The sequence below is a fragment of the Schistocerca americana genome, chromosome 2, assembly GCF_021461395.2.
Source record: "Schistocerca americana isolate TAMUIC-IGC-003095 chromosome 2, iqSchAmer2.1, whole genome shotgun sequence".
Classification (NCBI taxonomy): Eukaryota; Metazoa; Arthropoda; class Insecta; order Orthoptera; family Acrididae; genus Schistocerca; species Schistocerca americana.
In genome coordinates, this window is record NC_060120.1 from 140,148,364 (window position 1) to 140,220,452 (window position 72,089).

Sequence of the window (72,089 nt, forward strand, 5' to 3'; positions counted from 1 at the left end):
TGTCGAGTAGTATATCAAAGATTGTCGAGACGCAGGGTATCATATAAACTCGGGTATCGATTTTCTGAGGGCGTGTACTGGAACTTTAAATCAGTAGAACTTAACACATATACAGGATTTAGGTTCTCCTCTGTATTTCATGCATAATGAACATATTGCAATGAAAGTAGCTTATGATAATTGGAAATCAAAACATTTATATCTTTTATAAACGAAGCAACGCTCTTAAAGAACTGACACTGAGGGATCTTATCTTTTTCGTTATTTGTTAACCTATAGAAATGGACTGTTTGGCAGCATCAGATGTTTATAGAGAACGTTCGTAATATTCTTATACAGAAACGTTCGCAATTTCTACACATAAATTCTGAATAAAAACAAGTCAATATAATAATGGGGTTGGAGAAATTACAATATATGAAAACTCAAACATAAATGTATTTGTTGAAAAACATTAAATTGATAATTGACTATATTAAATTAAAATTAAAATCATATTGAAAGTCTTTAAATTACAATAATTAACATTATATGCAGTCATTTCTTTCCATTTCCCTGATTTGTCGTATTCATGCCAGGTAGAAATGGTATTTCGTAGGTAGAACTTGTTATAAGCCGTTAAAATCTGATGCTTTTGTAAAAATATTTGTGTGGCGTTCGTGGGGAGATTGTACTAAATTAACGTTGGTCAAGTGCAAGTTATTATAATAAATTTTGTGAATGTGACGGATAGCAAAGTAGAAAATGTAATAAATGGAAGATGTTTGCAACTGAAATTTTTATTTTCAGCCTTATATTGAGAATACGATCCGTTAGATTTTTTAGTACCTCGGACGTTTCTGGAACAGTGGAGAAGAGATTTCAGCGTGAACTACAAGGCTCCAGCTAAATAGATTAGTACACAAATTTCGAAAAACTGTACTTGCCCAACTTTTCAGTTGAAGTATAAAACGAAGTTACAAGTCAAATAATTAATGCAGCTGCTCGAATGAAAATGACAGGTTCTCACAAAGAGGAAAACGCGTGGTCTTCGTCACTCAGGCGTGTGTAACGGACAAGATGAGAAGAGATTGACGTGAGTTCAGCGGAAATTACCAAACCCAAACTGCTCACAGCTTTCGCTGCGTCAAGGTGATAAGGGGAGCACATTAAACTCTCTGCAAACTTCACGGAGGGCAAAGTGCCATGCAAGTCAATTTTGCTACAAGCGCAAGTCCTCAGAAACACTCAGTCCCAGTTGAGATTGAAAGTAAATGAATGTAACTAATTAAATGAAGTATTTACGTATTTAAAAAGCCTTCTGAAATTAGTAAATGTAGATCTTTAACTATTGATTTTCAAAGTTTTGAAAAAGGAGAAGTGGATCTACATTAATTTTAAAGGAAAACTACATTTATATTAATTTTAAAATCAGTTTTGCTAGAAGCTCTAAACTTTGTGACACTGCTGATGTTGTGCACAATCTTTTTGCCATCATGATATGTTTCAATTCAAGGACATTGGATTCAGCGAAGAATAAATTTTCAGCATAAAGTGCTAATTACTATGCATAAAATCACAAAATTGAATCACACTCACGATGTGCGGAATGCTATATTTTTTTTAACATGTGTGTACATCGACGTTTTCCTGTTAGGGTTTTCGACAAGATTAGGTGGAATTATACGTAAAAATATTGAAAAGGTGTAATTGACTTAAACTGGTATACTTACTTCGAAAAAGAAACTTTTGGGAGTATTACGGATAGATTCTTTTTTATTAAATAAAGAAAGACACTTTTGTATTAAGAGAAGTCTGATAAATTCTAAAGATTTTTGTGCAATAAACGGTTAAGGAAATGAAAGAAATACTGAGAATGGTATAAAAGTAGCAGACATCGACAGCAACACATTGTCTATTTTGCGGAGAATTTAATTTGTACATAAAGTGTGGATCAAAGTGACGAAAAGAAGCGAAAGGGAAAACATTTGCTTGTTAAATATCAGAGATGCAGTTTCAAATTTTCTACATGGGAAACAATACAACACAAAATGATCGAAGCAAGAGCGATATCAGAAGCAGATTTACGCAGACAAAAGAAACTTTCTTCAAGAAGAGGAATGTATTTGATATTAAATATTCAGATGCAAATAAGAGAAAAATTCCAGAAAGTGTAGATCTGGAGTAAGCCGCTTAAACTAAGTGACACTTGAACCATGAGAAAACTGGAGGCAGTGCTACAGAAGTATTAAAAGATTTGCACTTATTTGGATCAGTTAAATATTTCATTGCAGACTGCTCAGATTTTAGTGGTCCCGCAACAGCAGTAGGAACCTGAATCCAGTCTGTTATTCTGTGAAGATTAGAGACATATTTTTCGTGAACATCTGCAATCAGTACACCGATTTTTCTGATCTATATTTCGTGAGAATTTTATCACTTCGAATGATTTTTCATAGCTGAACAGCTTTACTTTTCAAGGGATGAAAGCAGATTAGAATATAACGTCTCGTTGACGATCAGATCATTACCGACGAAAATCAAGTTCTGATTGAAGAAGAAAATCGGCCAAGTCCTTTTCGAAGGAACCATATATGAAATTTGGCTGCAGCAATTTAGCGATCACGCTAAACCTAAACCCGTGAAGCGGGACGAGAATTTGTTGCAATCTTTCTCAAAATGTGGAGCCAGTGACACAACTCTCAGTTCTCAGACGCGTATATGGTGACTCTCCATTATCTGACAGGGCGTCCACTGTTAGCAGCTTTATATCTTGTGTGCCTTACGTTATGTTTATGTAAGTTTAAGGCGTTGTACTTCGATTACTCTGCATCTTTCACATCAGAACTTCACACAGATGCGAGTATTTCTACATGGTACCACACAAGATGATTTACCCGAAATATACACCTTGATGACTTGGTAAAATTTCGACATTTATCCAATAAATTTTGCATGACATGTTCTCATTGTCATATATTGTTTGACCATAAAATGAATCGGAAGTTTTTCGCATTTATGGTTCAGAAAATTTGAGGTTCTCGAACTAAATGAATTCAGTGTGTCTACGCTACCTTCTCCAGTTGTTACTGTTAAGGTGGAGGATATACTTGGAAACTTGAGAGACGCGTACCACCGGAATATAAAGTTCAAGCCAAGAGGGTTATTCATTTGAACCATGACCCGGAAGGAAAGAGGATATAAGGTAATGGAGTTTAGACGGAATGTATAATTAAAATACTGTTTCTTGGGGTCTAGACGGAATATGAGAAGATATAAATCTGGCAGAAGACGGATAATTTTGGGCAACTATCTTTTCGTTAGAAACAGAAGGGGATCAGAATTCTGGATAACCATTCATCATGCAATGCAAAATATGGAGGATGTTGGATGTAAGGGGGGAAGAGGTTTAGTCAAGATAGCAGAAGAGGAGTACAACGAAGCAGTTGATTGATTCTTCAGATAAAAAAAATAGTTTCAAAATGATTATGCTGCAATCGACTTCTCGACTAAAATTTTCATGGAATAATTTGATCATCTGGCAGTGACACAGAGCCAGTAACCAGGCTGAGTGTTTAAGTACCTGGAGTCATGTTCGACATATTTGGAATTGGAGTTTAGATTTCTACTTCTCGCAGTTTCGCAAATTAGGTACATCCCGAGAGAGAGAGAGGGGGGGGGGGGGGAAGGAGAGAGAGAGAGAATGGGAGAGAGAGAGAGAGAGAGAGAGAGAGAGGGAGGGAGGGAGGAAAAAAAACGACGCACAACGAAGGAACTGGTCACAATTTGATATTCGTACAGGTGTCGATGGAAAATACAAAATTGTAAACTTTGGAAGCCGATGAGTGAATGTGTTACGCTAGAGCACAGTTTAACAACGCAAGTGGCAAAGATAATAAACAAGTAACATGTTCATACCAGAGCATAATTTTTTGGCAAATTTCATTCCGTGTACTCAGTTGAACAGTAACTATACCTCACACACAAGCGCATGAACAATATAAGCAGAGGGGACGAGTAGTTGGGCTCAGAGAGGCCGGCTGGAGCAATTGGGAACAGCTCGAGATATGAATAAGAGCGATGCCATTATTCGACGATGTTGGCGGGAATGGGCGAACCATGGCCGAACAGCGTCAGGGAGGAAGCAGTCGACCTAGAGAGAAGTCAGAACGTGAGGACCGAGCAGTCCCAAGTGTAGCAGTCACAGTCCCGGCTTCATCATTATCATCGATGCATCCTGCTACTGGTACTCTATTGATCACAAGGACCACTAATGGACTGCTTACAGAAAGGGGGCTGAGCTCAAGGCGCCCCTTGCACCAATTACCATTAGCCCCTGTACACCAACAAGCTCGTATGCAGTGGAGTCAGGAACATTCCGCATGGAATCTCACTGACTGGGGTAGAACTGCCATCAGTGATGAGTTCTGCTTCGAACTGAGACCCGATGACAAGCGCTCTGGACAGAGGGGGGGATAACATCGTGACTGTCGCCCACCACATGCCTTGACAACCACGAGTGACGGTCACGGGGGACCATTTCATTTCATAACAGGAACCTTTGCTTGTCATCCGCTGAACCCTTACAGCTGAGTGATATGTCGACTGCATTCGACGCCCCTTTTCGTTGCTCTTCATTGCAAGCCATCCTGGGCTTACATTTCAGTAAGATAATGCCCGCCCGCACACAGAGAAAGTTTACACTGCTTGTCTTAGTGCTTGCCAAATCCCACCTTGGCCAGCAACGCCACAGGATCTCTCCCCAACTGGGAACGTTTGGAGCGTTATGGGGAGGGCCTTCCAAACAGCTCGGAATTCTGATCATTTAACGCTCCAATTGGACAGAATTCGGCACAGATGTCTCTCAGGAGGACATCCATCAATTCAGTCAAACATTGCCAAGCCGAATAACTGTTCGAGCAAGGCCCAGAGGTCGAACAACGCGTTATTGCCTTCCTCAGTATATGAAGATCTTGTTCTTAAATAAATCACCTAATATTTCTGAAATTGTAACCATGTACATACACATTTACCGATATCTGTCTCATTCGGATAATACCTTCGTGATACGTCTTGTTTTGACTTAGAATTTCTATGTTAATATTAACTATCAATTTCCTGTCTCGCACTTGGTACTTGAGCGTGAGCTCCGTCTCTGATATTAATCTCTAGCCTTCTTTCCATCGTCGGAAAGACTGCGTCCGAAAGAAGTGGAGGGGTGGTTAGAACGCTGAACTCGCATTCGCGAGGACAGCAGTTCAAAGTGCATGTCACTATTCTAACATAGGTTTTCTGTGATTTCTCTAAATAGTTTCGGGCAAATGCAGGGATGGTTTCTTTCAAATGGCGCCGCCGATTTCCTTCCCCACATTTGTGTTCCGTCTGTAATGACCCATGTGTGGCAGGAACATAAATCCCTAAGCTTCCTTCCTTCCTTCCTTCCTTTGGAAAGACTATTTAGAGCCCACGCTCTTAAATTAAACACTGGCAAAGCTACTGTACTGGATGGCTATAGTTAAACTTTCGCTATTTGAGCCAACGTGGATGAAAAACTGTTTACCGTATGGTTACCCAACTTTATAGGAATTATATTCATACATTGTTATTAGTGTTTGTGTCATGAATTGCCGTTAGGTGCTGTAACTGGTGCTGTGACGTAGGGTTGAAAAACAGGCATCAGTGTGCATTCAAATTGCAGACAGTCAACATATGTATAGAAAAGATGAGAAAGGCTTGACTCTTAAAGCTGTTTCATCAAAACAACTGCAACAGTGCTACTGCTCATTGCAAGTATCGACGCATTAAATGAATAGAGAGAAGTTTTCATTCCGCATGAGGTTGAAAACATGATTTGGAAGTTCGAATTAACTGGCGATTTTGGGAGAAGCCAGCGGTCAGCTGCACCACAAATTGTTCAAGAAGCTTCTGTTGCCATGGATGAGAATGCTGGACGCAATATGCAATCTTCAAGCAGTGCCCGAGGTGTGTCATGACAGCCGAACACTCCATTCGTAAAGTCCTGCAAACAATAGTGAAATGGTAGCCTTTCAAACTTGCAGGCTGCCGTAGACGCTGCTGGTCGTCACGTTGGTCAACGCAATTAACAAGTGTAATCCTCTAATACCAAAATTAAAATGTATTTCTTTCAGTTCTTTATTCGTTATTTCTCTTCTACAGGTCTTTACAAATGTTGCCACAAAGTTTTATTGTCGTACGATCACTCGTTCTTCATGGGGGGCCCTCTCAAATAGCGAAACTTTAATCACGTATAACCACCATGTATAGTGTTCGCATCAAAGGCTAACGTACTCCTAAGTTTTAGTCTTGTATTCGAACATAAAGCATTTTTCGACGGAATTCACAAAAAAAGGTTCTGTTGAAGTTGCTCATTACTTTTATTCGTCCTGACACTACCGATTGCTTTTACTTTGGCTTACGTAAAAATAAATTGTGGCTTCATCTTCTATGCAGCAGTAAAAATCCAATGCCGAGCCTTACGATTCATAAATTTTTACCGTTAGTTTATTTCTTTCCCGTTCCAAGGCTCATTTGTTCGATTAATCGTAGTGATATAGAACGAGCCATTTTACATTCACATTACACATATATTCATATGTAAATATGGATAAAGGAACATTCCTTTTTTAAAAAATACAGTTTTGGTTAATAATTCTTATCCATCACCTTACACATATTACAGAAACAGAAATTACTCTAAGGGAATCGGAGTTAGCAAGGAGAAACTTTTTCAGTTTGTTTTCGAATTTAACTTTGCTGTACATTTTATGTCATTGCGTAGGTGATCAGAAAGTTTGGTCCCAAAAATTTGCACCAAGTTTTGTGCTAAAGACAGCCTTAATGTTCGACAATGAATGTAGTATCTTCTTTTGGTACTTTAATTTCGTATATAATTATTGGTTTCAAACTGCAGTGGATTATTTATAGCAAATTTCTTGCGGGAAAAAATGCACTACTGGCCATTAAAATTGCTACACCAAGAAGAAATGCAGATGTTAAACGGGTATTCATTGGACAAATATATTATACTAGAACTGACATGTGATTACATTTTCAAGCAATTTGGGTGCATAGATACTGAGAAATCAGTACCCAGAACAAACACCTCTGGCCGTAATAACGGCCTTGATACGCCTGGGCATTGAGTCAAAGAGAGCTTGGATGGCGTCTACAGGTACAGTTGCCCATGCAGCTTCAACACGATACCACAGTTCATCAAGAGTAGTGGATGGCGTACTGTGAAGAGCCAGTTGCTCGGCCACCATTGAACAGACGTTTCCAATTGGTGAGAGATCTGGAGAATGTGCTGCCCAGGGCAGTGGTCGAACATTTTCTATATCCACAAACGCCCGTACAGGACCTGCAGCAAGCGGTCGTGCATTACCCTTCAGGGATCGAATGATGGGGAGAACCACTGGTCGTAACACATCTGAGATGTAACGTCCACTGTTCAAACTTTCGTCAACGCAAACAAGAGGTGACCGAGACGTGTAATCAATGGCACCCCGTACCATCACGCCGGGTGATACGCCAGTATGTTGATGACGCTTCCAATGTGCGTTCACCGCGATGTCGCCAAACACGGATGCGACCATCATGATGCTGTAAACAGAACCTGGATTCATCTGAAAAATGACGTTTTGCCATTCCTGCACCCAGGTTCGTCATTGAGTACACGATCGCAGGCACTCCTGATTGTGATTCAGCGTCAAGGGTAACCGCAGCCATGGTCTACGAGCTGATAGTCCATGCTGCTGCAAACGTCGTCGAACTGTTCGTGCAGATGGTTGTTGTGTTGCAAACGTCCCCATCTGTTGACACAGGGATCGAGACGTGGCTGCACGATCTGTTACAGCTATGCGGATAAGATGCCTGTCATCTCGACTGCTAGAGATACGAGGCCGTTGAGATCCAGCAAGTCGTTCCGTATTACCCTCCTGAACCCACCGTTTCCATATTCTGCTAACAGTCATTGGATCTCGACCAACGCGAGCAGCAATGTCGCGATACGATAAACCGCAATCGCGATAGGGTACAATCCGACCTTTATCAAAGTTGAAAACGTGATGGTACGCATTTCCCCTCCTTACACGAGGCATCATGACAACGTTTCCCTAGGCAACGCCGGTTAACTGCTGTTTGTATGTGAGAAATCGGTAAGAAACTTTCCTAATGTTAGCACGTTGTAGGTGTTGCCACCGGCGCCAACCGCGTGTGAATGCTCTAAAAAGCTAATCATTTGCATATCACAGCATCTTCTTCTTGTCGGTTAAATTTCGCGTCTGTAGCACGTCATCTACTTGGCTTAGCAATTTTAATGGCCAGTAGTGTAGACTGTAAGGCAGTAGTCAAAATGTCTAACAGAAGTTTGCAACATGATCGTGAGTGAGCAACACATATTATTCTTACAGAATATGGTTGAACAGTAAACACTTTCACTATTAAACTTGAGTCTCTCAACAAAATTTTTCGCTATGACATCAATGAATGAAAATACAAAAACATGTCAACTTGCTGATTTGTTTCTGTCCAAGATTTGCAATGGTCTGAAATTCAAATCTGACCACACAAAGTTGCTTTAGGAATTACGGAATGGAGAGACAAAGAAAATAAAGACATTAGATGCCGGTGGGCACTGACTCATATCAGTGGGGTAAGTTGAAAATTTTTGCTAGGTAGGCATTCTAACCCGGGTCTCTTGCATACTAGATAGATGCACTGACCACCACGCCATCCAGACATAGTGGTCACCACAACCATGTGGACTACTCTAGCACGCCTCCCATCTGACCCATCTTATACCACACACTAATCACGTAATGCCCCTACTGATCAGCCTCATTAATTGTGGCATCGCACGGATTCTTGTAAAAAAAATGGCTCTGAGCACTATGCGACTTAACTTCTGAGGTCATCAGTCGCCTAGAACTTACAACTACACTCCTGGAAATTGAAATAAGAACACCGTGAATTCATTGTCCCAGGAAGGGGAAACTTCATTGACACATTTTCGGGGGGTCAGATACATCACATGATCACACTGACAGAACCACAGGCACATAGACACAGGCAACAGAGCATGCACAATGTCGGCACTAGTACAGTGTATATCCACCTTTCGCAGCAATGCAGGCTGCTATTCTCCCATGGAGACGATCGTAGAGATGCTGGATGTAGTCCTGTGGAACGGCTTGCCATGCCATTTCCACCTGGCGCTTCAGTTGGACCAGCGTTCGTGCTGGACGTGCAGACCGCGTGAGACGACGCTTCATCCAGTCCCAAACATGCTCAATGGGGGACAGATCCGGAGATCTTGCTGGCCAGGGTAGTTGACTTACACCTTCTAGAGCACGTTGGGTGACACGGGATACATGCGGACGTGCATTGTCCTGTTGGAACAGCAAGTTCCCTTGCCGGTCTAGGAATGGTAGAACGATGGGTTCGATGACGGTTTGGATGTACCGTGCACTATTCAGTGTCCCCTCGACGATCACCAGTGGTGTACGGCCAGTGTAGGAGATCGCTCCCCACACCATGATGCTGGGTGTTGGCCCTGTGTGCCTCGGTCGTATGCAGTCCTGATTGTGGCGCTCACCTGCACGGCGCCAAACACGCATACGACCATCATTGGCACCAAGGCAGAAGCGACTCTCATCGCTGAAGACGACACGTCTCCATTCGTCCCTCCATTCACGCCTGTCGCGACACCACTGGAGGCGGGCTGCACGATGTTGGGGCGTGAGCGGAAGACGGCCTAACGGTGTGCGGGACCGTAGCCCAGCTTCATGGAGACGGTTGCGAATGGTCCTCGCCGATACCCCAGGAGCAACAGTGTCCCTAATTTGCTGGGAAGTGGCGGTGCGGTCCCCTACGGCACTGCGTAGGATCCTACGGTCTTGGCGTGCATCCGTGCGTCGTTGCGGTCCGGTCCCAGGTCGACGGGCACGTGCACCTTCCGGCGACCACTGGCGACAACATCGATGTACTGTGGAGACCTCACGCCCCACGTGTTGAGCAATTCGGCGGTACGTCCACCCGGCCTCCCGCATGCCCACTATACGCCCTCGCTCAAAGTACGTCAACTGCACATACGGTTCACGTCAACGCTGTCGCGGCATGCTACCAGTGTTAAAGACTGCGATGGAGCTCCTATGCCACGGCAAACTGGCTGACACTGACGGCGGCGGTGCACAAATGCTGCGCAGCTAGCGCCATTCGACGGCCAACACCGCGGTTCCTGGTGTGTCCGCTGTGCCGTGCGTGTGATCATTGCTTGTACAGCCCTCTCGCAGTGTCCGGAGCAAGTATGGTGGGTCTGACACACCAGTGTCAATGTGTTCTTTTTTCCATTTCCAGGAGTGTAATTAAACCTAACTAACCTAAGGACATCACACACATCCATGCCCTTGACAGGATTCGAACCTGCTACCGTAGCAGTCGCTCGGTTCCAGACTGTAGCGCCTAGAACCGCACGGCCACTCCTGCCGGCTATGCTTGTAAAAGTTCATTCCCCGTGCGTATCTACACTGAAGGGATTAAGGGGAGCCTCAGGTGGTCAAATTAAAAAATTACGATTTTTTTTTTGCTACCGAAAATTAATTGGAACATTCCTCTTTAATGTAAACTTTGAATTATTGTTCTACTCGCCCTAGAAGTGGAGTTATTACCATTTTCCCCCACGCCTGCAGAGGAAATGGGCGGCCGCTGAATGCATCTAACATCCTCTCGTTACTTCCTGGCGAACTGCTTGGGATTTTCTCGGCCTGTTACGCATACAGCGCCTTATGTTACGCGTACAGCGAGTGTGCAAGGGTTGGCTACATTGTTTTCTGTGACAAATGAAGCGCTAAGAGCGCGGAACATCGTCTCTTTGCTGTTTACCGTTTCGAATTAGTTCTGTGTTGCGCCTGTTGTTGGTAGTATTATACTTCTTGTGTAAAGCGTTGTTCTGGTTACGATGTCACGTTTTAGTAACCGTGTATATAAGAAGAGGAAGAACGTAGGGAAAAGAAAATTAACACTAATACCAAGTTGCGATACTACAATTACTGAAACAGTGCGTTCTTCTGCTAAGCAACACATGGCCGGTCATGGCCCTGTGACATCCTCTAGCAAGAAGCTGACTGGTGGAAGTGACACATTTCATGAATATGTTAGTGACAGTGATGATATTAACGAAGTACTGAATATTGGATTATTATCTTCTGTGCTGAAAGAAAGTGTTCTGTGCAAAATGTGTTCAAGTGTAGGAGTGGGACTACAGATAACAAAGCACTTTGGTTTAGCTTGTGATATGAAGATAATCTGTGCATGTTGCAAGTATCAAGTGACTCTCTACAATTCACATGCCAGTCTCTTTGGTGAAAATGGACGATCTAGAGTGTTTGATGTGAATGTTCGACTTGTGTATGGTCTTCGATCCATTGGAAAAGGGTCTGCTGCTGGTAAGCTGTTTTGTGGTATTATGAACTTGCCATCGCCTCCAAGCAAATTCGGGTATTACTGTGAACTGGTAGGATCCTATATTATCAAAACATTGTAAGTGCAAAAATAAAATCAAAGGAGAGCACAGTGGAACCTGTGAGGCAAATTTTAGTGGATCAAGTGGAGCAATGGAAGTGGATGGAGTGAAACAAATTTTTGAACGTTCAGTTCCCAGATACAACGTTATGTATGAATACTACCTTGGGGATGATGACTCCAAAGGTTTCAAGACTATAGAGGAGCTGAAACCATATGGAAATGAATTTGTAGTTGAAAAGTTGGAATGCATTGGGCATGTGCAAAAGCGTATGGGTGCACGTCTTTGAAGGCTCAAACAAACTTTGGGTTCAAGTAAGCTCAGTGATGGAAAGACAATAGGAGGGAGAGGCAGGATTACTGATGAGGTGATTTAATGTCTACAGAGATACTATGGGTATGCTATAAGGCAAAATACTAGTAATGTTAGTGACATGCGAAAAGCAGTGTGGGCATTGTTCCTTCATACTGCCTCTTCCAATGAATACCCTCAACACAGCCTGTGCCCAAAAGATTCCTGGTGCAAATATAATGCAAAAAAGGAATATGACCACAAACATGGTTTGCCAGCAGCTGTGATAAATGCAATAAAACCAATTTTTCATACTTAGCACAGCCAGAATTCTTACACAAATGTCTACACGGAAAGACGCAGAATCCTAATGGGAGCGTAAACAATTTGATTTGGAAAGTGATTCCTAAAAGGGTGTTTGTAAGCATAAAAACACTGAACTTTGGCATTTATGATGCAATAGCAACCTAAAACCAAGGGAACAGTGTGAAGTGTGAAGTTCTGAAGGCATTAGGATTTACAGCTAGGGTGAACACTGTACGAGCACTAAGAAATATTGACAGAGAAAGGATAAGAGGTGCAGAAAGAAGAGAAAGGCATATGAAGTATGCTGGAACAACAGGCCAGAAAAGAAGACAGGGGAGGAAGCTTTTGGGGGATGAAGAAGAAGACCCTGATGATGTATTGAGAATCTTAGATAGCCATTTCCCGTAAATTAGAATTTTTCGAATATAAGGTACATTTTCTCAAAATCCACTCAAGCTAGAGAGATTAAATTTTTATACAGCACTCCTAGTGGTCAAACTTACATTGTAACACAGCCATTTGGTAATATGTTCAGTAGTTTCATTTCAGTTTAATTATAAAGCAATTATTTGTAAAAAAATTGGGTCATTAATAAAAAAAATAATTGGAAGGAAACTAGAAAAGATACTCCAAAATCCCGCTGTCATAACTGCAATACTAAACCACTCTATATGTAAAAAAAATTCAAATTTTTCTATTTGGTAGTTCCTCAAACTTAGTGATTTTAACATGGGCAGCACAGGCACCTCCAGCTCCCCTTAAGAGCTGTCTTCTCCTTAATTGTATCACATATATAGTTCTGTTTCCACTATGAATCAAGACAAAAGCAAATAAAGACACAATAAAGAAATAGACACTATATGTCAGTGGGCATTCATTTATATCAGTGGGATAAGTTGGAAAATTGTGCCAGGCAAGCTTTCGAACCTGCTCACTAGACAGATTCGCTGACCACTGTGCTACCCAGACACAGTGATTATCACCGCCACGCAGACTACCTCAACAATCCTCATGCCTCCCATATGCAGCAGATCGGGTTCGAATCCCAGTCCGACAAAAATTTTCAACTTATCTCATTGATGTAAATCGATTCCAACTGGCAGTTAATATCATTAATTCCTTTGTGTCTTGATTCATAATGGCAAGAGGATGAAAATGGTATTTCTTATTTCAGGCGTATCCGAAAGAACAGACACCACATGTATATAATTTACGTTAATACGGCCAACGATCCCTTCAATGCAGATGAATACCAAGCTTGAACTCTTACAGGAATCGGTCAGATGCTGCAAGTAGTGAGGCTAATGAGCAGGGGCATTACATCGGTACTGAGTGTTACAAGTTGAGAACTTATCTGTCAGGAGGCGTGCTAGGATGCCGACCAACGTGTCTGGATGGCTTAATGATCAGCGCTATCTGCCTAGCAAGCAGGAGTCCCAGGTTCGAAACCATGCCTGGCACAAATTTTCAACTTACCCCATTGATATACATCAATGGCCACTGGTGGCTAATGTTTGTAACTCCTTTGTGTCTTGGTTCGTAGTGGCTACAGGATGAAAATGGTCCCTGTTCTTTCAAACATGTCCGAAAGAACACACATCAGATATATACAACAACCTCTATTTTTTCTAGTTTAAATTGTCATAAATATTTTGAAGTTTCCACCACAGTTATTGCCCCCCATGATGTGCTACTCTTATCAGTGCTCAGCAGCTTTAGATGTGCAGAATTACATATGTTGTGTCTAGTCGAAAATCAGAGGGATATTATTTCCAGAAAACCACTAAAATTTTTTAGAACAGTATTTACCATTTCTTCAGGTGCAGTACGATGGTTCAGATGGATTAAAATACTTGTGTCATTCGCAACAAGGTCTATATGAGAAGCAATAGTAGACCTAATATTGAGCCTTGTGGAACCCCCACGAGTGATTTCACCACAACCAGAAGGATCTCCATTGCTCATTTACTTTCTCCATTCTGTTAGATCGACACTTGTATGACATTATCCGTTGGTTGGCTATACCGCAATTCCGTAAAACCCCAGCTTATCCAGGAGAATATTGTGATTCACACAATCAAATGCCTTAGAGATGTCATAGAAAATACTACCTGGTGCTATTATCTTAATTAGTGCTTCTAAAATTTGGCGACTGAATGTGTAAATGGCATTCTCAGTTGAGCAACATGTGGAACGCAACTATGTGAGCTTAATTGCTACAAAAGGCCTTAACATTCGATGATGTTCAACAGTGTAGTCGATCGTTCATCATACTGGCTGAAACTCGTGTTTTTGCTAAAATACTCTAAAATGCAGACTTCCATTAAAAATAAAATTTTGATCACTATTGAAGATTCGTCATAGTGTACATACATTGCAATACGATATTCTTTACTAATTCGGCGTTTGGAAATATATTTTTTCTGTTGGCAAAGTTCTTCCCACAGAGGCTGCGGTGCACTCAAAACTGACGTCTATCTCTAATATCGAGAAAAATCACTACTTGCAGAATATACAGCATAGCATTCACTCGGACAGAGATTATACGGATGATTTTCCGGGCACTAAAACGCAGGGAAATTAAAATGCAAATTTCCGATAACACAGTCAATAACTACGGTGGGCTGCTGCAGCAGAACATTTCGTGGAACGCAGCTTTGGGGAATTTAATGCTGGCAGGAAGTATTCAATTGAATATGTCGGGCAGCCTGCAGACATCATCGGTGGTTTTGTGACAGTAGTGGAATGTGAAACGTGACTCACACTATTGACGAAGGAGTGTCTTCGGACATACGTTAACTGTTTTATAATGTTCCAGTAACTGGCACAGTAAGATAAAACAATGAATAAATTAGAATACTAGTTATAGCTTGGGGTGAATCAGATTCGCAGACTTTTTTTACTCATTTTCCGTTTACAAATGATCCAAATTCAATTTTGTTTTTGTGACAAAAGTCAATGGAAGCTCCTAAAGTGACGATTTACATAGGAAGATGAATGTATGTGATGATGTACTATCTGAAAATCCGAAACTAGTCATTTATGAAATAAACAACACATACAGATATCCATAATATCGCATGGATGAGGGACTTCAGCTGAAGATATATATGATGAAAAGTATGACACAGCTGTATATTGAGAATGACTTTATTATCTCATACGACTAGTTTCGGCGGCACATTACCCTATCCTTATACCCTGCTTACCAAAGAACAATAACACAAAGTCAATATTTGAAAACTAACCAAGTACAACACAACGAACACATAAAATCATGATACTCCAGTGTATTACCTGAAGTAACTTTAAGGTAATATTCTACGAAGTACCAAAAGAGCACATATGTCAATTCCTCTTTTTCGTTTGCTCTGCTTCAGAAATGTTTAAGCCTGTAGAACAGAAACACAGAATAAACCTGAATCACAGTCACAAAACACATGGATGTCGTCATGTGTAAAGGCAATGGACATCTAAGGAAGGGCACGTTCGCTCCATTCAAATCAAATCGTTAAAACAACACAATGTACCACGGTATAAATTTAACAAAGGCTCCCAAATGTCAGACATGACCTAACCGAAAATGTTCATTAATGTGTAAAGACGTATGCCAAAGGTGTATATGAGATGTAAGAACCTAACAATAAAAGTGAAACCAACTTGGTGAGGGCTAACCACAGATCCATTACAGTTATACATGAACCACATAATTTTGTGACAACCTATCTCCCAGAACTGAAAGGGCCCTCCTCTCTAAATCCATTGACAATTATGTACTCTTAGAAAACGAAATACACTAGACCTCAAATATTGAGTCCACAATTAGATCTTTGTCTGATAAATACAAACACCTAATCACAAGAAACAAAAATAAAATACCCACTTCAAACAGTATCTTCCTCCATAATAAAGAGTTCAAGAAATAAGACTTAAGAACCGGAAAACACATTTAAATATCGGAATCTTAACTGCTACAATCTCGTTGTCTCAGGGTTGGGCACGTGGGCCTAAGACAAGCTGATAAACTTTGACATCTATTCCTACACAGTACATGGAGATATAAGTAATACACTGCCATATAAGGTGTAACACCAAAAAAATTTGGTACAATCCCTTTTATAACATCCATTACGTATTTCGAAACTGCCATATAAGGTGTAACACCAAAAAAATTTGGTACAATCCCTTTTAAAACATCTATTACGTATTTCGAAAACTGTAAACCACAAAACCTGAAACGTCATATCATTTCATACATGGATGTAACTTATCCAAATTACCCCATGATTGTAACACAAGAACCAGCGAAGTGCCGCATGACAGGCCAATAAAATACCCACAACGTGCATCAACATGCGTCAGAGAAATAAGAACCGAATACTGTTCAATAACCAGTTCGGGCTATCACTAAAATTACATCAATCCCGATTATATGACAGAAACGGTCCATTTTCCCCAACAGCCCATACTTGCACGTCTCAGTAAAATGCCTAACTATATATGAAGGTACCATAACTTCAAAAGAAGACACATCTAGTAAAACTAGGTAGCAGGGCATATTAACACTAGCAGGAATAACAGTGGGTAACCCATCACTGATCACTGTTACTAAGGACACATGGACCTATGTGTCAGTACGACAGGACCTATTAGTGCATTCAGCCCCTAGAGGACAGTATGAATAAATCAGGCAAACCAATAACTCCATCCACAAAATGAGTATGTGGAGTGCAAGAATCATTAGGACGGAACAAATCCCTACTACAAAAACAGCCAGGCTTAGAGCAATAGAAATGGCACACAGTCGAAGACGCATGGAAATCTTATAAAGCAAAGTACAAACCCATGACTGCCGGCCGGAGTGGCCATGCGGTTCTAGGCGCTACAGTCTGGAGCCGAGCAACCGCTGCGGTCGCAGGTTCGAATCCTGCCTCGGGCATGGATGTGTGTGATGTCCTTGGGTTAGTTAAGTTTAATTAGTTCTAAGTTCTAGGCGACTGATGGCCTCAGAAGTTAAGTCGCATAGTGCTCAGAGCCAGCCAAACCCATGACTGATGAGTTGTTATCCACAGATGATGAAAAATAAACATAACATCTATAAACATGTAAATACCACACCAGAAGCATACTAAAATCGTACCTTGGTATTACGATAAAATCGACCACAATGAGAGCCATAATTTCATTTCCAGTACTAATAACAAGTATGTGACAACCACTGGCAGAATGTAGGCAAGAACAGTATAGCAGGTGTGATGCCATGTTATGCTAACTTACGTAATTATCAAATCACATGTTGACTCTATCTAATAATGCTTAAAAACCAGACGAAACATTCAAATCGACCACACGATCTTAAAATCTTATGTGACCCACTCAGTATACCTTCCCTAGAATCTACCCCAATAGTAACAACCATGTGCTGTGAAGCAACTCTGAAAAGTACATTGGACCTCTCCGCACCGTCGTACAATAAAATTCAAAGTCCCTATCCACCAAACTGTAGCACTAGCGAAACAAATGCCAAAGTGCGCAAAAACTGTGTGCGTAAGTCAGCATCTATTCACACCAGAAGCAAAACAAACATACCACCCACTACTGTCAAAAGAGTATTAGATTTCCTTAGCGCATTTGTGTGGAGTCCTAGTTAGTAGTACATGTAGGCTATCTGAGAAGAAAAGAACATCGTAAACAGATGCGACAAATACACGGGAAACTTAAAATATGCGTCAAAAATACCCACCTTTCCTCAAGAGTCCTGATATCATGTATAGAATCCACGAGAAAATCGCATTGAGGAGTCTAATCTACCTGATATCGTGTATAGAATCCACTAGAAAATCGCAATGAAGAGTCTAATCTACTTAATCATGTTACCCTTAGTCGCCTATCTACTAATAAGAAGATACATGCTAGCATGAAGACCTATTTCTGCGCCTTCTTGTCACCAGTGCAATCATATGTACCTTACGTGCCCACAAAGAGAATTTCCGAGAATGCTACAATGGACACGTAAAAAAAGTGTGTACTACATATCAGCACCTTGCTGTCGTCAATAAGTAATGCGTCTGATACTAAGCGAGAACAAATCTTTGCAAAGATCTTGATTACGACTAGATGAAGTAAAATAAGAATAACATACGAAACGCAATCACTTTCATCTATTAAAATGAAACAATGTCAGTGTCAGTGTTATAGATCGAAAATAACACATGATCAACGGAAGTGTTCAATATCGACCAAATCTGAAATAACGTACGATCTTTGTGCCCATGGATGGTCTGGAACGTACACTAAGCAAGACAAAGACGAAGATAAAGTAATTGTAGCCTGAATGAGCGCACCCACAATTAACGAGGCAGATTCCGTTCAGTTATTGTTCGGTGGCCAAGAAATTACCTAGCACTAAATGGAATCAGATAGTGGTCGTCATAACACAATCTGAAAAGACATAGCAGTAGTGACACTAAACCCAGAGGACGAGTTATGAAAACCCTATTTAACAAACAACGATTTGTGACAGTAACACACAGAGGACGACCAAATCTAAATCCTATTCAGCACCCAATAATAGTGGGGTGTCTGTCAAGAAGGAAGACCGTACCGACAAGAAGGTCTCAGTTATGACCATTATACACGTTCCCATCGAAGTAAAAGATTACGAAAAATGTCAAAGAAACTCCGTCTTTTCGTTTGGTAAAGATAATGGTATATCTTCGGAATGTATATAAATTTTAGTATCTTCTAGCAGCTTCATTTTCCCCTCCCCCCCCCCCCTTTTGTCAACGAAACACAAAACTTCCAGGCATTCTTTAGTGTCACCAATATAATGTCTAGCACACATTAAATGAACTTTACAAGTCGGATGTTGAATGGCATGTAGATTAATCCGAGCATGTTCCCTGAACCTCTCACGAACAGATCAGATCGTACTGTCTGGCCCACATATGTAGACTCACAGCTGCCACATTTTAACGTACATACACCTGGTCTTAGTAAATTGTCATGTTGCTCGATTGAGTGATGTAGCAACAAGGGGAGTGTGCTAGAGGTCGTAAACCCTACATTGATGTTGACCTTATCAGAAATAGGTCTTGAATGCTTGATGCTAGCATGTATCTTCTTATTAGTAGATAGTCAACTAAGGATAACATGATTAAGTAGATTAGATTCCTCACTGCGAATTTCCTGTGGAATCTATACACGATATCAGGTTGGTAGCCATTATTGACCGCACGTCCCTAAGCATGGTTTTTTTTTTGGTAAAATTTCGTTTTGATCCAGTGCTGATTTAGACAACCTAGTAAACTGACTATAGAAAAACGAATTTTTATATGTATTAAAATGCATTGAGCCACACGGAATGATGGCATCCGATATTATCTGTTTCCTAAAAAAGGCGAAACCGTGAGAACAATTATTATTGAGAACTGATATGCCTAATAAATCTGTTTTGTTCCCTGCTTGCTGTCCATAGGTGACATCTATTTTCGGATGTGTGTTACTGAGTATCGCTACTATCATACCTATGTCGTCATTGTTTTCGTTATGCAGCGTGATTGTACCATCAACATAGCGGCAGTAGTATTTCATAATCTGATTCAGTTCTCGATGTTGTTTAGAAATGTTTCCTACGATGAAATTCAGAAAGATATCCGCTAATGTGGCAGATAAACAGGTGCCTATGGACAGATCATCTGCCCATTAAAGTGGAAGTAATTATACGAGAGAACTACCTCTAAACATTGTAAAAAGACTTCCACAGCTTCCACGCCTACGCTTGAGAAATTTCACTCTAATGATATCAATAGTCTCTTTAATTGGAATGTTAGAGAATAAATTCTTGACGTCTAGTAACATCCATTTGTAACCATCCGGGGTGGTAATGTTTTCTATTTTTGAAACCAAATCGTATATACTCTTTATCGGAAACTGTCTATTGTAAACATAGTTCTAACGTATATCTCGTTGAGTTCGCGGAATTATTTATATGATGGGCACCCAATGTTATTAACTGGTTTCATCCGTCAATCCAGTTTATGTACCTTTGGTTGACCCCTCAAACGTGGTCTTCTGGGTTCGTAACCTCAAATGATGATGGCGTCCTCTTGAGTAACCTGGGGGGGGGGGGCGGGGGGGGGGGGGGGGGGAGTACTCAGAAGGACGTCGCTATCAGGAGTGACAAAACTGGCATTCTACGGATCAGAGCGTGGCATTTCAGATCTATTAATCGGACAGGCAGATTAGAAAATTTAAAAAGGGAAATGAATAGGTTAAAGTTAGACATAGTCGCAATTAGTGAAGTTTGGTGGCAGGAGGAACAAGACTTCTGGTCAGGTGACTATAGGGTTATAAACACAAAATCAAATATAGGTAAGGCAAGAGTAGGTTAATAATGAATAAAAAAACAGGAAAGCGGATAAGCTACTACGAACAGCATAGTGAACGCATTATTTTAGCAAAGATAGACACGAAGCCTGCGCCTACCACAGTAGTACAAGTCTATGTGCCAACTAGCTGGGCAGATGATAAAGATATCGAAGAAATGAATGATGAAATTAAAGAAATTTTTCGGATAGTTAAGGGAGACGAAAATTTAATAGCCATGGGGGGCTGGAATTCGATAGTAGGAAAAGGAAGAGAAGGAAAAGTAGTAGTTGAATATGGACTGGGGGTAAGGAATGAAAGACTAAGCCGCCTGCCAGACTTTTGCACAGAACATAACTTAATCATAGCTAACGCTTGGTTTAATAATCAGAAAAGAAGTCTGTATACGTGGAAGAGGCCTTGATACACTCAAAGGTTTAAAATAGATCATATAATGACAAGACAGAGCTTTAGGAACCAGGATTTAAATTGTAAGTCATTCTCAGTGGCAGATGTGGACTCTGACCACAATCTATTAGTTATGGCATGTAGGTTAAAACTGAAGAAACTGCAAAAATGTAGGAATTTAAGGAGATGGGTCCTGGATAAACTGAAAAACGCAGAGGTTGTATAGAGTTTCAGAGAGAGCACTAGGGAATAATTGACAAGAACACGGGAAATAAATACAGTAGAAGAAGAGTGGGTAACTTTGAGAGATGGGGTAGTGAAGGCAGCAGAGGATCGAGTAGGTAAAAGGACGAGGGCTAGTAAAAATCCTCGGGCTGCAGAAGACATATTGAAGTTAATTGATAAAAGGAGAAAATGTAGAAATTCAGTAAATGAAGCAGGTGAAAATGAATACAAATATCTCAAAAATTATATTTATAGGATTTGGAAAATGGCTAAGCAGGGATGGCTAGTTGACAAAAGTAAGGTTTTAGAAGTACATACTACAAGGGGCAAGATAGATACTGCCTACAGGAAAATTAAAGAGACCTTTGGTGAAAAGAGAACCACTTGTATGAATATCAAAAGCTCAGATGGAAAACCTGGCCTAAGAAAAAAGCGAAAGCAGAAAGGTGAAAGCAATATATAGAAGATCTATACAATGGCGATGAACTTGGGGGCAATGTTATGGAAGTGGAAGAGGACATAGATGAAGATGAAATGGGAGATATGATATTGCGTGAATAATTTGACAGAGCACTGAAAGACCTAAGTCGAAACAAGCCCCGGGAGTAGACAACATTCTGTTAGAACTACTGATAGCCTTGAGAGAGCCACCCATGACAAAAATCTTCCAACTGGTGAGCAAGATGTATGAGATAGGCAAAGTTCCCACAGACATCAAGAAGAATGTAATAATCCAATCCCAAAGAAAACAGGTGTTGACAGGTATGAAAATTACCGAACTCTTAGTTTAATAAGTCACGTCTGCAAAATACTAACACGAATTCGTTACAGACAACAGAAAAAGTGGTAGAAGCCGACCTTCGGGAAGATCACTTTCGGTTCCATAGAAACGTTGGAACACGCGAGGCAAACTGACCCTACGGCTTATCAAAGAAGATAGATTAAGGAAAGGCAAACCTACTTTTCGAGCATAAAAACTTAGAGGAAACTTTTGACTTTGTTGACTGGAGTACTCTGTTTCAAATTCTTGGGGTGGCAGTGGTAAAATACAGGGAGCGAAAGGCTATTTATGTTTTGTACAGAAATCAGATGGCAGTTAAAAGAGTTGAGGGGCACAGAAGGGAAGCAGTGATTGAGAAGGGAGTGAGACAGGGTTGTAGCCTACCCCTATATTATTCAATCTTTATATTGAGCAAGACGTAAAGGAAACAAAAGAAAAATTTGGAGTACGAATTAAAACCCATGGAGAAGAGATAGAAATTTTGAGGTTTGCCGACGACATGGTAATTCTGTCTGAGGCAGCAAAGCCCCTGGAAGAGCAGTTGAACGGAATGGACAGTGTCTCGAAAGGAGGACATAAGATCAAAATCAACCAAAACGAGGATAATGGAATGTAGTCGAATTAAATCAGGTGAGGCTGAAGGAATTAGATTAGGAAATGAGACACTTAAAGTAGTAGATGAGTTTCGGTATTTGGGAAGCAAAATAACTGATGATGGACGAGGTACAGAAGATATAAAATGTAGATTGGCAATGGAAAGGAAAGCTTTTGTGAAGAAGAGAAATTTGATAACATCGAGTATAGATTTAAGTGTCAGGAAGTATTTGTATGGACTATAGTCATGTATGGAAGTGAAACATGGACGATAAGTAGCTTAGACAAGAACAGAATAGACGCTTTCGAAATGTGGTGCTACAGAAGAATGCTGAAGATTAGATGGGTAGATTACGTAACTAATGAGGAGGCACTGAATAGAATTGGGGAGAAAAGGACTTTGTGGCACAACTTGACTAGAAGAAGCTATCAGTTGATAGGACACATTATGAGGCACCAAGGGATCAATAATTTAGTGTTGGAGGGAAGCGTCGAGGGTAAAAATCGTAGAGGGATACCAACAGATGAATACACTAAGCAGATTCAGAAGGATGTATGTTGCAATCGTTACTCGGAGATGAAGAGGCGTGCCCAGGACAGAGTAGTATGGAGAGCTGCAACAAACCAGTCTCCGGACTGAAGACTACAACAACAACAGAGGGGAGCTATTTTTCAAACAGTTTCTAATTTGTTTTGTACGATACTTTATTGAATAATGTTTGATTTTGGTAATTCCAAACACGAGGGAACCACAAAATATGCATCAAAAATACCTACGTTTCCTCAAGAATTTTTCTCGAAACCATTTTTACGTCATCTGTGGGCAATCATGCACCAGTCGTGGTGTTATGCTTTGCTTTACGAGGTTTCCATACGTTCTCGACTGCGTGCCATTTCTATTGGTTTTACCATGCCCGTTTTTAAAGCAGGGATGTGGGCTTGTTCCGTCGCTTACGAATCAGGCATTCTACATACTCATTTTGTGGATGGGGTTATTGGTTTGCCTAATTTGTTCACATTGGCCTCTAGGGGTTGATTGCACTAACAGGTCCTGTCATACTGAGACATAAGCCCACGTGTCCTTAGTAACAGTGATGAGCAATGGGTTACCCACTGTTATTCCTGCTAGTGTTAATACGGCCTGCTACCTGGTTTTTCTAGATGTGTCTTCCTTTGAAGTTATGGTACCTTCATATACCGTACGATATTTTACTGGCATGTGCAAGTACCGGCGGATGGGGAAGATGGGCCGTTTCTGTCATATAATCTGGATTGATGTAATTTTACTGATGGCCCAAATTGGTTATTGATCAGTATTCGGTTCTTATTTATCTGACGCCTGTTGATCCACGTTTATGGGTATTTTATTGACCTGTCATGTGGCACTTTGCTGGTTCTTGTCTTACCACCACGATGTAATTTGGATACGTTAAATCGATATATGACAGGATGTAACGTTTCAGGTTTTGTGGTTTACAGTTTTCGAAATACCTAATGGATGTTTCAAAAAGGATTGTACCACGCTTTTTTGGTGTTACACCTTATATGACACTGTATTGATTTATATCTTGTATTGTGTACGAATAGACGTCAAAGGGACCAGCTTGTCTTAGGCCCCCATGGCCGACCCTGAGACAACGAGATTGTAGCTGTTAAGCTGCCGATATTTAAATGTGTTTTCCGGTTCCTAAGTCTTTTTCTTGACGGCTTTTATTATGAAGGAAGATACTGTTTGCAGTGGGTATTTTAGTTTTGTTTCTTGTGGTTAGGTGTTTGTGTTTATCACACAAAGATGTAATTGTGCACACAATATTTAAGTTTTGGTGTATTTGGTTTTTTAAGAGTACACAGTTATCAAGGGATTTTGAGAGGAGGGCCTTTTCAGTTCTTGGAGACAGGTTGTCACAAAATTATGTGGTTCATATACAGTTGCAGTGGGTCTGTGTTTAGCCCTTACCAAGTTGGTTTCACTTTTACTGTTAGGTTCTTATATCACATGTACACCTTTGGCATATGTCTTTACACATTACTGAACATTTTCAGTTGGGTCATGTCTGATATTTATGACCCTTTGTTAAATTTGTACCTTGTGTTGTTTTAACAATTTGATTTGAAAGGAGCGAACGTGGCCTTCCTTAGATGTCCATTGCTTTTACACATGACGACATCCATGTGTTCTGTGACTGCGATTCAGGTTTATTCCGTGTTTCTGTTCTATAAGCTTAAACATTTCTGAAGTAGAGCAAAAGAAAGAGAAGAATTGACATATGTGCTCTTTTGGTACTTCGTAGAATATTACCTTAAAGTTACTTCAACTAATACACTGGAATACCATAATTTTATGTGTTAGATGTGTTGTAGTTGGTTAGTTTTCAAATATTGGCATTGTGTTATTATTCTTTGTAAAGCAGGGCATAAGGATGGCGGTAATGTGCCGCCGAAACTAGTCGTGTGAGACAATAAGTTATTCTCAAGATGCAGCTGTGGTGGTACTGTTTCTCATATAGCCAAAATATGTTTATGATGACATATAACTAAGTAAAAATTTGAAATTTGTTATTAGTAACTTTGTCACTCATTATTTCTGTTTTACTAACCTCTTGTTAGAGACAGGGAGAATTTTTATTAATTCCATGATTGTGAAGGCACAGTATCAGGATATCGGTCACAATATCGGTCACATGTCTCAGATCTAACCAACGCTTTATAAATAGCGGCCGAAGACAGTTTTTTAACTTTTGAAATCATTTTCATTGTATTTCCGATATGTGTTTCCTTCTTTTTGTAAATTTGTAATTTTGTAATTTTTCACATAAAACGGTATTCAATGAGAATCACTTAATGTTGTTAAATGCAGATACTTGCTGATCCGTGTAAGAGATTATTACTTTATCAAGATGAAAGAAATTCCTGACTTAACAACTTATAGTCTACATTTGAGGCTTTCGTGGCCACTTGTTGACATATTTCCTGTTGGGTTTCGCTTCTTGTATCTTTGGCCAAAGTTTGTATAACGATTTTTCTGACTTTCGGCGGAAAGGCTGACATTCTCAAAACTCGGCCTCTTATGCTGGGGCCGTCCGGAGTGTCCATGCGGTTCTAGGCGCTACAGTCTGGAACCGAGCGACCGCTACGGTCGCCGGTTCGAATCCTGCCTCGGGCATGGATGTGTGTGATATCCTTAGGTTAGTTAGGTTTAATTAGTTCTAAGTTCTAGGTGACTGATGACCTCAGAAGTTAAGTCGCGTAGTTTTCAGAGTCATTTGAACCATTTGAGCCATTTTTCTTATGCTGGTGGAGGACTGGAGACGAGCCCGTAGCCCGACATCATAGGAGGGGTGTTCAATAAGTAATGCAACACTTTTTTTCTGAAAGAAGATTGGTTTCATTCAGTATTACAGTACTCAATGTTACTCTCCACTGGTTTGGTTACAAACCCTATTTTTTCAATATAATCTTAGTTCAATTTGATGGCCTTGCGCCACCATACTGGAACGGTCTGCATGACCGCACGGTACCAATCTATCGGCCGACTTCAGAGTAACGTCTTGCTGCGTCAATACCCTCCCCATCTTCCACGCACTGCTTCCCACGGTGTGCAACCATCATTGGGCCAAACAGATGGTACTCGGAAGGTGTGAGATCCTGGCTGTAGGGAGAATGAGAAAGAACAGTCCAATGGAGATTTGTGAAATCTCTCGGGTGTGCACACGTGCGTGAGGTCTTGCGTTGGCTTGGAACAAGAGAAGTTCGTTTGTTTTTTTGTGGCGACCAACACCCTGAAGTCGTTTATTGGATTTGCTGAGGATGGCGCAATACACATCAGAGTTGACTGTTGCACCATGAGGGAGGACATCAAACAGAATAGCCCCTTCACAGTCCCAGAAGACCGCCGCTAAGACTTTGATGTTGCGGCTTTGACCTTTTCTTCGGGGAGAGGTGGTGTGGTGCCACTCTATAGATTGCCGTTTTGTTTCCGGGTCGAAGCCATGAACCCATGTTCCATCACCTGTGACTACGATCTACATCTACATGATTACTCTACAATTCACACTATCTCCCTACCATTCCACTCCCGAACAGCGCGCGGGAAAAACGAACACCTAAACCTTTCTGTTCGAGCTCTGATTTCTCTTATTTTATTTTGATGATCATTCCTACTTATGTAGGTTGGGCTCAACTAAATATTTTCGCAATGGGAAGAGAAAGTTGGTGACTGAAACTTCGTAAATAGATCTCGCCGCGACGAAAAACGTCTTCGCTTTAATGCCTTCCATTCCAATTCGCGTATCATATCTGCCACACTCTCTCCCCTATTACGTGATAATACAAAACGAGCTGCCCTTTTTTGCACCCTTTCGATGTCCTCCGTCAATCCCACCTGGTAAGGATCCAACACCGCGCAGCAATATTCTAACAGAGGACGAATGAGTGTAGTGTAAGCTGCCTCTTTAGTGGACTTGTCGCATCTTCTAAGTGTCCTGTCAATGAAACGCAACCTTTGGCTCGCCTTCCCCGCAATATTATCTATGTGGTCTTTCCAACTGAAGTTGTTCGTAATTTTAACACCCAGGTACTTAATTGAATTGACAGCCTTGAGAATTGTACTATTTATCGAGTAATCGAATTCCAACGGATTTCTTTTGGAACTCATGTGGATCACCTCACACTTTTCGTTATTTAGCGTCAACTGCCACCTGCCACACCATACAGCAATCTTTTCTAAATCGCTTTGCAACTGATACTGGTTTTCGGATGACCTTACTAGACGGTAAATTACAGCATCATCTGCGAACAACCTAAGAGAACTGCTCAGATTGTCACCCAGGTCATTTATACAGATCAGGAACAGCAGAGGTCCCAGGACGCTTCCCTGGGGAACACCTGATATCACTTCAGTTTTACTCGATGATTTGCCGTCTATTACTACGAACTGCGACCTTCCTGACAGGAAATCACGAATCCAGTCGCACAACTGAGACGATACCCCGTAGGCCCGCAGCTTGATTAGAAGTCGCTTGTGAGGAACGCTGTCAAGAGCTTTCCGGAAATCTAGAAATACGGAATCAACTTGAGATCCCCTGTCGATAGCGGCCATTACTTCGTGCGAATAAAGAGCTAGCTGCGTTGCACAAGAACGGTGTTTTCTGAAACCATGCTGATTACGTATCAATAGATCGTTCCCTTCGAGGTGATTCACAATGTTTGAATACAGTATATGCTCCAAAACCCTATTGCAAACCGACATCAATGATATAGGTCTTTAGTTCGATGGATTACTCCTACTACCCTTCTTAAACTCTGGTGCGACCTGCGCAATTTTCCAATCTGTAGATACAGATCTATCGGTGAGCGAGTGGTTGTATATGATTGCTAAGTAGGGAGCTATTGTATCAGCGTAATCTGAAAGGAACCTAATCGGTATACAATCTGGACCTGAAGACTTGCCCGTATCAAGCGATTTGAGTTGCTTCGCAACCCCTAAGGTATCTACTTCTAAGAAACTCATGCTAGCAGCCGTTTATGTTTCAAATTCTGGAATATTCCATTCGTCTTCCCTGGTGAAGGATTTCGGAAAACTGCGTTCAATAACTCCGCTTTAGCGGCACAGTCGTCGGTAACAGTACCATCGCAAATGCGCAGCGAAGGTATTGACTGCGTCTTGCCGCTTGTGTACTTTACATACGACCAGAATTTCTTCGGATTTTCTACCAAATTTCGAGACAATGTTTCGCAGTTGAACCTATTAAAGGCATCTCGCATTGAAGTCCGTGCCAAATTTCGCGAGTCTGTAAATTTTAGCCAATCTTCGGGATTTCGCGTTCTTCTAAACTTCGCATGCTTTTTCCGTTGGCTCTGCAGCGTTCGGACCTGTGTCGTGTACCATGGAGGACCAGTTCCATCTCTTACCAATTTATGAGGTATGACTCTCTCAATTGCTGTTGCTACTATATCTTTGAATCTGAGCCACATCTCGTCTACATTTGCATAGTCAGTTCGGAAGGAGTGGAGATTGTCTCTTAGGAAGGCTTCTAGTGACACTTGATCGGCTTTTTAAATAAAATTATTTTGCGTTTGTTTCTGGTGGATTTGGAAGAAACGGTACTGAGCCTACCTACAACGACCTTGTGATCACAAATCCCTGTATCAGTCATGATGCTCTCTATTAGCTCTGGATTGTTTGTGGCTAAGAGGTCAAGTGTGTTTCCGCAACCATTTAAAATTCGCGTGGGTTCGTTGACTAACTGCTCGAAATAATTTTCGGCGAAAGCATTTAGGACAATCTCGGAAGCAGATTACAGAGTACCTGACGGCTCAACACAAAAGTTTTGTCTCAAGTACAGATAGTGTTGAGGAACAGTGGACAAAGTTCAAAACCATCGTACAATACGCGTTAGATGAGTATGTGCCAAGCAATATCGTAAGAGATGGAAAAGAGCCACCGTGGTACAAAACCGAGATAGAAAACTGCTGCGGAAGCTAAGGGAACTTCACAGCAAACATAAACATAGCCAAAGCCTTGCAGACAAACAAAAATTACGCGAAGCGAAATGTAGTGTGAGGAGGGCTATGCGAGAGGCGTTCAATGAATTCGAAAGTAAAGTTCTATGTACTGACTTGGCAGAAAATCCTAAGAAATTTTGGTCTTATGTCAAAGCGGTAGGTGGATGAAAACAAGATGTCCAGACACTCTATGACCAAAATGGTACTGAAACAGAGGATGACAGACTAAAGGCCGAAATACTAAATGTATTTTTCCAAAGCTGTTTCACAGAGGAAGACTGCACTGTAGTTCCTTCTCTAGATTGTCGCACAGATGACAAAATGGTAGATATCAAAATAAACGACAGAGGGATAGAGAAACAATTAACATCGCTCGAAAGAGGAAAGGCCGCTGGACCTGATGGGATACCAGTTCGATTTTACACAGAGTACGCGAAGGAACTTGCCCCCCTTCTTGCAGCGGTGTACCGTAGGTCTCTAGAAGAGCGTAGCGTTCCAAAGGATTGGAAAAGGGCACAGGTCATCCCCGTTTTCAAGAAGGGACGTCGAACAGATGGGCAGACCTATAGACCTATAACGCCGATCAGTTGTACAATTTTGGAACACGTATTATGTTCGAGTATAATGACTTTTCTGGAGACTAGAAATCTACTCTGTAGGAATCAGCATGGGTTTCGAAAAAGACGGTCGTGTGAAACCCAGCTCGCGCTATTCGTTCACGAGACTCAGAGGGGCATAGACACGGGTTCACAGGTAGATGCCGTGTTTCTTGACTTCCGCAAGGCGTTCGATACAGTTACCCACAGTCGTTTAATGAACAAAGTAAGAGCATGTGGACTATCAGACCAATTGTGCGATTGGATTGAGGAGTTCCCAGATAACAGAACGCAGCATGTCATTCTCAATGGAGAGAAGTCTTCCGAAGTAAGAGTGATTTCAGGTGTGCCGCAGGGGAGTGTCATACGACTGTTGCTATTCACAATATACATAAATGACCTTGTGGATGACATCGGAAGTTCACTGAGGCTTTTTGCAGATGATGCTGTGGTGTATCGAGAGGTTGTAACAATGGAAAATTGTACTGAAATGCAGGAGGATCTGCAGCGAATTGACGCATGGTGCAGGGAATGGCAATTGAATCTCAATGTAGACAAGTGTAATGTGCTGCGAATACATAGAAAGATAGATCCCTTATCATTTAGCTACAAAATAGCAGGTCAGCAACTGGAAGCAGTTAATTCCATAAATTATCTGGGAGTACGCAGTAGGAGTGATTTAAAATGGAATGATCACATAAAGTTGATCGTCGGTAAAGCAGATGCCAGACTGAGATTCATTGGAAGAATCCTAAGGAAATGCAAAGGAAGTGGGTTACAGTACACTTGTTCGGCCACTGCTTGAATACTGCTCAGCAGTGTGGGATCCGTACCAGATAGGGTTGATAGAAGAGATAGAGAAGATCCAACGGAGAGCAGCGCTTCGTTACAGGATCATTTAGTAATCGCGAAAGCGTTACGGAGATGATAGATAAACTCCAGTGGAAGACTCTGCAGGAGAGACGCTCAGTAGCTCGATACGGGCTTTTGTTAAAGTTTCGAGAACATACCTTCACCGAAGAGTCAAGCAGTATATTGCTCCCTCCTACGTATATCTCGCGAAGAGACCATGAGGTTAAAATCAGAGAGATTAGAGCCCACACAGAAGCATACCGACAATCCTTCTTTCCACGAACAATACGAGACTGGAATAGAAGGGAGAACTGATAGAGGCACTCAGGGTACCCTCCGCCACACACCGTCAGGTGGCTTGCGGAGTATGGATGTAGATGTAGATGTAGATGTAGATCTCGGAAGACGTTTTCTGCCTACCACCGGTTTTGAACAAGTATTTTTGCCAACATACCGAGGGAAGGTTGAAGTCCCCACCAACTATAACCGTATGAGGGGGTATTTATTTGTTACGAGACTCAAATTTTCTCTGAACTGTTCAGCAACTATCTCATCGGAGTCTGGGGGTCGGTAGAAGGAGCCAATTATTAACTTAGTTCGGCTGTTAAGTATAACCTCCTCCCATACCAATTCGCACGGAGTATCTACTTCGACTTCACTACAAGATAAACCACTACTGACAGACACAAACACTCCACCACCAATTCTGCCTAATCTATCTTTTCTGAACACCGTCTGAGACTTCGTAAAAATTTCTGCAGAACTTATTTCAGGCTTTAGCCAGCTTTCTGTACCTATAACGATTTCAGCTTCTGTGCTTTCTATTAGTGCTTGAAGCTCAGGGACTTTCCCAGCACAACTACAATTCCGACTGTTCATTGATCCAAGCACGTCCTGTATTTGCCATGCACTCTTTGAGATTGCAGCCCACCCCGTACTTTCCCGAGGCCTTCTAACCTAAAAAACCGCCCAGTCCAGTCCACACAGCCTCCGCTACCCGTGTAGTCGCCAGCTGAGTGTAGTGAACTCCTGACCTATTCAGCGGAACCCGAAACCCCACCACCCTATGGCACAAGTCAAGGAATCTGCAGCCAACACGGTCGCAAAACCGTCTGAGCCTCTGATTCAGACCCTCCACCCGGCTCTGCACCATAGGTCCGCAGTCGGTTCTCTCAACGATGCTGCAGATGGTGAGCTCTGCCTTCATCTCGTAAGCAAGACCGGCAGCCTTCACCAAATCAGATAGCCGCTGGAATCCAGAGATAATTTCCTCAGATCCAAAGCGACACACGTCATTAGTGCCGACATGTGTCACCACCTGCAGCTGGCTGCACACTGTGCTCTTCATGGCATCCGGAAGGACCCTTTCCACATCAGAAATGACTCCACCCAGAATGCACACGGAGTGCACACTGGATTTCTTCCCCTCCTTAGCCGACATATCCCTAAGGGGCCCCATTACGCGCCTAACATTGGAGCTCCAAACTGCCAATAAGCCCACCCTCTGCGATTGCCCGGACTTTGAAGGCTGAGAATCATCCTCTGAAACAGGGCAGGCAGCTGCATCTGGCTCAGCCGAGCGGTTCTAGGCCCTTCAGTCTGGAACCGCGCGACCGCTACGGTCGCAGGTTCGAATCCTGCCTCGGGCATGGATGTGTGTGATGTCTGTAGGTTAGTTAGGTTTAAGTAGTTCTAAGTTCTAGGGGACTGATGACCTCAGATGTTAAGTCCCACAGTGCTCAGAGCCATTTGAAACATTTGAACTACGTTCGACACAAACTTGTCACGTTCAGCCTCGCGCATGAAATTCCGCACGTTTGGTCCTTCTCTGCTCTTTACGCTCTTCTGTTAGGCTGTGAGGAACCGAGCAGACACACGCCTTTGAGTATCCCAATTGGTGGATGAGTGTGTCAGCACTACCAAAAGAAGTACCCAGTTGTGCGGCGATGTGTTTAATTGTGATCCATCGATCATCTCGAATGAGAGTTTCTGCAAGTTCCGACACTGCAGCAGTCACATCTGTGTGCAGCTGGTCGGCACGCGGGAGTCTGGACAGGTTTGCGCGACCTTGTCGTGATGATGACAGACGCTTCACCCAACGACTCACCGTGCTTTTGTTCACTGCCATGTCTCCGTAGACATTCTGCAAGAGCCTATCAATATCTGCGAGGCTCTAGTTTTCCGTCAAAGGAAATTAAATTACAGCCCTCCACTTGGGATGCACCAACGTTATAGACTCCTATGGAAGTTGAGGAGGCTGTAGCTGAAGCGGGAATATTTCACAAAGTCCCGCAACAAATTCCGCATTTATTTAATCGAAATTTGTCGAGGGAAAAAAAGGTGTTGCATTACATATTGAAAGACCCTCGTATGTATCCTCAGCGATAAGTACGTGGGGGTTTTACATAAGTCATTAAGGCTGTGGCACCTCCATTGTGCTTTGCAACGGTCGTTCGTTGCAGCACAGGAATCCAAAATCCTTTTTACCTGAGGCCAAGGGGGCCCGTACGATTGTTTGTGTGGGGATGGCCGGCCAGTGTGGCCGAGCGGTTCTAGGCGCTACAGTCTGGAGCCGCGCGACCGCTACGGTCGCAGGTTCAAATCCTGACTTGGGCATGGATGTGTGTGATGTCCTTCGGTTAGTTAGGTTTAATTAGTTCTAAGTTCTAGGCATACTCAAACCCTACCATCAGGTCCCATCAACAGGAATAGCGACTGATCTGACCAGGCCAGCCGGCCGTTGTGGGCGCCTTTGCCTTAGGCTTTCTTCTTTCTTGTTAATGCTATAGTAACGCCATCATTACACTCATACATTTTACGAAAGACTGAGAAACACTCGCACGTACACACACCCTTTTCTATTATTTCTATGGTTTCCCTAATCAAATGGGCGTGGTGGCTGCTCTCCACAGCGAGAACCTATGCATCAGCGAATTTCATGATGTGGTCGGACTCACGCAACGCATGCATCGCCACGGCCGATTTCTCCATTTGTTACAAAATTTCGTATAGTTTATGTTCGATTATCCTGTTACTGGTATATCGTTCGGTGATTCCAACATACACTTTTCCACCTGTACACGGTATGCGGTGCGCTCCTGACATACCAAATCGATTTCTTTTTTCCTTTGACGGTCTCAGACATTCACAGATATTCTTTACAGTCTTTACGCCGTATTTGATCAATATACGCAAGCCGTTCAGTGATAGGGTAGTTATTATTACAACTGACACCAAACCAACGCCGACAAGAATACTTCAGATGCAAATACCGACGTCACAAACAGAAGATGAAGAGAAAGAGAAAGAATATGAGGGTTACTGAACGGGTAATTCAATATATAAAGGGGGATGAAAATTTAATAATCAAGGGTAATTAGAATGCGGGGAAAAGACTAGACGAAATAGTTACGGGAGAATATGGTCTTTGTAGTAGGAATGAGGAAGGAGAAAGACTAAGTCCTGCAGTAAATATCAGCTAGTAATAGCGAATACCCTGTTCAAGAATCACAAGACGTATACTTGTAAAAGGCCTGGAGGCGCAAAAATATTCCAGATGGATTACATCATGGCCAGACAGAGACTTCGAAATCAGATGGGTCTTAAGGCTTACCCAGGAGCAAATATAGATCTATATCACAATTTAAAAAAACTGTTTAAAAAACTATTTAGAAATAATAAGGGTGGAAGGAGGTGGGATACTGAAGCACTGAAGAATGATGAGGCGCTTTTGAAGCTTGCACAAGATGTAAATAGTGCTATGAGGAATACCGCAGCAGGTATTTCAGTTAGACATGAGTGGATACCTCTAAAAGAGCAACCTAAGATGCCGGACAGAGAAACATAGACTCAAGGAAGGTAACTGCGAAGAAACTCTGGGCAGCAGAAGAAGTCAATCAACGAAAGAAGGAGGTACAAAAATGTTAAGGGAAAGACAGGAATACAACAATATAAATCACTTAGGAATGAAATGAAGAGGGATTGCAGAAAAGCCAAGCCAAAGCTCACGCAATCTCATGACTATTCAGTCGTTACCACTGGAATTAAGTTCATTTTATTCACTGATTTTATGAAAGATACGACATGTATGTTATTTCATGGCACCAATGTTTGACTGTTTACCCTTGGTCCTGTTTCGCATTTCCTGCTGCATAGTTCGATTCAGCATAGCATCATTTTAATCATTTTATTTCATCGTGGCTGGCAGTGTTAACATCTTATTTTTCAATTGATTCTCTGTAATTTTATGTTTCAACGTATGGCACGCTATAAGCGTTTATGATATGTATACGTCTGTGCTTCCTTTTGCTTTGTTAATAGCGGATAATGGGGATATATGTGTCCCAATTTATGTTACTTTTCTCTACAATGGATGAAAATATTTCATTTTATTTCTCTGCTTGAACTGTATTTTGTATGAATCTATGTCACTTTCCAAGCTCGCACTTCAGTTGTTTATGAACATGCGTGATTTTATTTTTTTTATTTTTGTGTGTTGCACGTTGTTATAATTTATGTCTTAACTGATTCTTGGACTGTATTTAGTAACTGTAGCAGCTAACATTCCAAATGATAGCTGTTTCACTTACTTTTAATTCTGCATATTACACTAAAAATTTTTAAATATTATGCTTGACTTTTCAAATTGTGTAGTACATAATCGATGTTCACTGTACAATGTCCTCTTGGTTAAATTTTTCGATAGACCTTTATGCGCTGTATTAGTTGCCAACGCCATCTGGTCATGACAGCTGTTTTCCTTACCACTTCTGGTCTCAATGTACGTTCAGTTTGGCACAAGTCTTCATATAAGAATGAGCTGTTAACGGTAACTTATTCAGCCTTTCTTATCGTAATACATTCTTTTCAACCCCGATGTGTTCTGACGCTTATGTATCAAAACACGTCAATAAATTAAACTGTGACCAAGAGCTCCTTCGCTGAAACTAAAATCAGGAATCGCAACTTTAAGAATGAGTTCGGAATTCCACTGTTGAACGCAAAGGAAAGAGCAGATAGGCGCGGAAACAGTACAGTGAAGGTCTCTATGGGGGTGAGGAACTGTCTGATGACATGACGGAAGAATAAATTTTAATCTGTATGGAAGATACAGGGGAGCCCGTATTAGAGACTTACGGTCAAACAAGGGAGAGAGGATAGACAACATTCCATCGGAATTTCTAGAATCGTTCTGGGAAGTAGCAACCAAACCCCTATTCAAGGTGGTGTACAGAATCATTGAGGCTGGAGAGATATCAACGACTTCGATGAAAACGTCGTCCACACAATTCCGAAGATAGAACTATACCAAAATCTGTTTAACAACTCTTATATCCAAGATGCTGATACGAATTCTGCGTAAAAAATTGGGAATGAAAATTTAGAATCTGTTAGATGACGATCAGTTGGACTTTACGAAAGATAAGGCACCAGAGATGCACTCCTGACGCTACATTTGATAATGGAAGCAAGACCGAAGCAAAATCGAGAAACGTTCATCGGATTTGTCTACCTGGAAATCTCGTTCGATAACGTAAGATGCAAGATGTTCGAAATTCCGAGAAAAACAGAAGTAAGTTATAAAGAAAAACGGGCAGTATACACGGAAGAACCAAAGAAAGTGGTACACCTGCCTAATATCGTGTAGGGCCCCGCGGGCGCGCGGAAGTGCGGGAACACGACGTGGTATGGACTCGACTAATGTCTGAAGTAATGCTGGAGGGAACCGACACCATGAATCCTACAGGGCTGTCCATAAATCCGTAAGAGTACGAGGGGGTGGAGATCTCATCTGAACAGCACATTGCAAGGCATCCCAGATATATCCAATAATGTTCATGTCTGGGGAGATTGGTGGCCAGCAGAAATGTTTAAACTCATAAAAGTGTTCTGAAGGCACTCTGTAACAATTCTGGAGGTGTGGGGTGTCGCACTGCCCTGCTGTGATTCCCGAAGCCCGTCGGAATGCACAATCAACATGAATGGATTCAGGTGATAAGACAGGATGCTTACGCTCATGTCACCTGTCAGAATCGTACCTAGACGTATCAGGAGTCCCATATCACTCCAACTGCACTCGCCCCACAACATTACAGAGCCTCCACCAGCTTGAACAGTCCCCTCTGACATTCTGGGTCAACCGGTTCGTGAGGTCGTCTCCATACCCGTCCACGTCCATCCGCTCGATACAATTTGTAACGAGACTCGCCCGACCAGGCAATATGTTTCCAGTCATCAACAGTCCAATGTCGGTGATGACGGGCTCAGATGAGGCAGAAAGCTTTGTCAAGGATACATGAGTGAGCCTTCGGTTCCGAAAGCCCATATCGATGATGTTTCGTTGAACGGTTCGCTAGCTGACACTTGTTGATGGCGTAGCATTGAAATTTGCAGCAATTTGCAGAGGTGTTGCACTTCTGTCAGTTGAACGATTCTCTTCAGTCGTCGTTGGTCCTGTTCTTGCAGGATCTTTTTCCGGCCGCAGCGGTGTCGGAGATTTGATGTTTTACCGAATTCCAGATATTCACGGTACATCCGTGAAATGGGCGTAAGGGAAAACTGTCACTTCATCGCTACCTCGGAGATGCTGTGCCTTATCGCCCGTGCACCGACTATCACACCACCTCCAGACTCACTTAAATCTTGGTAACCTGTCATTGTAGCAGCAGTAACCGATCTAACAATTGCAACAGACACTTGCCTTATGTAGGCGTTGCCGATCGCAGCACCGTATTCTGCCGGTTTACATATCTCTGAATACGCATGCCTATACCAGTTTCTTCGGCGCTTCAGTTTATAAGAATCAAGAGGAGTCAATAAGGTTGGAAGGTCACGAACGACGAGCTCAGGTTGAGAATAGTGTAAGGCAGGAACGCAGAGTATGGCGTCTACTGTTCAAGCTACGCATCACAGAAGCAATGACGCACAGAAAAGAAACGTTTAAGAGCGGGATTAAAATGCAGGTTGAAAGAACATCAGTGATAAGATTTATTGATGGCATCAGCATCCTCAGTGAAGGTGAAGAAGCATTAGAGGATCTTTTGAATGGAATGAACAGTCTAGTGAATACATTGCGTCCTGAAATTTATAATCCTCTAACCAGTAACAAAGGACACTTACAAGAAAGCGCAAACACAGCATTGTAGTTCACAGAGATTTATTACACATATCCCCGAAATGGATTTAGAAAATTTTATACTAAACCGCCTTCCAATAGCCACCAAAAATGGTTCAAATAGCTCTGAGCACTATGGGACTTAACATCTGACGTCATCAGTCCCCTAGACCTTAGAACTAATTAAACCTAACTAACCCAAGGACATCACACACATCCATGCCCGCGGCAGCATTCGAGCCTGCGACTGTAGCAGTCACCCGGTTCCGGACTGAACTGCCTAGAATCGCTCGGCCACCGCGGCCGGCCAATAGCCACCAACAACAATACAATTAAAAACCTTATACAGTCTTTACAAGAGAATATGGAATGAAACGAGTTAAGTAAAGATACTTCTTTTTAACTAAATAACAAATAGCCCAGATAAATATAGGTGACAAGCATAATTGTCCACAAATTTAACAGGAATTTACCGGAACTAAATCCCCATTGGTAAAACAAGCAACAGTGCAGAATATTAAAAAAAACATTTTAAGTAAAAGAGCAAATTCCCTAACGGGAACCTTAGAGCAATAAACATATCACAGAACAACGGAATTCCACCAATTAAATAGTGACTTATTCCACTGAACACATTCTTGAAATCCCTTTCAAGTACAACAATATTTAGGCAGAAAATACATTTATCTTAATACTCAGTTTAAGTTCCACGCAACGGAGGAATCTCCAAATAATTACAAGAGAGAATATCCAAATTCTGTCGACGACTGGGGCGAGCAGCGACTCTGACAGGATACAGCCAAGTAGCGTCGAGCGTCACCTAAACGTAGCTGGCCGGGCTAACGGCGTCCGGACGTATTTCAGTCAAATGGACGCCCCCTGTATTGATCAGTCCGGAACCGATTTTGCCTGCCGCTCGTAGTACACTGTAACATTTTTTGTTTAAAAAAAAAAAGAACTATGGGCAGACAACCAAATCAAAGGGCGCAACCAAACTCTCTTATTTCTGAGTTACGCCACCCCTCCTCTCTTTAAATTTAACACCCTTAACACACGCAAGACCTCAAACAAATAGTATGGAAAATTATTCACTTCTTATACCTCATAATTCTTTACTCTTACAGGCAGACCCCAATAACAAGCATAAAGTCTGGAGAAGTTAACAGCCTGTCGAACCGAGCTCATAAAAACCCATAATAAAAGACACCATAGTCACGGCCCCTTAAAACGGAGACCACAGAATAAATCATAATATACTTAAGTAACATTACAAGCACACTCTCTTAACCCTAAACATGTTCGGCGCACTATCGCAGAATGACTCATGCAGCCTCCTAGCTTAGTGCTCCCGTCACTGAGCAATGTTTTACAATCTTAACAGCACTACTCAACATATACCGGAACCAAAAGTGAATTCCTTATTGCCCCCACGGCGGGGATAATCACATGTAAGTCACTATTTCCGGCTTTGAACAGAAATTACGATCAGATGGATCACAAAACACAACTTCAAAGAAATAGCAGAGGCCCACCGTTAGTAGCAGCAAACGACGAGAATTCACGTAGCATACATAGGCATCCAGCATCAGGAAGTACAATATACACTCCTGGAAATTGAAATAAGAACACCGCGAATTCATTGTCCCAGGAAGGGGAAACTTTATTGACACATTCCTGGGGTCAGATACATCACATGATCACACTGACAGAACCACAGGCACATAGACACAGGCAACAGAGCATGTACAATGTCGGCACTAGTACAGTGTATATCCACCTTTCGCAGCAATGCAGGCTGCTATTCTGCCATGGAGACGATCGTAGAGATGCTGGATGTAGTCCTGTGGAACGGCTTGCCATGCCATTTCCACCTGGCGCCTCAGTTGGACCAGCGTTCGTGCTGGACGTGCAGACCGCGTGAGACGACGCTTCATCCAGTCCCAAACATGCTCAATGGGGGACAGATCCGGAGATCTTGCTGGCCAGGGTAGTTGACTTACACCTTCTAGAGCACGTTGGGTGGCACGGGATACATGCGGACGTGCATTGTCCTGTTGGAACAGCAAGTTCCCTTGCCGGTCTAGGAATGGTAGAACGATGGGTTCGATGACGGTTTGGATGTACTGTGCACTATTCAGTGTCCCCTCGACGATCACCAGTGGTGTACGGCCAGTGTAGGAGATCGCTCCCCACACCATGATGCCGGGTGTTGGCCCTGTGTGCCTCGGTCGTATGCAGTCCTGATTGTGGCGCTCACCTGCACGGCACCAAACACGCATACGACCATCATTGGCACCAAGGCAGAAGCGACTCTCATCGCTGAAGACGACACGTCTCCATTCGTCCCTCCATTCACGCCTGTCGCGACACCACTGGAGGCGGGCTGCACGATGTTGGGGCGTGAGCGGAAGACGGACTAACGGTGTGCGGGACCGTAGCCCAGCTTCATGGAGACGGTTGCGAATGGTCCTCGCCGATACCCCAGGAGCAACAGTGTCCCTAATTTGCTGGGAAGTGGCGGTGCGGTCCCCTACGGCACTGCGTAGGATCCTACGGTCTTCGCGTGCATCCGTGCGTCGCTGGGGTCCGGTCCCAGGTCGACGGGCACGTGCACCTTCCGCCGACCACTGGCGACAACATCGATGTACTGTGGAGACCTCACGCCCCACGTGCTGAGCAATTCGGCGGTACGTCCACCCGGCCTCCCGCATGCCCACTATACGCCCTCGCTCAAAGTCCGTCAACTGCACATACGGTTCACGTCCACGCTGTCGCGGCATGCTACCAGTGTTAAAGACTGCGATGGAGCTTCGTATGCCACGGCAAACTGGCTGACACTGACGGCGGCGGTGCACAAATGCTGCGCAGCTAGCGCCATTCGACGGCCAACACCGTGGTTCCTGGTGTGTCCGCTGTGCTGTGCGTGTGATCATTGCTTGTACAGCCCTCTCGCAGTGTCCGGAGCAAGTATGGTGGGTCTGACACACCGGTGTCAATGTGTTCTTTTTTCCATTTCCAGGAGTGTACATACTAGTGCATTGGAGGCCATCACCACCAGCCCGCAGCCGACTTACTCCTCAAATCATAACACAGCGCCACGAGCAATCAACGCTCCTCCGTAACGGCCACTCCAAGACTCGCCAACCAAACATATGCCTAAGCAAGGTGCAAGCACGATCAGTAGGGCCCCGGAGCGGAAACCAGCAGAACCACAGCCGGAAGCGCCGCACTTAAATAGCGGCCAGAAGAGCAAAACCAAAGAGAAAACGCGCATTCCAGAAGGAACGGGATTACTGCCCCTACTAGATAAGGGAATCACTGGCGCCAGCGACTCCCCAACGTCTCATACAGAACATGGACTACAGAATGATGGACTGGGAGTAAACCAAAGAAAGACGAAAATAATGAGGAGCAGCAGAAATGAGAACAACGAGAAACTTAATATCAAAATTGACGATCACGGAGTAGTTGAAGTTGAATTCTTTTACCTTGGAAGCAAAATAACCTGTGATGGACGAAGCAAGGAGGACATAAAAACAGATGAGCATAGGTAAAGAGGCCATACGTGGGCAGAAGAAGTCTACTAGCATCAACAATAATAAATAAATAGTCCCATACTCAGGGAAGGAGTATAGTCGGAGGAGATGAAAAAATCCTGCACAACCTCTCGTGTCAAGATTCTAGCGGAGGTGGTTCGCCGTTGCCTACCTGCAACCTGTTATTAAGTGTCAAGTGTGTATCTGTGTCGTGTGAATGACTGCGGTGAGTACTTGTACACTGTACTGTTGGGTTTGTGTTGTTACAAACGAAGGGAGGATGAAACCCGGTGTCAGCACCTAGTCTACCTCTCTCGAAAAGCACCAAGGTACCCGCCGAACTTTACGTCCCCATTCGACAGAGGGATACTGTGTCACATCCCCTCGCTGCATGAGACACTGCAGAGATGTTTGGAATGTAAACTAGGACACTGTACAAAGAGTGCTGAACTGAAAGCTTACAATATCACCTGTCCTCCCGTCGCCGGCCAAATACTCAGTGAAAATTTCCTCCACCGCCAGGATTTGAACCGGGTTACCTCCGAGTCGAGCGTCACCATGCATGCGTGTTTTAGTAACTCCGGATACGGACGCACGTATTAGTATTAAAAATAGGCCATAATGTGAGAAAGAAATTTCTGAACATGTGAGTTTGGAGCACAGCACTGTACTGTAGTGAATTAAAGATTGGGGGAAAGACGTACTAAGAGAATCGAAGCTTTTGAGATGTTTCGCTACAAAAGAAGGTTGAAAATTGGGTGCAAAGATAAGGTCAATAATGAGGAGGTTCCTCTCAGTATCGACGAAAAAAAGGAATATTTGGAAGACGTTGACAAGAAGTACGGACAGGACGATAGGACGTCTGTTTAGACATTACGGAATGGCTTCCACGGTAGTAGAGGGAGTTGTAGAGGGTAAAAGCTGCAGAGAAAGACAGAGATTGGAATATATCAAAAAATAATTGAGGATGTGGGGTGCAAAGGCAACTCTGAAATGGAAATATTGGCCGTCAGCTGCAAACAGGCAGAAGACTGATTATTCAAATAAAAAAAATAAAAAAATAAAAAAAAAGAAAGAAAGAAAAGAGAGAGAGAAGAGAAAAGAAAATAATCCCCAAGACACTGTGTGCAAAACTCATGACCAGTGGTGATCATGCAGTCCAGTTACCAACCAGTGATATCCACGGTATACAGCCGATATTTGTGAGTCAGAAACATCGTACAGTGATAGATACTCTTAACTCAGAAGCAATCCAGACTATGTCAACCTTTGGTGACTGTGGAATACCCACCAGTGGGATCTTTTCTATCACTTTCTTCACAACTGGCAACGATTTACGTGTGTCAGTAATGTCAAACTGCAACATGACAAAGTAAGATGGAAAAGCAAGTTTAGCGATTCATGTTACGTTGGCGACGTGGTCAGTAGAAATTTACCCAAACTCTGATTCGGAAATAATGGGGAAGGCGTTAGTCTGTGACGCTGGAAAGGATCCCAGAATTTGCCTTAACTGTTTTAGCTAATTGGAGGAAACCTAATCTTGTTGGACCGATGAGGCAGACGTAAATTCGAGCTTCCATCCTGTCCATTGTCTTCCCCACTACGTCATCGCTCTCGGTCTGGCTGGCTAAGTCAGATCAAATGTCAGACATTGTAACGCAGCAAATTATTACTAGTTGTCATCTTGCACTGGAAGCGTAGCTTGCCGGGGAGCCAGGGGGAGAGCAGATTTTGGTTCTCACTTTCGCACAGCGGACGCTGGCTCCTGTGCAGAGCGAGCAATGTATTTGCTTAACGCTGCGTGCAATACGTTACACATACTCTCTATGAATCTGAAGTAGTACTATTAAATATTAATCGATCTTTTTCATGCTTAGTGTACCAAATTCTATGGATAGCAGAAACATTCTGGTAAAATTTTAAATCAATAACTTCAGTACTTTTGGAGCTATAATGTTCAAATGTGTGTGAATTCCTAAGGGACCAAACTGCTGAGGTCATCGATCCCTAGACGTACACACTACTTAAACTAACTTATGCTAAGAACAACACACACTCCCATGCCCGAGGGAGGACTCGAACCTCCTGCGGGAGGGGCCACACAATCCGTGCATAGCGCCTAAACCTCGCGGTCGCTCTGCGAGGCTTGGAGGTATAAATTCTTACCTGAAACGTGTAATAACCGTGCTGGTATTGTGAAACCGATTAGGGACTGTAATGTATTCATCTATATCATCAATTGAAACTACAACCAAGAGGATAGGTCCATATAATCTAATTTTATGGAATATACTTTAGTTTCATTGCTACAGATTTCCGAGACATAATTAACAGTACATTGGAAACTATTATTTAATTATGCTTTGGTTGTGTGAGTGTTCTGAAGAGACTGAGAGGGTGAATGGAGGACATACGTAAAGTGAGAATGTGATATTTTATCAAAATTATGTAAATGTTAGCGTGAGAAAGTTGTAGTCTAATAGGGGAATTTGTAATGTACGTCCGAGTGAACTCGATTTTGTGAAGGGCAGCCAGAAGGGGCATTGAGTATTAAATATAATAGTAATTTATGCTGTGGAAGGGAATCGTATTTTGTTTTCATTAAATTTTATTTAGTTTCGGGATTACGAAACCTCTAGTCTAAATTACCTGTGATAATATGATTGGCTGACACTAGAAATGCCGAGAATATAGAAGTGTCGAGATGATCTGATTCGGTGCAAAACATACTAGCCAATATGAATTCAGCATTTCCCGCGGGCTTGAGTAGAGCTATGTGCCTCAGATCTATGAATCGAGATGGTCGCTCGGGAGCCGTCTCCTGGTAGATATCTATGTTAAATCGTGCTGATCAAATTTGTACCAAAATGAAGAAATCCGAGCGTTTGATTGGTTCTCGCGTAGTTGATGAAAAGCGACTACAGTGTTGAGTATATTGTGAAAGTTTGGGCTTCATAACTGATTTATTTTAGGACATTTCGCGTTTGAACATTTCAAGTCGCACATAGACACCGCGTGGCGTGTTTCGTGCAAATTACGAGACATTATGGCGAGCATTCTATACAAGCAGACTACTGAACAACTGCCTGTGCTACCTTTCAAGCACTTGTGGGTCAGTGACTCTTTAGGATGTTTAAAATATCGGGTCGGACTAAATATCTTATGTGTGCTTTTCGGTGTGAACTTGTCACAGAGATAGTCAATAACATGGCGTAATTGATTTCGGGATATTAAATACGGACTTGATGGCCATTTTCCTTGTTTTAAGAAAACAATAAACCGACTAAAAGGAAGTTTGTGACATTTTTTCAAACGACTCATGCAAGAATCTCGAATACTCGATAGTTTAACTTAAAAAACTTTCAGCTACTGCCCATGAACTGGAGCAATGTGGCCTTTGTGTGGTAGGTATTTAGTATAATTTTTGTCAACGCTGCTTTTGTCGGTTATAACAATATCTGCCTTGGCAGAGTGAAGGGGCAGACGCCCTGAAGTTTATCCAGATAGGTGGACAGATTATTTAACAGATAGTGAGAGAGCAACCCGCCCCGCCGCAAAGTCTATATAAAGATGTTGTCTTCTACTTTGAAGCAACCATATGTACCCTCCGTTCGCAGTACGACTAACACTGAAGTGTCCAAACAAACAACTTTGCCTCTACACGATATTTTCTGGTCAGAGAAGAGACAATGGTTGGGACTGGAACGCCCTATATTTTGTGTGGAGACCAAAGAGATGTAAACTTTTCTATAAAATTTTTAGTCAGTTCTCATCTCATTCCAGTAATATTAAGGCTAATTAGCTGACTGTATATTACACACAAAGCTTGCTATCACGCGCCTTAATGCGGACACGAGACTGAAAAGGTCGCCGATTACCTATTAACGTGGTACTTGCTATATTTGTAAAACGTGCTACCGTTCACACATGGAAGCCCATCGTCTTATTTACGCATCACTCGCCTGAAACAGCGACTTTAGCTCCTAGAGGAAGGGCAAGCAAACATGTAGAGAGGAAATCGGCGGAAAAACGTCACAAAGTTTACCCAAAAATGAAATAATAAACAAAAACGTTTGAGGTATGTTCAACCGTGATATTGTGTCCAGCAGTGTCTTCTGGTGCTAAAACATGTGTCACATTGTAACCTTGCCCCTCTCTAATCGGCTATGTAAACTTTGCCGTAAACGCGATTCTATCAGAATATCGTCAATCGTTTCCGAAGTAAATAACTGAGAACTGCGGAATCGTATACACAAGTTAATTTTAAAATAACTTTCTCGACTCTAAAAAATCATGAGACAAGTATTGTGTTGCAGACGTCAAGTTATTCGTGTACAGCGTAATTAAGGTCTTTAACGAAATTTGAATGTCAGAATACCTAGTAAACAGGGACAGGATCTAGCAGACGATTTATTAGAAGCTCGCTGCCCATCACATCCACCATAGCTGCAAAACGCTGTGATAATTTGCATTTCACAGATTATCAGTGCGAGCTCTCAAAAACATAAGAGCATCATAGGGTGTAGTGGGTGTAGTGGGTGTCGGGAATAGAACTCAATTAGAAATAGCGCCGAGAGACCAACAATACATCTGGTAGTGAGTACAGAGGACAGCAAAACTCACAGCACCTGTAGAAGACGGCTGGCTCGGTCAGAGAAATATTGTACGTAAAATGGAGACAATAAGTCGGCAGAACACCCAGAAGCACATTCTTTGTGAATACTGTCTGCAAAATGTGTTGCCAATAGAGTTAGTAGTAAAGAAGAATAAATTAGAACGTCATACCTGATACTGAAGTTTTACTTCTTTACTTTGTGGTGGATGTGGTCAAGAAAAATACGAAAAGGGTCGAAATTAAGTGGTAAGTTCGTTGGAAGTGGTGAAGTGTTTTCATTTTCAAATGCTCGGAGCATACAGTCCCCCGGCCGGAGTGACCGAGCGGTTCTAGGCGCTACAGTCTGGAACCGCGCGACCGCTACGGTCGCAGGTTCGAATCCTGCCTCGGGCGTGGATGTTTGTGATGTCCTTGGGTTAGTTAGGTTCAAGTAGTTCTAAGTTCTAGGGGACTCATGACCTCAGAAGTTAAGTCCCATAGTGCTCAGAGCCATTTGAACTTTTTTTTTTTTTTTTTTTTTTTTTTTTAAATACAGTCCGGGAAATTTGCGGGCCGTTAGTTACAATGCCTTAAAACATACACACGGTTTCCAACTTTAATACTCGACGTATTGTGCTAAATGCGTAATGTAACATTATAGCGCTTAATGAGCAAATTATGACCCCATTCTAAATTTTTGAAAGTCAAGATTGGCGGTTTTAACCCGTTTAGTAATAAAGAGAGATAATAAGTACAGTCGAAAGCTGAAGGGACAACTGTGTTCTCTGCACAAAGGAAAGTTATAAGACTTACTTCGTCAGCTTCTGCGGCTATGGTCCAGTGTTTCCGCGAAAAGGTTGATGACGTCATCCAGTGGTTGCCACTCGGAGCGGATGGCTTGGCCAGCCAGCAGCGGAGCCGTAACGCGGGGAACGGCTGACGGCTCCAGCGCGGGGGACGCGGCAGCCGTAGTTGAGATCGTTCGACACTAAGGGGCTCTCCTGCCCCTCGCGACGACTTCGCCGGAAATAATGAGGCGCAGATAACTGCAGCGACCCTGTTTCAGCGCTGCCAGGCGACGGCGGACGTCGCAGCCCGACGCTCACGACGCAACGCGTCGATGAGGTCTGGAGCCAAGCAGAAACAATTGCAATGACGTCCCCCTGCTTTATTATAAGACACTTATGTGCCTCAGTTGCGCATCAGTTCATGACGACGCATAAATTAATACAGTTTTTGAGAGTGGCAACGAAATCCAGAAGTGTCCCTGGATAGAAAAAACTCAGCTTGACGTCTCCTCCTCCCTCCTCTCTCTGTCCACCTCCTCGAGCCCGCTCTGTCTGTCCATCTCATCCCCCCCCCCTCTCCACCTCCTCCTCTCTCCTGTCTCTCCTTTTCCACCACACCTTCTCTCCCTATACATCTCTCTGTCCCTGTCCCTCACATCCACCACTCTCCCTCTCTGTCCACCACTCAGTCTCTGCACCCCCCTCCCCCACTCTCTGTCCATCTGCTCCTCCGCTCTCTCCCTCTGCTCCTTTCCCTCCTGTTCAGCTCCTTCTCCCATCTCTCTGCCCAACTCCTCCAACTCGCCCAGTTCATCTCTTCCCCTTTCGTTTCTGTGTCCATCTCCTCCTCTTCCCTCTGTCTATCCAGATCCTCTTCTTCCCCTCCCCTGACCATTTCCTCCAACCCCGCCCCTGTACCTACTCATCTCCTCCTCCCTTATTTCTCTTTCTCCACCTGAGTCCAACTTCTCCTTTTTTCTTTCACTGTCCATCAACTCCTCTCCCCTCTGTCTGTCCATATCCACCCCCTCTACATCAGTCCATCTACCTGTCCCCCTATCCCCTATCCGTGCCTATTTTCTCCCCCCCCCCCCCCCCCCCCTCGCTGTCCACGAAGTTTGGTTGAAATCGGTGCATTGGTTTAGGAGGAGGCGTGGAACATACAAACATATGTACATCCATTTTTATAATTTGTGTGGGTTCTGTGCAGTAACTGGCGTAATAGTGGCACGATTAAACTCTGGCTCATCGGTTAGCAAGACTGTTGTTTTTATCTGAATGAAGTCCTGCCAGGAGTCGTCAGCTTTAAAGTCGTGTCTACGAGCTAAAGTGGCTAAAACGGATCATCCAGCTGCAGATGTAGGTTCCCTGTCTAATAGCTTCCTAGGCAAAAAAAAATTAACTTCAGTATTTCATATGTATACTAACAGAATTTAAAAATTTTGAATGATGTTATCATCTACTTCATAGGAGATACAGTTTTACTTTAAGGTTTTAATATAATACCCCTCCCGCCGGGTGTTCGACTCCTCCCTTGGGTATGGGTTTGTGTGTTGTTCTTAGCATTAGTTAGTTTACATAGTGTGTAAGTCTAGGGACTGATGAACTAAGCAGTTTGCTCCCTTAGGAATTCACATACATTTGAACGTTTTAATATAATAAATAAATGCTAGAAACTGTGTAGGTATGTGTCTTGTGACATAGTAACTTACGGTGCGCTAATTACCCAGACTATATTCATCCAGTATTTGAAAATCAAAGAACTTAGGGACTTACAGCAAACTTTACACATAACTTCGGCCCTTTTAAAAACTCTTTCTCGCAGACACCCTCCCAAAATAGCACCTTTCACCAAATAACGAAAGAAAAATATTTATCTCTTACTACATTAGTTGCTGTTCATTCAGTAAAACTTCTGCATCAGGTACGAGTTTTTAATTTGTTACTTCTTTAGTATTTACTCTATTCACAACAGATTTTTGAGAAAGTATTCACACATAACTCTCGATGTACTTGAAAAATCCTATCATTGTACGGCACTTAGGACAGGGAATATGCCGTCATAACCATCGAGATGTGTAAAAAAGTAGCTTTCTTTTAAAACGGAGCGATAATTACCTACACTATACTAACCCAGTGTTTGATAATGAGAGCGTCTTCCACCAAACCCCAACCATAATTCAATCTTTTCTAACGTTTACACATGGTAATTAGAATCAGCAGAATCAGCCTGAGGGAAATTACAAATGTTTTAGTAGCTGATGTATTAATTTTGGAATGCGTTGCCAACTTGGAACACGTCTGTTTCCAACTGTACTATTTTGATGATTGAGTTGGGCTTGTGGCAAGCAGAGTGGGAGTTGAATAACGTAATTAATTTAAAAATACGTGCTTTTTAAAAAAATATACGCACTTTGGATTATGATAATGAAATACCTGCTGCGTTATCTAGAGGCTCAAAATCTTTGAAGCACTGATGTATAATTTGCCACTACAATAGTTATCAAGTGAAATCTGTTACTGACCCACACGTAATGGTTTTTATTGCACCAGGTTACAACTCAATGATCACTCCTTAATAAAGCTGTAAATTACAAAAACAAAAAAATAGTTCGCTGCTGCTGTAGGACCTTCTGGCAGAGAGCGGACTACTGAATAAATTTGGATAATCAGGGCTTACTGTGGTCTCTGGCAGTGGTGAGGGAGGATATGTTACTACATTCTCGGGAAAATCTTTCTTGAGACCCAAATTAATTTGCACGGAACTCTTTATTTAAACAAGATGTTACACATGCTGGCACTAGTAGTGTTTCTGCTGATCAGAAATAGAGTTAATGTATTACAAATGAGTTGCTGGGCAAAATGCAATGAAGGACGTAAAAATTCAGTATCCAGCTGAAAAATGATAAGAAGAAACATTGAAAAAATTACATCAGCAATTTGGTTCTACTAGGATTTCCAGGCTAATACGTGAGGTGCTGCAGAAAGGAACACAACCTTGCATTCTGCGTGTTGACCGACCACGCCAACCAAAAGAACGTTAGAGAACATCCTGGTGTAGCAGCTACATTCTGCGAATAAGAGTTTATTCTCACTGTCATTTGGAAGAGGCTAGTTAGTCCTGATAGACGTGTGGATGGATGGTTATCGAATAGATACAGTCGCCCATGTGGTCACGCCGTTCAAAACCATTCCATATTCTGTATAAAATTTCAATCGTTACTAAATAGCATGTAAACAGAACTGATTCAAAGCCAAGTGTATGAAGTAGCCAGTTACGAAAGTAAAAATTAATTTTAGCAAGAATTTCACACAGAAAGCGTTGCTAGATTTCACCATAGAGAAAACCTCTTATGATGTAGTCACTGACACAGAACTCTCTATTACGTGTCTGTTCCCTTCCCGCTACCAGAGCCTTCACTGTGGTCGGGCAGACAGCTCCGATGGTTGTACTTTCGCTCCTCAAGGTGTCTGCTCAAAGAGCACTGTTCACTGCGGAGTAGACAACGACTATTGCAAACATTTTCTTTTCTTTAATCTTATTGGCTTCCATGGCGTGCCCATACAGCCACTCAACAGTGCAATGTCAATTATGACGACATGAACGTAAGGACAACACAACACCCAGTCCCCGAGCGGAAGAAAACTCCGACCCGGCCGGGAATTGATCAGGGGCCCCTTCGGTTAGCAATCCATGACACGCTGATGACGATCTCATCTTTCAGCAGTGTCACTGTCCGTATCTCGGAGCCAGAACCGTGCTATAGTGGTTTGAGGAGTGTTATATTGAACTCACGTTGATGTCTCGGCGACAAAATTCGCCTGATGTAAATCCTATGGAACCCAGCTGGGTCGCTTTTGGGCGCCACCACAGCGTACGCAAATCAGCTGCCCGTTATTTACGCAAATTACATGACATGTGCGTAGACATGTAATGCCACAAACCTCCACAAGCCTACCAACTAACTGTCGGATCACTGATACGCATAATCAGTGATGTATTTCGTTCCACAGACGGTTAAATAAACTATTAAGCAGGTGGTCATAATGTTCTGGCTCGTCAGTGTATGCAGTTCTTCTTTAGTTTTATTGTGTTTTCGGCCCACATTGGTTAAGGGTCGGCATGGCTATTAACGGATTGGCATGGTTAACGTAAGAGTTGGCTGGAAGCCCTTCCTGCCCATTTATCTCCCGGGACGGAATACGTCTATCCCAACGACATGCGTGTAGTGTCATTTATGTGAAAGTTAGCCATATGTTTGCAAATCGTGTAACTGAGGTGTGAGCTAGGTACCAGTCCAGTATTCACTTTGTGACTTACGGAAAACCGGCTAAAAACCACATCCGGGCTGAACGGCACACCGACTTCGTTGTTAAACCGACGGGCGAATTCGATGCAGGACCAGCGCTCTTCGACGTACCAGAATCGGCGCTTTAACACGCACGGATAGCCGAGCAGGTAAGATGATAGGAGATATGAAGTAAGTACTTTAAGTTTGGGAACCAATAGTCATAACTGAATGCTTCCCACGGTGCAAGCTCCTAAAGCTCCTGAATGATCAATGAACGTGAATCTTGTTTTTGTAAATGTTTATGCTTCGTAACACAACGTGGTTCATCGACGCTCGTGACCCAACTTTGAAAAACACTACTCATCTGTGGAGTTTACCTTTTGCTTGGATTTTATGACTGGTTGTTGACGATGGGGCATTACACATTAAGGTAAACTATATTTGACGCATGGTGCTATAGCACATGCAGTACCCGGAAAGGTGAAAGAATGTAGAGGGCAAAGTTTCGCCGCAACCATCACTATCATAGCAAAAGTCTGTGTATAGAAACGTGCGAGGAACTGGCTACAGGGAGCTGCTCATGGTTCTTCCTCACTTAAGAGGTGAGGAGATGGTGTTGGATCACATATTTGAGAAGATTCATCAGAAGCACCCGTCAACTTGCCACTGAAATGCACATTGAGAGTACTGTTGAAGCAGTAGTTACGTCCGGGTCGCAAACAATGTCAGTAGAAAACTGAATATTAATTTCCGACCATGAGATCCCTATTTCTAAGCACTCAGTTGAGCATCATCTGCTATCTGTATAGCTGTAACCACAAAGGGTTTGTGACGCTCTATATGACCATTACCGCTGGCTTGATACCGCCATTGGTGGATACTATATTGATACCACTTCTACAACCTGTTAGTGGTAAACAAATTCGCCTCAGTTGTAAAATGCTTTCATTGGTCGAAGTCTTACACTACAGAAGTCGCTATACACTACCATGGTTTCGAGTTCTTAGACCAATCACCAGGTCGGGGAAGAAGACCAGTGTTCACTCTGTCTGCTTGCCGGGGGGTCTCATCCGAGATGTGGAGGAGACCCACCAGCGGCGATAGAGAGCACTGGGTGCACCCGACTGCAAATTGTTGCTCATGTCGGCACCAATGACTCCTGCCGTCTGGGTTCAGAGGTCATCCTCAGTTCGTACAGGCGGAATTGGTGAAGGCGGTAAGCCTCGTTCGTGGGGTGGAATCAGAGCTAACTATTCGTAGTATCGTTCCCAGAACCGATCGCGATCCTCTGGTTTGGATCCGAGTGGAAGGCTTAAACCAGAGGCTCAGACGATTCTGCGGAGAATTGGGGTGCAAATTTCTCGACCTCCGCTATCGGGTGGAGACATGTAGGGTCCCCGTGAATAGGTCAGGCGTGCACTACATGCCGGAAGCGGCTACAAGGGTAGCGGAGTACGTGTGGAGTGCACATGGGGGTTTTTTTAGGTTAGAGAATTCTCTCCCTAGGCCCGACAAGACGCTTCCTGAGACGCGGCAAGGTAGGAGTAGGCAAAATGCAACAGGGAAAAACAATATTAATGTGCTAATAGCAAACTGCAGGAGCGTCTATAGAAAGGTCCCAGAACTGCTCTCATTAATAAACGGTCACAACGCCCATATAGTACTAGGGACAGAAAGTTGGCTGAAACCAGACGTAAACAGTTAAGAAATCCTAAACTCAGATTGGAATGTATACAGCAGAGACAGGCTGGACAGTGAAGGGGGAGGCGTGTTTATAGCGATAAGAAGCGCAATAGTATCGAAGGAAATTGTCGGAGATCCGAAATGTGAAATGATTTGGGTGAAGGTCACGGTTAAAGCAGGCTCAGACATGGTAATTGGATGTCTCTATAGGCCCCCGGGCTCAGCAGCTGTTGTGGCTGAGCACCTGAAGGATAATTTGGAAAATATTTCGAGTAGATTTCCCCACCATTTTATAGTTCTGGGTGGAGATTTTAGATATAGACTGGGAGACTCAAACGTTCATAACGGGTGGCAGGGACAAAGAATCCAGTGAAAATTTTTTAAGTGCTTTATCTGAAAACTACCTTGAGCAGTTAAACAGAGAACCGACTCGTGGCGATAACATATTAGACCTTCTGGTGACAAACAGACCCGAACTATTTGAAACAGTTAACGCAGAACAGGGAATCAGCGATCATAAAGCGGTTACGGCATCGATGATTTCAGCCATAAATAGAAATATTAAAAAAGGTAGGAAGATTCTTCTGTTTAGCAAAAGTGACAAAAAGCAGATTACAGAGTACCTGACGGCTCAACACAAAAGTTTTGTCTCAAGTACAGATAGTGTTGAGGAACAGTGGACAAAGTTCAAAACCATCGTACAATATGCGTTAGATGAGTATGTGCCAAGCAAGATCGTAAGAGATAGAAAAGAGCCACCGTGGTACAACAACCGGGTTACAAAACTGCTGCGGAAGCTAAGGGAACTTCACAGCAAATATAAACGTAGCCAATGCCTTGCAGACAAACAAAAATTACGCGAAGCGAAATGTAGTGTGAGGAGGGCTATGCGAGAGGCGTTCAATGAATTCGAAAGTAAAGTTCTATGTACTGACTTGGCAGAAAATCCTAAAAAATTTTGGTCTTATGTCAAAGCGGTAGGTGGATCAAAACAAAATGTCCACACACTCTGTGACCAAAATGGTACTGAAACAGAGGATGACAGACTAAAGGCCGAAATACTAAATGTCTTTTTCCAAAGCTGTTTCACAGAGGAAGACTGCACTGTCGTTCCTTCTCTAGATTGTCGCACAGATGACAAAATGGTAGATGTGAATCTTCAGGTTTTCGCGGCACAAAGACTGCTCCATTAAGTTTCGGGAATGCAGCCGCATGAATTCTGCTTCTTCTTCTAATATTTCGGCTGTATACCTTTCAGCCATCTTCAGAGAGAGCCGTACGACTCTGTATATCTCGCGAAGAGACCATGAGGATAAAATCAGAGTGATTAGAGCCCACACAGAGGCATACCGACAATCCTTCTTTCCAAGAACAATACGAGACTGGAATAGAAGGGAGAACCGATAGAGGTACTCAGGGTACCCTCCACCACACACCGTCAGGTGGCTTGCGGAGTATGGATGTGGATGTAGATGTAGATGAATCAAAAGTAAAACAATATTTGTAATCTAACCCTTTAAAAACAATTAAAAAAATTTTAAAATTTAAAATTTAGAAACTAAAACATCAGATGAAATGATGCAGGGAACCTAGACAATATAGTAGAAACAGGAATTTATTATATTAAGTGCAGGAATATAATTTTCGCTACGTTGTACAGATGTTTTCAGTCAGGGTTTAAGGGGCATTGTAACGTTGGCAGTGTAAAATCACCAAGAAGGATCTTTCTATACTTCACGTCTATCCCAAAGGCTTGACTTTAAACATGTTGGAAGAAATCGAGATTTTCAAACGTAGATTGGATGTAACTTATCGTCTTCACGTCTCCAGTTTCTTAACGCTGACACGGCACCTTAATGTGAGTCCCGTATCCTTTTTCACTGAAACAACATGAAATGGACATTTATTGACAAAAATTTTAATTCTTTAAATTTACAATGTTTTTAAAACTGTTTGATTTTTTTAAGTATCTTTTAAATATTTTACCTCCTAATTTCACGCCGGCCGGTGTGGCCGTGCGGTTCTAAGCGCTTCAGTTTGGAACCGAGTGACCGCTACGGTCGCAGATTCGAATCCTGCCTCGGGCATGGATGTGTCTGATGTCCTTATGTTAGTTAGGTTTGAGTAGTTCTAAGTTCTAGGGGACTGATGACCTCAGTAGGTAAGTCCCATAGTGCTCAGAGCCATTTCAACCTAATTTCACGGATTCACAATCTGCCATTTGTTATGTGTGGGAGTTGGTGCTATTACGTGGAGATTTTGGCATTTTTATGCACTTTTCCTCTGGCTTATGGTGTTATTTATGCGTTGGATGTCTCGTGTCTGTAGCTTTGATGCACTTCTTCTGTTATTAGCTTGTTAAGGTGAACGTCGCTCTTACTGGAAGCCATTATTTTCGGTTATTAATTATATGTCTTCTGTATTCTTTTTATGGAATTCGTACATACTTGTATATCAGTTCCACTCCATGCCGTGTTCTGCGCCCCCTTCACGGTTTTTAACACGAATACAATCCTCAACGTTACTATTCAGTCATCTTGCAGTAGTCATAGGGATCACACGGGCCCATTGTAAGGGGGATCGGTAAGTGATAGCCTCAAATGTTCTAGCCGGTTTCTTGTGTTCACCGCATCAGGTTTATAGATGATTTGCTTTTTGCAGAACAGGGGCATTATTTAATTTAACTTTGGACTAGCGTCCTACGGAGACTTTATTTTTGTAGACTTCATGCATTCCAGCTGGCAATTTTGGGACAAGAGGCATTTTCCCAGGTCACGATTGAAAGTTAGGGTTGTTTGCGGCCGCAAGTTGGGATGCTATTATGACAGTCCACCTACGCTAGATATTTGTCTAGTAGTTATCTGGGCATAGACATGACGTCCCACTATCGCTAGGTAAGCTAATTTTTGATCATTAAATTTGATTTTTTAGATTATAAATTGTAATTCTTTAATTTCTAAAATTTTTAACGGAGTGGGTTGCAACTATCATTTTACCTTAAATTTCAGATACACCTGACGATGGGACTAAGACCTCGAAAGCGTGGTTCGGTATAGTGATTTCAGTCGTGTAGGACATCGGTCAATAAAAGCGTTTTACGATTTTGGCGGATTTGTTTACCACAGAAGTGTTGCAGAACAGTTGTGGATATACCACAAATAAAAACTTACACTTCTACAACTACTGCTACTACTATCTTTTCCCATTACGCAAGGACGAACGCTACCGCTGCTAATATCATTGCCATGCTTACTGCTGCTGCTGCTACAACCGTGACAAATGCCCTACGTTTCCATGATTTCATTAATTATGGCCGCTGGTACGTTTGAGAGCAAATAATCTAATTCTGGGAAGCGAACAGCGTCTAACTCAGCAATGAGCCGCGCTTGCTAGAATTACACGACGTATTTCTCCGCAGATTTACTGGAAAGCGGATCAGTTCCCTGCACTACTACACTTATGAAATCAGTCTAAATAAGGCTCCCCAGCCTCTCTTTGGCTCACGAGGCGGAGTTAAAACTACTCCAGATAATTAAAACCCCTCTAGCTGTAGAACTACACACAGGATTATTCAGTGTTTCAAGCACTGTACTGGAATATGTACACCGCTAACAGGTCTTTCACCGCCTCCAACTGGTTGCTAAAAACTTCCACCGATAGAGTTCTAAATCCATAAGGCAGACAGTATCCACAGACATACAGACTCAAATTTCCGTGCTAACAAATGGAATTCATTTACTTACCAGGTAGTATTGACGGAAGATACTGAAATATTTCGAAGCAGATGAGCTCGTTTTTCATTATAGCGAAATGTGAAGATAGTGTCACGGATATCACAAGCGAATTCGGGTAGCATTCATTAAAAAAAAGGCGTTTCTCGTTGCTGCGAGATCTCACAAAATTTCAGTCAAAAACTTTCTCCTACATAGCAAGAAACGACCTTCATAACATAAGAGGAATCAGAGCTCGCACGGAAAGATTTAGGTGTTTATTCCTCCACTTGCTATTTGCTATTCCAACTTGAAATGGTCGAGAAATAGTCTGAAAGTGGTTCTGTAATCCCTCTCCCAAATACTAATTGCAGATGAGTCATGTAGCTTTAGATGTAAAATTAAACTTTTCAAAATCCGCTTTGCTCATTGGACAGTACCTCCAGCTAGTCAATTGTTCCACTCTCTAAGATACATCTTCTTTCAAGTACATGCTCGCGTATAAAAGGACAACATCCACCTAGAAAACTGAGAAAGGACAAAGCATTTGACTCCAGCGCACGAGGAAGCACTTCACAGTCGTTCACTGTCTCCATATTTGATGTCACCATTTCAGAAGTACCTTTGCGGAGGCACACTAGCTCCCGATTTCGATCAAACTCTTTAAAATACCAACAACGCCCCACATGTCCCACAACTTGCCACCTCAGCCATAAGACCTGAAAACTCACCCCTCGATTTCCTCACCTCAAAACCATGAAAATTATTTAAATTCTAAGCCGTTCCTACACTCAGATTCAGTACCCGTTTGCAAGACATTTCATTGGCTATCTCCTGCTCACACTAATCACGTCACTACAGAAAGCCATTTGTAGTATGTCACAGATATAGCTCTGTCAAACCAAATTTCGCAACGCAGACTGATACCGTAGACATTAGCGAGGGCTCTCTTGAAAGGTGGCTACACTGAGCCACTGCGCCAGAGATTGCGCCAAAGAGTATTATTAAGCCGCCTCCACAGTGCTTGTCGAGAACTCGTAGAGGTCAGTGCCTGTTGAGAGCTCGTAGTAGTCAGTGCCTGTTAAGAACTCGTAGAAGTCAGTGCTTGGAGAGAGCTCGTAGTAGTGAGTGCCTGTCGAGGTCTCGTGGTAGTCTGTGCTGAGATGTTGTAGCAGACAGTGTTTGTTGAGATGTGCTATTAGGCAGTGCTTGCTGAGATGTGATATGGGAGGGTTCTGGTTGAGATATAATGTAAGGATTAGAATGATTTTCATCAATATAAATGAGGTAATTAACACAGTTTGTTTTTATTTTAGTGTCCTAAATAATGCGTCATTACAGGTTCAGTCAACAAAGCATCTGGCGTGTGTTCTTGTATTAGAGTGTAATTCTACTTTCCTTGAGCAATAATAGTATTTGTAATATTCTTTTATCACGTCAGTAAAATTGGTATAAAAAAAATTCTTGTCTTGTTGAAGAAGAACCGTGCCAGATGTGCGTTGAGTCATACTTCCACATACAGAACAGTTACACTTATGCTTTGGTTTCGTAGGTTTCATAGTTGCTGGGGACTAAATTAATTAATTGTGTCAACGAAAAATTTCATTTCATTCTTTGTTGTTGTTCTTTGCAGTCAGATAGCGTAATAATTCTAGTCAGGGCCAACCGTTTACGAGACACAGCGCAATCGGACATACAGCTACTAAAAACTAAAAGTATTTTCAATCCTATTTAATTAAGCCCCCATGCACGTGGCGACCGCTGCTTCGGATCGTCCCTTGAAATTCTTCTGATTGTAAAAATAGTAGACCGTAGTATTGTTGTAATTTGAGTTTAGTAATTGTAGTCTGTATTGCATGTGTAGATTTGGTAATTGGCATTCTTCTAATGGTATTTTTCAAAATTTAATTTTTATTGTCTTGTCTATGGGTTTGACAATTTAGTGCAATTATTTCAATTGTTCGATTACTCGTGTTTGAGGGACACATTTCATGTAAATGGTATTGTTGGAGATAAAGAGTCATTGTGTCTAATTTTCGTACAGTGACGAATTTTTTATGTTTTGTAAATGATTACGCGATCAATGAAAAAGGCGAAAATGATGAATAGTGAGAATGACGAAATTGTTGACATGGCGAACTCGCCAACACAGGACAACAGTATGATGAATAATGAAGTGGAAAACAATTTAATAAGTCGGGAAAATAGTCCGGAACCATTTCAAAATTTTCTCAATCAGAAAATTCACAGAATACGAGATTAACGACAGAAGATTCTGAAATAGTATCGAACACAGATAGCCTTACAGTTATGACGAAGGAAGTTAATTTTGCGGGAAATGTTAGGGGCGAAAAGAATTCTGAACCATTTAATATGGAGCAGTTGATGGGTGCAATATTAAATTTGGGATCTCGGTTAGACTCACAGATGGGAACTTTGAGATCTGAATTAAAAACTGATATGGGAACGATGGAAACACGGTTTGGATCTGAATTTGAAACAGAGATGGGAACTTTGGAAACACGGTTAGACTCACGAATAGGGACATGTTTCAAAAATATGAAAGATGAGTTAAAGAAAGAAATCAGAGAAGAAGTACAACCAATTTTGAATGCTCACAATAATAGATTAATTGCAGTAGAAATCAGACAAAGGGAACAGGATAGAGAACAGGAAGAAAGAGATCGCGTGATAGTACAGAAATTTTCAGAGTTAAATTTACAACATGCAAAAGATAAGGAAGAAATATTTGAGAGAATCGAGGAATCCGTACCGAATGACAGATTAAATAACCTAACACAACAGTATGAACAATTAACTACTAAATGTGTTAATACTGAAACCCGAGTCGCGACACTTACGGAAGTCGTAAATAAACAGAAAGAACAAATAGGTGATTTATCGGAAAGAGTTGAGGAGATTTCAGACAAATTGACAAATCTTAGTTTACATGGGGACAGAGATTCGGATGATACAGCTCCATTACCATTTGCAGAAACCGAAGAGTATCAGAACATAAATAAGCATGTCGAGAATCAGGGAAAATTTAATGAACGCGTGAAAAGGGAATTTGAGGCATTAAAAATGCAAGTCAAACAAATTGAAGGCGAAATTGTAGGAAAAGACAGTAGAAGAAACTTAGAATCACAGATAGCAGAGGGGTTTGAAGAAATTAATTTGTTTCATTTACGGGATGCAACAAGAGAGCGCCAGGCGCGTGAACTTTACAATAATCGACATTCGGACTGGGACAGACGCGGTAGGTCTTTGTCGCCACGAGGCGAAAACTTTGACTATAAACACATTTTGACTGTCCGGAAATTTAAGATCTTCCGCAATTCTAAGAATGACATACATCCATGTGCATGGTTAGATCAATTTATGTACGCACTTCCACCAAATTGGCCACTAAGTCACAAACTGGAATTTATGTGTGGATATTTAGAAAACGAACCGGCGACGCGGATGCGCGCTCTCGTTAGAGATTGTAATAATCTGAATGATTTTTATCATGCATTTCTATCGGCATATTGGTCCGAAAACACGCAGGACAGAGTTAAACACAGTCTTATTATGCAGCGTAATTTCAAACAGTCTGAGTTCCGCACGCCAGCAGAATATTTTGAAGACATGATTCGAAAGAATCAGTTCCTTTCCAACCCGTATAGCCCGACTGAATTAATTCGCATTTGTTTAACTAAGCTGCCACAATCCATAAGACAAATTGCTTTGGCCGGAAGATGTAAAGACGACATTGAGACTTTTAAGACTTTGTTGCAAGAACTTGAGTATGACAACGACGACGGGACTTCTTGTACTTTTTCAGTAACAGTATTTACAATAGATTTTCAGAGAAAAGAGATAGTGATCGGAACGGGCGTTATGAGAGTAACTTTGAGAATGACAGACGTAACAGACAGGACAATAGATACCAGCCTTATGACAATAACAGACGTTCTAACAGAAATTACACAGACAATTATAATAGCGGTAATTCGTACCGGAATGATCAATCATACGGAAACAGTAATCGGTATCATCAAGACAGAAATTATTCATACAATAATAGAAATTCTTACTACAGAAATAACCAGGGTAGTAGATACAACAATAATTTCGGAAGTGACAGTCGAAATTACACAAGAAGTAGTTATGCAGACAGACAGGAAAACAGAAATTTAAATAACAGACACAACCAAGAATTTGCATCCAACAGACAGGAGGGACCTAATTGGCATCCTCCACGTGACAGAACTTCAGAGAGACAAGTGCAAATAGTAGAAATTGATCCGCGAAATGACGCGAATACTCAAAGACGTGACGCAAACAATCGACAATGACTTGTAGCTTCTGCTTCTGGCAGCAATATAGACGGTTCAGAAAGTACTGACACTACGACTTTACACTACGTACGCCTGGAAGACATGCGAGACATTTTGTTAGACGAAAAGGAAAATAATGTAGACGCATTTTTACACCCTGTTATTGAAGTATGTGTGGGTAAGAATAAGTTCACTGCAGTTCTAGATTCTGGGAGCCCATTGAATGTCATTAGTGAATCAGTTTTTCGTATATGTGAAAGAACTATTGCCTGTCCTGTGTTACCTATTTCTAAAACTACAACTCGAGGCGCTATTTCTGGAAAAAGTGTGGAAGTTAAACAACAGACTAACTTAAATTTCATTTGTCAAGGATACGAATTTTCTGCTAATTTTATTATTGTTCCATTACTCAGTACCCAAATTATATTAGGTATGGAGTTTCTTAACGCACATAAGGCAATTTTGAACTTTAAAGAAGGAAGTGTGAAATTGACTGTTGCCGGAATGCCGAAATGTTTGAAATTTTTCGAGTGTTTAACAAGATCTGAACCAGATACAGAATGTTTAAGGTTTCTTACTTCTGATGTTTTCGTTGAGCATTATGACGACAGTGTGTTTATTCATGACAATGACAATAGATACAGAGACGCGATGGATGATATAATTAATAGCGAAGAATTAATTAATGAGAAGGTTAAGAAAGCTGAAGTGCCAGATGACGTTGCAAGAGAAGAGCTGCACCACATTTTGACTTCACACGCTACAGTATTTAGTCATCACACAGGAACTATACAAGGCTTACAATATTTATTTAAAGTAAAAGAACACACACCATTTCGCGGGAAAACGTACGCTATTCCTTTGGCTTACAGAGACAAGGTTAAAAATGAACTTCAGTACATGTTAGATCAGGGCATTATTGAGCCTGCAGTCAGTCCTTATACTAGCCCATTACACGTTGTTCTTAAAAAGGATGGATCAATTCGTTTGGTACTGGATTCCAGACAGATAAATAACATCATCATTCCTGAAACTGACCGCCCACAAAATTTAGATGAACTTCTTCAACATTTTCATGGAATTAAAGTTTTATCCACGATTGATATGCACGCAAGTTTTTGGCAAATAGAACTCCACCCTGATTGTAGAAAATACACGGCCTTTTTAGCCTTTGGTAACTGTTACCAGTTTCGGAAGTTACCGTTTGGACTTACTATATCTTCAGCAGCATTCATTCGTAGCTTAAATGAAATTTTACCTGTTTATCTTCGTGATAATATTACTTCATATGTGGACGATATTCTTATTGCTAAACATTCTTGGAGTGAGCACAACAAAATTTTGGACTCATTGTTACGTATCTTTGCAAGAGTTGGCATTACAGTGAACTTAGAAAATTCTGAATTTGGTCGTTCTCAGGTGAAATTTCTCGGTCACATTATTTCTACAGAAGGTATTCTTCCTGATCCAGAAAAATTAGACGCTATTCGTAATTATGCTGTTCCTACCACAAAACGTGATGTTCGTAGTTTCCTTGGTGTCTGTAATTTTCTTCGACTCTTTGTTAGATTGGACGATTTGGCCACACCTCGTTTATGTGAACTATCTGGAAAGAAATCTAATTGGTGTTGGGATGAGGAAGCTCAGTCAGAATTTGAACAGCTTCGTGATGCTTTAGTTGCTGCTCCACTTCTTTCACATCCGGATTTATCTAAAGATTTTTGTTTGGCGACGGACTCATCATACAAAGGCCTAGGTGCACATTTATTTCAAGAGATAGAAGAAGACGGCGTTGTAGTCCAGAAAACTATTGCATTTGGAAGTCGCGTCCTCTCTAAATCCGAAAAGAGTTATTCGATTACGGAACTTGAAGCTTTGGCTGTTGTTTGGGCTTTTACAAAATTTCGCACATTTTTGTTTGGCAGACATACTAAGGTTTACACCGATCATCGAGCTCTGGAATTTCTTATGTCGACAAAATTAACTCATGGCAGATTGTCACGATGGGCGTTGTACCTACAGGAATTTGATTTTAGTATTGTTTACATACAGGGTTCTTCAAATATTGTTGCCGATGCTTTATCACGTGCACCTATGGGTTTGAAACAAAGTGCTGAAGAGGACTGCAAAGAAAACAATTATTGTTTGATGTATATTCAAGGTGTTGCGTTTGAGAACTTTATTTCGTCTTCGCTCCAGGACATCGCTAAGGAGCAAAATAAGGATCCAATCTGGAAGGACATTAAGGAGAAGTGGAGGAGGAAGGAAAGCGTAGCGATTAGACAGCATTATTTAGTCCGCAATGACATTCTTTTTAAACGAAAATCGGTCGACAACTCTGTTTGGTTAGTTTGTATTCCTGATGAGTGGGTTAATAAGCTGATTTGGTATACGCATTTCAGTTATGCACACTTTGGTCCCAGAAAATGCTTTCACAAATTACGAGAAAATTGCTACTTCAGTAATATGGAAAAACGTATTCGATCTGTTCTGGCCAAATGCAAATTATGTCAAAAGGCTAAGCCGCCAACAGTTTCTCACAGAGCACCGTTGTTTCCTATCATTCCAGCGAAATTAAAGGAGATGGCTGCAGTCGATTGGTTCGGTCCAGTGGTTCGTTCTACTAATGGTTTTGCGTACATTTTCGTAGCAGTGGAGTTGACGTCGAAATATGTTTGTTTTACACCGTTATGCAAAGCAACAGCTCGTTCAGTATCGAACGCTTTTATCAAACATTTTCTTAAAGAAGTTGGTCATGTTGATAAGGTTATATCAGATAATGGATCACAGTTTCGTTCTAAAATTTGGCTTCGTACTCTACAGCGTCGTAAAATTAAACCAATCTTCATTTCACTTTTTCACCCTCAATCTAACGCTTCAGAGAGATGGATGAAGGAAATCAATAAATTGTGTCGTCTTTATTGTCATCAGAATCACAGAACTTGGGATCAGTATCTTCATATTTTTCAAAACATTCTGAATGAACTCCCTAATGATTCAACTTCTTTACCGCCTATACTGACATTAAAAAACAACGCACCGACAAATCGCATTTCTGAAATGGTTCCTTTTCCGCCTTCACGGAAACTGCGGCATTCTGAAGTTGTCAACCTGGCTCTACAAAATATTGTATCTGCGGCTGCTAGAAGAGAGAAATCAGCTAAGCGTCCTGGTCGTTTAAAAATCTTGTCAGTTGGTCAGAAGGTGTTAATTAAGTCCCACCGTTTGTCTCACAAAGGAAAAGGCTTGTGTCCCAAATTTTTTCTGCTTTATAACGGTCCATATAGAATTCGTAAAATTATTCATGATAACACTGTCGAAGTAGAAACTCTTAAATCTCGACGCTCTAAAGGAATACATCATATATCTAACGTAAAAATTTTTGTGGAATGACATACTTTTGAGAAACCAACAGCTAGATGTAAACATGCGGAGAGTACAAGGATACCGCGCTGTGTTTTGGCGGCGGCATATACTCAAATCAACAGCCAAGTCTGCGCGCCGCACAAGGCAGTCGTTGACCGCGAACAATTGCTTCCTACGTCACGCGCCTCCAGCTGATCGAGCGCTCAGTGCGAATGCACTGACAGCCGTAAACAAATACACAGTTTAATTTCTCTGACTAAATTCAGTATAAAGCTATAGTGACTTGATGAATTATGTTATTAACATTCAGTATTTTTCAGGATACGGTTCTATAAAATATTTAAGAACTTCAGGTAAATTCTGTGTGTCTCCGACGTTAAGAAGACTTGCTATCGAGAAATTTTCAGGAAGAACGTAATTTCGAAGAAGAAACTAATAAACTAAAAAAAGGTAACTATTAATTGTGTTCATTTTTCAGGTAACATATTTCCACTTAGGTACGTACTTTAGACGTAATTTGCTGCTCGCGATTACGTGATTCATACTTTGTGCTAAATTTCATGTTCTATGAAATTACTTGTGAAGCGACGTGCTTGCGTACGTTAACTGATTTTGACAATGATTATTAATGAACTGGGTTGTAACTTGTATATATTATGCATCGCTTGGCTGCACTGCTTTTTCACTGATGTCATATTTTTTTTTAATTATGTGCCTGCTGTGCTTATTTATTTAAATTATGATTGTAACCTGATTTATTGTGCTGATGTGTTTAGGTATGTAAGTTATACTTTGTGATTTATCTGCTTGCGCCTTCATGTTTACTTATTAAGATGACATATGAACATTTATTTGCTTATGCTGATATGATACTAATGACCAGTTTGCTGGTATGCGTATGGATTGCATATTTATACATTTCTGTTTGTTGTCACAACTACTCTTTAATTTGGTATATAGCAATGCTGTTGTACTTTAGGTTACAGTATGGTGTTAATTATAGATTGTTCGCTTGGCAGAGCCTCGTTGTAAGAATTGTGCTGCATCCACTTTTTGACATTCTGTTCTCTACTGGTATATTTACTCGCTATTGCTTGTTTTGCTTACGCTAAGTGCCTTATATTTTTAAGATAAGAAAATGAACTGCTATAATTCGACGGACGACATTAGTACAAGAAACTTCATAGAAGTCACATGAGCTGGAGGTTTTATGGAAACTGTATAACTTTATGCTAATAGGAAGGAAGCTAACGACATGACATACCATTACTAGGTTTAGACCATTAACAGTTATTACACTGCATTTTTCGTGAGCAATTGAAATAGGAAGTGACACTTGACACAAGAAATACTCCACATGTTTGCTTCTGTTTGCCATAATTCTTGAAGTGGTGTACACACTGTGAAATATTATGATTATTCACACTCCGTAATCGTACTTAATTACTGAGAGTTATTCGAACTAAGTCTGTTAGAGGTCATGTGTGCATTTCTTTGTTTATAATTCATAATGAGCAGAAGATTTGGGTCAGATGGATTACGCAGAGGTTGTGTGTTGGCAATGTGTCTTCAGATTGTATGGGATGATGAACTGAAGTTTGCATTAGGATTTTATCTGTACTTGTTCGAGGAGACTGACTAGAGGAAAGAATTGTTATGGAAGTGAAATGATATTGGTAATAAGGTTTATATGTATCGACGCATTGAAGAGGTATTATTGAGGAATTATTGAGATTGTGTGAAGTTGATGATTATTGGAGTTTTGGTGGATAAGACGTAAAGTAAGTGAGGAGCATATATTGGCAATAAGGTTTATATGTATCGACGTATTGAAGAGGTATTATTGAGGTATTATTGAGATTGTGTGAAGTTGATGATTATTGGAGTTTTGGTGGATAAGAGGTAAAGTAAGTGAGATGCATATTTTTTTGTTGGTTTATATGGAACAAGGAGGATGAAGATAGCAGACTAGAACACTAAAGTGGAAGGAAGATTGTCTACACACACTTTGTTAAATCACTAAGCAGTATATACTTTTTTTTGAAGAGAGGAAGTATTTGCATATCTTGGCTCACTGACAGTTGTTCAACAACAGTACATTTGATCTGGCTTGGCAAACATTGGTCTTGACATGATGACTATGACGTTGACCTAACTATTATTGACTGTTATACATTGCTGCCACTACTACTTGATACACATGATGAACATCAGATTTTGACAGAATTACATTTACACAGTTAACACCATTCAATTACACATTAGTACTTAATGTGGATGAAAGATGAATGTGTGTGTTTTGTGTGTTTTCCTTTCCTAATCCTACCCACCTATCTCCTAAATATTATTTTATTTGTTTGTAGTGGCTTGCACTGATACTCATAAATATTATAGGTTTACTGATATTTGAGTATTTGTAATAGTAAACATGAAAATTATCTGACATCATTTATGTGTTTGTTATGATTTGTATGTTTAGTGTAAAAGCATTTGTATGTGCATTCAAACTATTGTTCATGCCTGAACTGTCTGATTAGTGATGGTAAATATTATGAACTGTTACCTGCACTTTTCAACATGATGTGTGACACTTAGAAATGTTTAATTTCTGCTGATGAACTGTGTGATAAGTGATAGTGAATATTATGGACTGCTGTCTGCACCTGCTCAATATTGCTGGGTGCAACTGATGGACTGCTTCTACTGAAATGATGTCACTTGTTGGTGTCTGCACCTGCTCAACATTGCTGGGTGCAACTGATGGACTGCTTCTACTGAAATGATGTCACTTGTTGGTGTCTGCACCTGCTCAACCTTGACGGAGTGCCACAGATGGAACTGCTTCTACTGAAATGATGTCACTTGTTTGTGTCTGCACCTGCTCAACATTGCTGGGTGCAACTGATGGACTGCTTCTACTGAAATGATGTCACTTGTCGGTGTCTGCACCTGCTCAACATTGCTGGGTGCAACTGATGGACTGCTTCTACTGAAATGATGTCACTTGTTGGTGTCTGCACCTGCTCAACCTTAACGGGGTGCCACAGATGGAACTGCTTCTACTGAAATGATGTCACTTGTCGGTGTCTGCACCTGCTCAACATTGCTGGGTGCAACTGATGGACTGCTTCTACTGAAATGATGTCACTTGTTGGTGTCTGCACCTGCTCAACATTGCTGGGTGCAACTGATGGACTGCTTCTACTGAAATGATGTCACTTGTTGGTGTCTGCACCTGCTCAACATTGCTGGGTGCAACTGATGGACTGCTTCTACTGAAATGATGTCAATTGTTGGTGTCTGCACCTGCTCTCAACATTGCTGGGTGCAACTGATGGACTGTTTCTGCTGAAATGATGTCACTTGTTGGTGTTTGCACCTGTTGACCATTGCTGGGCTGGAATTATCAACTTTTTTTTTTTTTGAATAATTAAAAGTATTTTATGTGAACATTTGTATAAACTGATTTTTTATGTATGTGTAAACTATTATGTAAAGCCACATGTATGAAAAGAATTTGTATTGCCTACTGTATTTTATATATTAGGTTATTGAAAGGTCAGTGCAAAGCCAAAATTTTAACCAATTATGTGATATTTAGGTATTAATATTATCTTTTATTTTTGTCTGTATTTTTCTGGACGAATTTGGTGGTATTTTCACCACCAATGCTGGCAAAAATACCATCAAATTCTGGCCTGTGGAGGAGGGGCATATGAAAGGTGGCTACACTGAGCCACTGCGCCAGAGATTGCGCCAAAGAGTATTATTAAGCCGCCTCCACAGTGCTTGTCGAGAACTCGTAGAGGTCAGTGCCTGTTGAGAGCTCGTAGTAGTCAGTGCCTGTTAAGAACTCGTAGAAGTCAGTGCTTGGAGAGAGCTCGTAGTAGTGAGTGCCTGTCGAGGTCTCGTGGTATTCTGTGCTGAGATGTTGTAGCAGAGAGTGTTTGTTGAGATGTGCTATTAGGCAGTGCTTGCTGAGATGTGATATTGGAGAGTTCTGGTTGAGATATAATGTAAGGATTAGAATGATTTTCATCAATATAAATGAGGTAATTAACACAGTTTGTTTTTATTTTAGTGTCCTAAATAATGCGTCATTACAGGTTCAGTCAACAAAGCATCTGGCGTGTGTTCTTGTATTAGAGTGTGATTCTACTTTCCTTGAGCAATAATAGTATTTGTAATTTTCTTTTATCACGTCAGTAAAATTGGTATAAAAAAAATTCTTGTCTTGTTGAAGAAGAACCGTGCCAGATGTGCGTTGAGTCATACTTACACATACAGAACAGTTATACTTATGCTTTGGTTTCGTAGGTTTCATAGTTGCTGGGGACTTAATTAATTAATTGTGTCAACGAAAAATTTCATTTCATTCTTTGTTGTTGTTCTTTGCAGTCAGATAGCGTAATAATTCTAGTCAGGGCCAACCGTTTACGAGACACAGCGTAATCGGACATACAGCTACTAAAAACTAAAAGTATTTTCAATCATATTTAATTAAGCCCTCATGCACTCTGCATTCCGCGACGACATATGGGAGGCGCTCCTGAACACCACGCCTCCCATTTCAGCATAGCAGCGCCCTCACGCTGAGGTCAATTTGCTGTCGAGCCGGTAGGAGCTCTGTCCCAGTTTGTGACCTCATCAGAAGAACATCATGGTGTAGGACCAAGATATTTCATTGGCCAAAGATTCTCATGAAATTTTCTTTCGTAAACGGAACAATTTGTTGCTCTGTACACCAAGTGCTGCTTGTTAGTCAGTATCAGTTGTAAGTTATCATCAATCCTGTGGCAAAGATCTGGGTCAAAGTTGAGTAAATCTTTTATAGTAAAGTGACCTAACATTTCAAGTGTTCTAGATCAGTGTGCTACCTCAGCAAGCAATCAAACAATCCATTTTTGTGGGCGGAGGGTTATAGTTTCGTTTGGTCACAGTGTCCTTTCGTGCTCAGGCTTTTCGGAAGTTAATTTTCATCAGGTGGTAGGAAAAAACATCTGCTATCCTGGGAAAAAGTCGCTTGCCTTTGTGCCGTCCACATAGGCTTCCGACACATCCCGTTTATGATGATTAGGGAAAGATCAGCCCATTATCTCTGGGATGGACGAAACGTCCCCCCCTCCCCCCCCCCCCCCCCGACCCCCTGTCGATACCAGACGCCAGCTTCAGCATGTGCAGAAGGCACAAGAATGTATTCGCATATGTGGTCACGAAAAGGTAAACAGATGAACCAACTGCTTAATATGTTCGTCCACGTCATAAACGCAAAACAGGAGCGATTCTCTGTGGCATGGTAGTTCCTATTAATTACAGGCTGGTGGTTAGCGGGTGCCGCATTATAGCAAACCATTTGTGTTTTATCGGATTCAGATCAGAACAATTTGATGGTAAGACAACGCCTTGAAGTTTACCATTGCACTGTGCAAACCACTGTAGCATTCCATCCTTGGGAGATGAGAGTCATATTGCTAGAAAATGCTGTCGCATTCGGGGAAGACAGTCTGACATTAAGAACGGTGCGTCCTTTGTGCAAAGTATTCAAAAGCAGAGCGTCTGATTGAGCGACATGTGGCTGGCAAGTTGCAGCTTAGTGGTCGGAGCAGGTCTATAAGAGAACGCTGGTCAGTGTGACCCACGGTGTCACAGTCAGGGGTGAAGGGCTGAACGGTGGTGGGGAGTCCCTGCAGGCTGCACCTGCCTCTTGTCTTGGAAAATCCTGAAGTAGCGATGAGGAAGTGCCTCACTATGCTTCTAGAAGAGTGATCAGGAAATGCGATATTAAAACTTGAAACTAAGGACATTGACTGGTAGCAATTGAACTACTTCCAGACATGCTATAAGAAATCTAAAGAAGCACTGAGCTCACGGTATGGGAACGAGCTCACGAAAATTGTTACCATATTTATAAACATGACATTAGAGAAGTTATCACCATTTATCTATTACATTACTTATAAAATTGATGACAAAAGTTACAGAGACGTTAAATATGCGTACACACTGTTCAGTAGGTCCTGAAGCTAGCTATAGATCGATTATGTTTGTAATGTTGGTGAACATATAACTGTTGTTATTAGTAATTTATATTACATTTTAAACTGTAGTCTAAAATCAGTGATTTGAACACATGTACACTAAGAATTATTGTCAGCATGAATGACTTGCGACTACTATCCACTTATCCTGATGTATTTATTAAGAATTCTGTGCAATATCCCGCGATGTGTGCGACTGTGAAATGGACTTACCCAGACTCCGTCACACTCCCCTTAAGACTCCATGTTAACTGTAAATTGCGCAACGGAATCGCTATATGGAGCCGGCCATAGTGGCCGAGCGGTTCTAGGCGCTTCAGTCTGGAACCGCGCGACCGCTACAGTCGCAGGTTTGAATCCTGCTTTGGGCTTGGATGTGTGTGATGTTCTTAGGTTAGTTAGGTTTAAGTAGTTCTAAGTTCTAGGGGACTGATGACCTAAGATGTTAAGTCCCATAGTGCTCAGAGCCATTTGAACCATTTTTTTTCGCCATATGGACATGTCCTAGCACAGAATCATATGGTGGGAAATTGTAATAATCCTACTATACAACTATCTGTTCATTCAATAGAATAAATCAGTGAATTGAAGAGAACTACGCGATCCTTCAAATAAAGAAACAAATTAAACACAGACCGATTATTTACTCTTTTAAACAATAACAAAGTATTGGTGTCAACGTTCTACGAAAAACAGAGTTAACTGCTGACGAAAACTAACAAAATAGGCAAGTGGAGAGATGGCTACTATATCCTGACTGTACATTAAGTCATTAAGCCGATAAAACCCAAGGATTAATTTCGTAACTCCAGTGGTCGATTGAATACCACATTAAACGATACTAAGGCATGAATCGGGTTTATCGGAACTGTGGCATCGTTACGCTTCCTATCTAAACATTATCCCCCATCTAGTGAACCGTACTGCTTATACTCTCACCAGTCTGCAGTGGTGTAGAGGTCGTAGAGGAGAAACAGGGTCTCTTCTCATCAGGACTCGGACACCTCCAAGAGCCACAATGTCTCGAACCAGCGTTTGGTTTCCATCCACAATCAAACCAAGAACGTCCCTTTTTCTTCCGCCAGCTTCCATCTCGACAATTTACGCCGATGTGGCTGCAAACGACAATCGAAGAAAGTTACTGTTTTCCGCCACTAGCACATGGATGCCACGTTTTACAAATTCCCACCTTTGAATGTCGTCAATCATGGGTAAATCAGAGCACATATTCCTCATTAGTTTGCCCCAGAAATTCCCATCTGACGTCGGCCGGCGATTTTCCAATTTCGCTAGGGCCCTGTTCTCACTGTGATTTACCCCATCATTCCAAGACTTGTACATTCCCACCATAAATTGTCGTGGCTCAGCAAGCACTTGCAACTGATGCCCTCGGCCATCTCAAAAGGTGAGTCGTGCTGCAGTCCTCTAACGCCGACTTCGTGAGAAGGATCGGTAGGTTCCGTGACTTTCAATCGGTGGTCACGTAACACGTGCAAGCCAGCACAAAGCTCTGAGTGCCCATGGTACTACTGCCACATTCAGAGCAGTGTGCCGGCCGTGCTTTTCTCATGTAGTCGCAGACTGGGTATCACAAAAAAGCTAAACCAGTACCGAGCAAAAAAGGAAATGATAGAGGAAAAAAAAGTTTTGATTCCTGTTCGTCGCCAGCTTTTGTATCCCGCCTGGAAGGCGGCGTGTGGGTCTGCTCCTGTAAACTGAATGGAAGGCCGAATGTGGGAAGTGAGCAGGAGAAGGCGAGATAAGACTCTCTGTGCAGCTTTTTACGTGAAAGTACATTTAGTTATTAGTCAATGACATACGTACCTTTACAACCAAAGAGCCAGTAGATGCAAAACCGTATTCCCGTCGTAAGTAGTCTCAGTAGCAAGCTGAGGTTGAAGCGATGTTTCCAGGCCGTCTGCTCTTGATGAAATGGGGAGAATCTGGAGCAGAGCTCGTAGATCTGGACAGCGCCTGTTAGAGGGCGCTGTCGTCGGTGACGGTGTCGTAGTGCCAACCTACGCCGTGGCATCGTAGCTATCGATACAACAATCAACAGCCAAAGCAGTGGGATACCGAAGTACTAAGGAAAGAAGAGCCATACTTGAAGTTCTCAGTGGCAATAGATACCGCCATAAGGAACAGCTCAGTAGGCAGTTCTGTTGAAGAATAATGGACATCTCTAAAAAGGGCAATCATGGAAG